We start from the raw sequence: 50,684 nt of genomic DNA on the forward strand, positions 1-50,684 counted from the left end.
ATTGGCTTGTTATTTGCTATGTCACCAGAGACAACGATTTATGACAAAAAATAAAAACTAACTGTACTCGGGTTTAGGTGAGTTCTCCGTTTTATATGCTTCATAAAATTTATCATGGATTAATCGACACACCTCTAATGAAAAGTTTGACCAAATTTGTTAAGCAAATAAAGTTTGACCTTTGTTATTTACTTGTCAAAACTGGAAAAAATAAACTATAAAAACAATCTTCAAGGTTTTTGGACATTAAACTTTTATCTACATACGAAGCATCACCTCAGTGTATTAAATGAGCAATACAAATTACATGAGCAATATGGGCAACCGCCCAGGGCGTTATTATTATAGGGATGCCAGGAGACCTTTGCGGATTGTAGCACAGCGATGAAAGCAAAACAGAATGAAATGAGTTTTAATTGATACTGGTCAGCTCTAAGTATTTCATATCTAGGTGTTCTTATGGGAATGTGGATCTTTCAGATCAGTCTGAGAACCAATTTTGATAGGTAAACTTAATTTTATTGTGTCATTTAGCGCAGGGCGCTGGTCTTGGTCTCTGGTTAGGTGGTCTTGACTACAACTCTGCTACATGTCTCCTTGGTTGCATGTCCCCCCCACCACCTTTTTTCCATCCCCTTTCAGTTGGATTTCTTTTTAAATAAATGTCACTAATGAAGTTCATGCAATGTTAGGACAGGAGACAAGAAGTTTCCTTCCCTAAAATTATGATTCATAGGATCGCATATCAAAGTCTAAACTGTTATAGAGAATAAACACAATAAGAACATGTTTAATCTGTGGCATTGTTTATTACAATGGCACATTTCTGATGTATTAAAATTAAATACGATCGGCACACTAATCGTTAACCTAATCGCTAACCTATTAGCGATTAGGTTATGTATTCAGCAAGTATTTTTAAAAGCCAGTACTTTTTTACTTTTACTTAAGTAAAATGTTAATGTGGTACTTTTACTTTTACTTAAGAACATTTTTTGAGTACTTTCTCCACCACTGTTGGTTTGACATAGAATCGCCACTACAATTGATTTATTACAAATTATAAAATTTACAGCTACTAACACCGCTATTAATATTTTATGTTGCCTGCTTTACTAACCTTGCGCTGCATTGTTCACATTTCTCCTGTTTTCTGAAGCAAGTCTCAGTAGTTAGAGAGGAATAAAAAAGGTAATTTTCTCACTACCATTGTCTCAGCGTAATATTCATGTCTGCGTACTAATATGTTAAATATTTATACGGGAAAAGAACATTTACTAAAATGATCCTCACAGAGAAAGGTGCAGACATTAACCTTCGTCCAAACGCTGGTGTTTCCTACCTATTCGGTGTAAGATTATCTGGGGGATCCGGGAGAAATCCAGCAGTCTGCGCTGATCATCCATCTCTTCCTCTGACTTGACGATTATTTCTTTAAACTCTGAATGTTGCTTCAGCAGCAGTTAACAGGAGCTTTTTGATAAAGAGAAACACTCCAACATTCAGCACAACAGACCACGCGAGCTCTTTGTCTTCTTCTTCTTCTTCTTCTTTTCTATTATGGCGGATTGCAACAACTTTAAGGTGCATACCGCCACCTACTGTACATGAGTGTGTAGCAACATTTCTCTACATCTTTAAATTCTATTTATTAATCTTGTATTTTTAAGAAAAGTAAACAATGCTTTCCTTAGTCTATAAATATCCTTTATGTTTCCTTCATTTCCTAATATTCCTTTAAGACTCCATTCTTGACCTGTCCTTCTACCATTCTTTTCAAATGTTCCCTTTCAGATTCATATATTCTACAGTTCATTAATACATGTTCTACATTTTCTTTCTCACCACATCCTTCACATTTATCATTATTTTTCTTCCCTATTAAATATAAGGTGTCATTTAAATAGGTATGACCTACTCTTAATCTGGTCATAATTTCTTCCCTTCTGTTTCTCTCGTTAATATTTGTAATTAGTACTGACTTTTGGACTTTATACAATCTTCTCTTTTTTCTTCATTCCACCTTTTTTGCCATTCTTCTATTTCTTTATTTTTATACATGATTTCCCTTCCCCTTTCCCAAAAGGAATTCTAATTGTTATTGCCATTTCTAAGGCCCTTTTTGCTAATTTGTCTGCTTTTTCATTTCCTTTAACCCCTTCATGAGCTGGTACCCAGCAAAACCGACATCAATACCACCTCTATATAATCTAAATAAACTATGTATTGTTTCTAATACTAAATCTTTCTATTATTTCCTTCTCCCTGAATGCTTTCTAATACTGCTTTAGAATCTGAACATATCACCACCCTGTCTGGGCGAACCTCCTCTACCATGCAAGCTTAATATAACTGCCATCATTTCTGCTGTGAAAACAGAAGGTGATCTGATAGTCTTTTGGAGATGTAAGTTTCAAACTCTGGTATATTTATTCCTATTCCCACACATCCTTTGGAATTTTTAGAGCCATCTGAATAAATTTTGAGGTAGTTATAATATGTTTCCCTTAAATATATACAGTCTTTACACCTATTTCATTTAAATTCCAGTTCTTTTCATTTTAAGAATTGTCATGTCTACATTAGTTCTCAGGAAATAGCCATGGAGGAATAACACTAATTGGATTAATTTGAGCTATTTCCTTATCCTCTAATCCATTTTTTGGTCAGTTTACTTATCATCCATCCGAATCCATTACTCTGGAACTTTGCATATTCCCAACAGTTTTTTATATATTTGATGTTATGTTCTCTTCCATTACTTTTAATTTTCATCCAATATACTAAGGCTAATTTTATTCTTCTCATTTCCAGCGGGTCTCTCCAGTTCTATTAGAAGCATTAATAGGTGTCGTTTTACCGCTCCTGTACATATACGTAAAGCCCTACTTTGTCTGTCTATCTTTTGCAGTGTTGTTTTAGCTGCTGCTCTATATATGAAACTGCCATAATCAATTATTGATCTCATAAGAGCCCTATATATGTTTAATAATGACTCTCTGTCTGCACCCCAGTTATTTCCAGCCACAGCCTTAAGTAAATTTATGACCTTCTTACATTTAGTTTCTAACTTTTCTATATGTGTTTTCCATGTATAGACTTATCTAACCATAATCCTAAATATTTAAAGTCTTTAACTCTTTCTATAGGTTGTCCGTATAATGTTAGTGTTCCTGTCTATATTTCTTTTATTTGTAATAACCATAAAGCAGGACTTAACTTGCTGATAATTTAAAACCCCATTCATATGACCATTTTTCCACTTTCTTAATTGCTTTTTTAATTTTTTCCACTACGTATTTTACATTTTTTCCCCTCATCCATATGGCCCATCATCTGCATACAATGCAGAATTTATACATTTATCAGTGTCAGAAAAAATGTCATTAATCATTATATTATAATATTGGGCTAATTGCACTTCCTTGAGGAATCCCATTCTCCACATTAAACTCTTTTGAATAATCATTCCCAATCTTAACTTTTATTTTTCTATCCAGCAGAAAATCTGCTACCCAATTAAACATCTTTCCACCAATTCCCATCTGCTTGATTTTTATAAGTAATCCTTCTTTCCACAGTGAATCATATGCTTTTTCTATATCAAAAAATACTATAATCATTACCTCCTTCATTTTCAAAGCTTTCTCTATGTCATTACATACTCTGGTTAGGGCATCCATTGTTGATCTTCCTGTTCTAAAGCCACACTGGTATCATTTATTAGTTTCTTATGTTCAACAATATATCCTAATCTACTATTATTTTCTCCATCCATTTACTTAAATGAGAAGTTAAAGCTATTGGTCTATAGTTATTTGGACTAGTAGGATCTTTCCCTGGTTTATTAAATGGAAGTATTATTGCCCTTTTCCAGCTATTTGGTATTAAACCTTCATTCCATATTCTATTAAATAATTGTAATATTAATTTCAATGTTACTTCTGGTATCTGTTGAAACATAGCATACATAATTGATCCTCCCCTGGAGCTGAATATCCTGTCCCTTTCAGTACCGTTTTCATTTCCTTCATGGTTATATTCATGTCTAGTTGACATGCATTTCTGACATTTTTCTAATATATTTTATAATTTCCTAATTTTGTATTTTCTGCTGTCTATGAATGTCTGTAAGATGTTCTCCACTGTGAACTGCAGCAAAAGTCCCCTAATAGTTCTGCTTTATCTTTATTTAGAACTATATTTCCTGTCCTCGGACTAATGCTGGTATTTTAACTTCATTTCTTTTCCCCGTCATTTTCCTAAACATTGACCAAACATTCTGTAATTTTATTTCTGAACCTATTGAGGAACAATATTCTCTCCATGTTTTCTTTTTAGCCCCTTTAATAATTTTCCGAGCTATTGCTCTTTTCTTTTTATATTCAATAAGGTTTTCGATTGTTAAATTTTTCTGTAATATTTTAAATGCTTTGTTACGTTCTTTAATTGCTGTACTGCATTCATCATTCCACCAGGGAACTACTTTTTTCTTACCTTTGACTTTGATTTTTGGTATGCTATAATTTGCAGCATTTAAAATGTGTTCTGTTATCTGTTTTGTACATTCCTCAATGTTACCATTTAATGTAACCTTATGGCTGGTTTTTTCACAATTAATTTTGAATTTTTGCCAATTGGCTTTTTTAAAGCACCATCTTGTTAGTATGAATTCTTGTTGCCTATTTATACTGTCATTAATTATTGTACTCACTGCAAAATTATCACTGCCTAGTAGTCTCTCTGTGAATATCCCATTCACATGAACAACAAGACAGTCAGTTATTAATGTAACATCTAGACATGACATTGTATTTTTGTGTATATTTACTCTTGTACCTTTTCCATTATTTAGACAGACTAATGACCTTTCATCCATCATTTCTTCAACTATGATACCATTATGATGTTTTCTTGCTACCCCATAGCCTATTGTGTGCGTTAAAATCACCACACCATAGTTCTCTTCTATTTATATTTCCTGCAACTTCTGTAAATATTTCACTATCAAGACTTTTACAAGGGTTATAATAATTTATAATTGTAATATTTCCATTTTCTTAGTTTAAATATTTCTATATTAACACATTCTAAATCTTTATTTATTATGTTTCTCTTATAAGCTATTCCATCCTTAATTAAAGTGGCACATCCACCTCCACTACCATTACTTCTATCCTGTCTTTCTACGTTATATCCTGGGATTTTAAATTCTAGGTTAGGTTTCACCATGTTTCTTGTATACATATTATGTCTGGAATTATTTCTAAATCATAAATAATTTTTTAAGTTCTTGTCCATTGGCAATTAAACTTCTAGCATTCCATTGAAGAATATGAATAATTATTATGAGAGTCTATTCCTGAGTATTCTCTGTCATTTCTGTGGCACTTAAAATGGTATGAATCTGATCTGCTTGGATTTCTTTCATATCTAGAAATCTTCCTGCCGCTGTTACAATTGCTTTTATTTTATCACTTTTCTTCTTCATTTGAACTGTAACATTAATAATATGGCACATAAATGCGACAAAGTTTTCTTTTTTCACCACCATTGAATTTTCATCCACTTTACATTTATGTGAGCATGTTTTTGTATAATTGTTGTTGGAGCTGAGCTTTGTCTTTGCTCATTCTGCCCTCGATTTGAACTCCAAATTGTGTTTCTTTGACCCGTTTCTCCTGACCTAATTTCTCTTGAGTCATCTTTCCTTACTCTTTTTAAGGCTTCGGCATACGAGACTCTTTCTGTTATTTTAATTCTTTGAGCTCTCTAGCTTCCTTTTGTATTTTGCATCCACCATATGCTGCACTATGTTCTCCTCCACAGTTACAGCATTTGACTTTAGCTTCTTTTTCACATTTTCCATATTCATGTGGACCTCATCTTGCACACTGGGTTTTCCTTTACAATCTTTTGCAATGTGTCCCATTCTTTGACAAGCAAAGCATCTGAGGGGTTTTGGGATGTATTCTCTGACTCTGTAATTCAAATATCCTAGTTGAATATTTTCTGGCATGATATTTTCAAATTGCAGAATTACTGCCATTGTATCTTTAAGTTCTCCATCTCTTTTACTTTTAATCCTGGTGGCATCTGTTATTTTTCCTCCTTTAATTTTTTTTCAACTCCTCCATTGATATTTCTGTTGGAACTCCTGATATAACTCCTCAGCCTTGCTAAGGACCCTGGAATATGTGCTTTGATTCTTTCCCCCATCAAGTTTTCCATTCTGATTATCTTTTGTTGTTGAGTTTCACTGCTAGCATAGATTAGCACTCTTTTGTTACTCATGATTCTAGCCGTTTTAATTTTTCCTATCTCTTTCTCTATTGCTCTAGTCAGCTTTATTGGTGGATAAATCCTCCTTCTTGCTTAAATTCCACTATTACCTTAATTCCACTTCTCTATTGAAGTTATTCTTTCTCTTGTACTCGCGCTGTCGTTAGTTTTTGTCTTTTTGTTGGCTTCTCTCTGGCTTCACTTTCTTCCGACCAACTTCTTTCCCTTTCTTGTCTCTTCCTAAGTGCTCTTTTCATTCTTGCTGACCTTGATATCATCCATTCCATTTCATTACCACTATTCCCTCCTGATGAAGAAGCCATGTTGCTACAGTCAATGTACAGTTTATGCAATCCGCCGAATCACTCCTACCTGTTTGTTGTTTGTTTGTTTGTTTGTTTTGTTGTTTTTTGTTTGATTGTTGCTTCACCGACCCCCCGAGCTCTTTGTCTTCTTCTTTGGGGCTTTATGATTGTCGGTTTTCATGTTATTGCTTTACCGCCACCTTGTGGATCCTTCGATCATTACATGTAAAGAGTTCTCATACAGTGGCAATTCATTTTGAAAAACTTGAAATCTTTTCATAGTAATAATAGAAGATAGTTGCAGCAGAAAAGAGAAAAATACAACTAAAACAAAAAACCAACAAAATTATAGACGACAACCATAACTTCTAAAATAAGATCAATGTAAGCATATTAGTAATATATATTAAATGTAATTATTTTTTATTTATTCATAAAACTTTTCATTCAGGTGTGTTGAGCCAGAATCAAATCCAAAAGTTGCAAAACAACGACCCTTGAAGACTGTAGTTTGACACTTTAAATGAGTTAACAGTCATACATTTTATCAACAGTCTTCAATATGCACAGCAGAAAATTAAAAATCAGTGATTCTTGAGAACAGGGACAAAACAGGTCCTATGGATAAACCACAAAATTTGAATAAATATACACATAATAGGGACTTCCGGTCATGTCGTGGTGCTGAACGGACGTGCGGTGAAGCCCTCATCAATTTCCTTCTAAAAAACTTAATTAACCTGTAATATTGCTTCTTCAGTCAACTGTACTAGTTATCGCTGATAACTAGTACCAGATAGCACCAAAGAACGCAAACCGACCTCCAAAAAGGCTTTAATAACGTCTATGTTGAGCCAGCGCAACAGTCCGGGAGTAGCAGGTTAGCTAACGCTAGCATTGCCTACAGCGACGGGGCAGCTTTCCCCTAGTTGGCAGTGGCGTCTCGGATATGCCTCCGTTAACAACAAATCCACAAACAGATGGTGATGGTCTGGCGGCCATGGAAGCAGGTAGCACTAACGACCTCGTGGCGGCTATTAACTCGATGAAATTTGACTTTGTTAAGAGATTTGATAGCCTGCTAACTGCTATCCAGGGGTTGCAATCGGATATAAGAACTGTTACCACGCGTGTTACACAAGCAGAGGACAGAATTAGCGCTAACGAGGATACCGTGAGAAATTCTGTTCCCCCTGTGTTGGGAGCGCGCATTGCAGCCAGAGTAGTGGATCCGGCGGATCTGACCATTTTCACGGCGTTTCTGATCGATTTCTCGGTAAAAACTACTCATATAATCATGTCAATGTTGTAACTTTCAGTTTAATCGGCAGCTGTCAAAATAAAAATACATACATAAATAAACGAGGTCTTGTGTTATTTTAAACGCGAAGTGAGTCGATCTTTTTTTCAGCCTTTGTCTCGTAAGCCTGACAAATAAGTCAGTCAACAAACACAGGTTTCCAACACGTTGTGTGCATTAATAATGTTTCATTTCTGATAAAGGAGGAGGAGGGAAGCTGGCTGATAGCAGGGCACAAAAATAAAGACTTCCTGAAAAGATCAGAGTGTAAACTTTTTGGTAAATCCCGTTCTAATGTAAAATATGACAGATTACTGGATTAAGGAAATGTCTAGTATGCTATAACACATAATATTTTTTGAGAATTTGGAAACAGGTGCTTTTAATTTCCAAAAGTTATTGGAGGAGAGAATGGATTGCCTGAAATAATGTGTTTGCCCTCTATAAAATGGAAACAAATGAATTTACCTGCAAGTCTTTTGCTGTTTTCATTCCTCTTATTATCAACAATAATTCCTGTGATTTTCATAACATTTGCTCTTTTTTTTGACAGTTAGGATGGGGGAACAAAATACTTTAAGCGCCTGATAAAAAATGTTCCCCCTCTCTAAAATGGAAAAAAAAATAATTTACCTGCAAAGTCTTTTACTGTGTTTATTCCTCTTATCATCAACAATAATTCCTATGATTTTCATAACATTTGCTCTTTTTTTGACAAAGTTAGGATGGGGGAACAAAATATTTTAAGCATGAAACTAATAAGCAAGAATTGGAACAACTTGAAAAATCTATTAAAAACACAGAAACGCAATTATTTAACAGTCCTTCAACCCAACTAAACACAGAACCTCTTAGGTTAAGAGCTAAATACAACATGCTATCTACAAATAAAGCAATTAAAAGTTTAATGAGACTGAAACAATTATATTTTGAACAAGGTGAAAAGGCCAGTAAGCTGTTGGCTTGGCGTATCAAACAGGAACAAACAGATAAAGCAATAAACTCGATTCAAACAGCTGAAGGGGTGTTTACATCTGACCCAAAAGAAATAACATTTTTTCAAATTTTTACTACAAATTGTATAGCTCAGAGTACTCACACCTGGTTCCCCAGGCACAAACTGATTTCTTGGATCCATTGGAATTTACTCCCCTAGATAACGAATCCTTAAAATCACTTGATTTTGAGCTCAATGCACAATTACTGTCTGAGGCTATATCCGGTATGAAAGGTGGTAAGAGCCCAGGACCTGATGAAATTCCAATTAAAATATATACAATTTTTCAATCCAAAATGATACCTCCAATGCTTGACATGTATCAAGAATCCTTCAAAAAAGGATCTTTCCCTCCCTCACTTAATACACCAATCATCTCCCTACTCCTGAAGCCAGGTAAACCTGCAACACAATGTGGCTCATATAGGCCAATTTCTCTTATTAATAATGATATTAAAATTTTGTGTAAAGTGTTAGCTAGGAAGTTGTAGCTACTTTTACCCATGATGGTCCACCCTGATCAAAATGGCTTTGTACAAGGAAGACAGGGTTTTCACAACATCAGAAGGGTGTTTAATGTAATTTTTGAGAAATCTGAAGTTCCAGACAATGCTACCCTGTCACTGGACGCAGAGAAGGCCTTTGACAGGATAGAATGGCAATATATGTTTGCTGTTATAGAACGCTTTGGTATAGGAGGGAAATTTCTTAGCTGGGTAAAGCTAATTTACTCAAACCCACAAGCTGAAATCTTAACCAATGGTCTAATTTCATCTCCCTTTAAATTGAAACGTGTGACAAGGCAGGGCTGCCCACTTTCTCCTCTGTTGTTCACACTGGCCATCGAGCCTTTAGCTATGGCAATTTGCAAACACGATAATATAACCGACATAAGAATAGGGAGCTTGGAACATCGTATAGCCCTGTGTGCAGACGATATAATCCTGTTCTGCTCTAAGTTGGGTAACACCATGCCCACAATAACTGATTTAATTAAGTCTTTTGGAGTTTTTTCAGGATATAAGGTAAATAATGCTAAATCTGAAATATTGTACTTATCAGAAAAAGAACGTCTCAATCCTCCAGTTTCAACTCCATATGTAGCATCAAAACAAGGATTTACCTATCTAGGTGTTAAAGTCACCCCTACAATAAACGATATTATTCCAACTAATTATTACCGCCTTACAGAATCAGTTATGCAATTAGTACAAAAATGGTCCAAACTACCCATCTCCTTAATAGGTCGCGTCAATATTATAAAAATGGCAATATTGCCAAAACTTTTAGAATGTTTTCCAATCAGTTCCACTCCCCCCCCCCCCCCGCTTCTTCTTTAAGGAGATAGATAAAACTTTTTCCAACTTTATTTGGAACGGTAAGTGTCCTAGAGTGAGACTGCCCCTTTTATATTTGCCTTACGACAGAGGAGGTTTACCATTGCCCAATCTATTATGGTATTTCTGGGCAGCCCAGATCAGGGCAGCTATGTTTTATTTTATTTCCAGACAGCCCCCAGGGTGGGTTACAATGGAGTCCCAGCTGATCTCTATTCCTATAAATCTATATTTGTATTCATCAGACAGGAAAAAGCTTATTAAACAAACAAAAAACTCTTTTCTGAAAAATACATTGCTTGTCTGGCAAAAAGCACTTGATTATTTAAGAGAAAAGCAACAACTATCCCAGTTCTCACCCATTTTTGGAAACGGGGACTTGCGTCCAGGTAGAGCGGACCCAGGTTTTAAACTGTGGTCTGCTAAGGGGATAGCCAATGATCTTTTTATAGGGAGAATATGTCATTCTAAGACCTTAAAAACAAATATGACATTCCTACGAAACATTTCTATAAATATCTTCAAGTTCGGAGTTTCATTTTAATAATCTTGATCTACCCTCTTTGTCTCCATTAGAAGACATTATTGTAAGTCACCTATATGACAGAGGACAGGTGTCTCTTCTTTATTGCTTGTTTGTTGACAAATGTAAAGAATCTTCGGCCAACATCCTAAAAGCATGGGAAACGGACTTAGGAGAGAGCTTGTCGAGTGAGGAGTGGTCAGAAGCCTGCACTTCGATCCATACACAATCTGCTAACACAAATTCCAAATTATTACAATACAAATGGTTGACTAGGCAATACATCACTCCAGTTAAATTGCATCATTTTAACCCTAATATTCCTGACACTTGCATTAAATGTACTTCCCAAAAAGGTTATTTATTTCATTGTATGTGGGCGTGTCCTCGAGTGTTGGCTTTTTGGAAGGATGTATTGATTGTGATTGGTCAAATGACTGGTAAAAAGGTTCCTTTGAATCCTAAAATGTGCATCTTTAATATTTATTCTGAAGACTTTGTTATCCCAAACAACTTGAGATCCTTACTTAATGTCTCTTTTTGGAAGCTAAACGCTGCATTGCACTCTCTTGGAAGAAAGGTATGGAGAGCCATTTCAGCCAAAATTAAATAAATAAATAAATAAATGGGTGAAATAAATAAAAAATGAGTAAAATAAATCAAAAAATGAAGAAAAAGAGTGAAATAAATAAAAAATGTGGTTAAATAAATAATTTAGCTTTTTCATTAACCCAATTTTTCATTTATTTATTTTTCATATTATCAATTTCTCAATTTCCTTTTTTTCATTAATCTATTTTTCATTTACCCATTTTTCATTAATCTATTTTTCATTTAACCATTTTTTAATTTAGCTTTTTCATTAACCCAATTTTTCATTTATTTATTTTTCATATTATCAATTTCTCTTTTTCATTAATCTATTTTTCATTTATCCCTTTATCCATTTACCCATTTTTCATTAATCTATTTTTCATTTAACCACTTTTCAATTTCCCTATTTCATTAACCCAATTTTTTCATTTATTTATTTTTCATATTATCAATTTCTCAATTTCTCTTTTTCATTTATCTATTTTTCATTTATCTATTTTTCATTTGTCCATTTTTCATTTATCCCTTTATCTATTTACCCATTTTTCATTAATCTATTTTTTAATTTAACAATTTTTCAATTTCCTTTTTCCATTAGCCTGATTTTCTATTTCCCGGTTTCATTAATCAATTTCTCATATATCCTTTTTTTATTTACCCATTTTTCTTTTACCTATTTTTCATTTAACATTTGTTTGAAAAATAGTTACTTTTCCCATTTTCCAATTTCCCTTATTCATTTAGTATTTCCTTATTTTCTTATTTATCACATTCTATTTCCCCGCAAAACTTGGAAAAAATAAATGCAAATGAGGAGAGGCACGTCATCAGGCTACAACTTCCCCAATTGGTTGGTTAGCGTCACACCCATACTTTGCTTCCAGAAAGATGGCGACCTACTAACGGGTTATCAATAAGCTGAAGCTCATTAACTTCATTAGAAAATAGTGTTATTACTCCTGACTTTAGTTCTCGTGTGGCCGCTCAGACAGAACGTGTTTCAGTTGGCGGCTCTCATGGACTCAGAGCTTCACCGTCGGGAGTTTTTATAGTTTGGACGAAGCGGCCGCTGAAGTTGGCTTACGATTGAAGGTTCGGGACACCTTCGTAGCTACCAGCTGTGATCCAACTATAAGGAGCAGACTTTACTGTACATCGTAAGTGAACTGCAATATCCAGAGGCAGCTCTATGGAGCATCGAGCTGAAAGAATGAAAGTGGCAAGCCTTGGAGATCTTCGTCGGAGGCCATCTTTCAGACATGCACCGCTGCTGTCCGTCCAGGATCCTCCGGTTGCCCAGACGTTACACGGTAAGCTACTAACGCTGATGTTTGTTTTCCAACTACAGTCATATTTAATCAATAGGGCTCAATTACGATCGCGGGAGGTTTTGAGTTGATCTTGATCTTAGCAGTAGGTGACAAACTGAACGCCTCCAGGATGTTGAGACCAGCACGTCCTCTGATCCAATACATCTTATTAAGGATAAAATCAACAAAACGTGTTCAAATTAATGGCCCAACAAAATTAATAATCTCTGTAATTATTGTTTAAACAAGGTGTGTGCATTTCTGTGCATTTCGGTACCATTACAAAAATAAAAAGGGACTCAAAGACCCTGATGAGCAGAGCAAAGTTTAAATTGGCTAATCAGCCACCGCTGTGTTCATGAGAGGAGATGCTTGTTAACCGAGAAATGAATATGAAGCCTGAAAACCTAATATCTTAACGGACTGAATCCGTTGTGTTTTTAGTTAATCTATGCTGGGTTTGTGGGGCGCAAGCGGTTGCCACGGCAACAGATTGATTAAACGACAGTAAAAAGGTAGGAGAGGTTTAGAGTCGATCGCCGTTATTTTACCTTTGTAAACAGACAACCTGAATACAGTGACATTTAGTGAGGGTACAGAATGGAGAAAAAAAGCTGAACTCCTGCTACAATCTTTGCCTCTCTTGGTTACATCCCTGAGGTGTGCCAAGTGTGGCCCACATGCATATGCATATAAAGTAAATATGACTGTTATTTTAAGTAGTTCTTTGTGGATGTATAACTTGCCCACCTTAGTTTGCCTGTTTTTGGTCAACATGTGCCTCAACATTTGGTTACTGTTCCTTAGAGGTGGACAGAGGACCCACAATTTATACTCCAGGAATAACAGTAGCACTTTATCATGTTTTTACTCAAAGTAAAAAGTAGCTGAATAAGAAATTACACAAGAGTAAAGAAGCATTTGGTAAAAAGTTTATCAGTACTGAGTAACTGATCAAGTTATCAATTATTTCATATCTTAAAAAAAATACACAATTAGAAGGCCCAAAATATTATGTTCAGTGGAAATTTTGGTATTTTAAAGACAAAAATAAAAATTTGTTTAAATAATAGTGATGCTTCATAATAAAATGACTTGAGTAAAAGTAAAAAGTTCAGCATAGTAAGAGTATTCCTAAAAGTTCATTTGAGTTTCAAAAAGTTACTCAACTATATTTGAGTAAATGTAATTAGTTACTCCTAAACTCTGCTGTTCTGAGGGAATAGGAGAAGGAACTGTTAAGGAAATAAATTAATCTTGATATTAAACATTGTTTCAATTAACAAATGAATCATAACACCCAGAACATATTCCGTTTATTCAAGGGTGAAGGAACAGAATGACTGGAGATTCTGGCTGAGAAGGACCAGGCCTGACACGGCGAACAGTGAGGAGAACCGTCTGCACTGTGAGCAGCACCAGAACTCCTGATGGGTCTCCTTCAGGAAGAAGCAGAGAGATGGCCGACCTCCACAGAGAAGAGTTCACCCAAACATCAGAGGAAAAATGAATGCTGGTGCTCAAACAGAGCAGCCTCTTTTCTTAAACCCAACACACACAGGGTGTTGTGGCCTGATTAAAAACCTGCTAACTTCAATTTAACTGAAACACAGAACATCCAGAAATGTGATGAACTTCAGCTATAGAGTGGAAATGACACAGTGAGATGAAAACATTTGTCTATATCACTCTGTTACACAGGACATTAACATTTTACATTTTAAAGTGTTTGTTCCAGAGCACCTGATACAAACGATAGCATTAGCTCATCCATCAGACATTTACTGAGGCCTGAAACATGCAGGGCAGACGACCTGAGGACTGACTGGTTAAACTATTTCACTGACACTTCAGATTGCAGATTTCCAATTGAAGGTGTCCGTAAATGAACACAATCATTATTCAATAAACCAAGCTGTGTAAAATAACTGCTAGGGTTGCTATTAAGTACCCAATATGTCAGTTTGTTCATTTCTACGTTGTCGTGCGTACAAGGTACTCCACTCACTGTTTAGCTTCATGTTGAAGAATCTTCAGTGTAATAAAACCAAAAAATAAAACGGATCCAAAACGTTCAATCTGTATTCTATTTTTGTAGCTTTGTTCTATTAAGATTGTTTCGTTTATTTTAAGCCACAAACGAACCATTTTATTGTCTCTGGGACATGAAAACATGAGATTTGATTAAATTAGAACTTCACAGATAAGGAACACAGATTTCATAATAATCAAACATTTTGTTTATTCAAAACGGTAAAATACAGACGGTTCATGCATATCAATGATGTAAGAACAGCCACATTTTTCTTAAATTAATGTGTCACCAGTGCATTTGGCCGAGTTTCCTGCTCCAGAAAGGTGAAGGTCTCTGGTCATCCTGAAGCTGTGAGCCCACTGGGAGTCTGAAGGGAAACACTGAGACCAGAGGCCTGCAGGATGGTCTGCATCTGAAAACGTACATGATGGAAACATTAATAAATGTGCTGCGCCAAAAAGCTGTACTTTTGACCTGGTGGCGATGGTACCAGTTATGGTAGATCTGAACTTTGGTTTGATGACCTAAATATGAGAAGCTTCAGACTGACAGGAGTTGGGTTAAAGCCACATCTTGTGAAGTTGGTATATTTTTCCTCCAACAGGATCCAGAGGAATCGCAACAAACCAGAAGTTGGACTAGAATTTATTTCAATGTCATTTGTGAATGTCAGCTTCTCATTTTCAACAGTGGAGTTTAAAAGTTGAAAGGTTATTTTGGAGATAGTTTCATCGCATCAATATTTCCACTAAATAAATAGCATGTTTGATACATGAAAAGCCTCTCAGACTCAAAGCAAGATGCCAGAGAGCACAAAACGTAAATATGAATTTAATTTCACATAATTATCTCGGTAGAAGCCATTTTTTGTTAATGAAATATATATAAAAATATATGTCTGAGCGGCCACACGAAAACTAAAGTCAGGAGTAATAACACTATTTTCTAATGAAGTTAATGAGCTTCAGCTTATTGATAACCCGTTAGTAGGTCGCCATCTTTCTGGAAGCAAAGTATGGGTGTGACGCTAACCAACCAATTGGGGAAGTTGTAGCCTGATGACGTGCCTCTCCTCATTTGCATTTATTTTTTCCAAGTTTTGCGGGGAAATAGAATGTGATAAATAAGAAAATAAGGAAATACTAAATGAATAAGGGAAATTGGAAAATGGGAAAAGTAACTATTTTTCAAACAAATGTTAAATGAAAAATAGGTAAAAGAAAAATGGGTAAATAAAAAAGGGATATATGAGAAATTGATTAATGAAACTGGGAAATAGAAAATCAGGCTAATGGAAAAAGGAAATTGAAAAATTGTTAAATTAAAAAATAGATTAATGAAAAATGGGTAAGTAGATAAAGGGATAAATGAAAAATGGACAAATGAAAAATAGATAAATGAAAAATAGATAAATGAAAAAGAGAAATTGAGAAATTGATAATATGAAAAATAAATAAATGAAAAAATTGGGTTAATGAAATAGGGAAATTGAAAAGTGGTTAAATGAAAAATAGATTAATTAAAAATGGGTAAATGGATAAAGGGATAAATGAAAAATAGATTAATGAAAAAGAGAAATTGATATGAAAAATAAATAAATGAAAAATTGGGTTAATGAAAAAGCTAAATTATTTATTTAACCACATTTTTTATTTATTTCACTCTTTTTCTTCATTTTTTGATTTATTTTACTCATTTTTTATTTATTTCACCCATTTATTTATTTAATTTTGGCTGAAATGGCTCTCCATAGAAAGGGTTATTATGTGGAATTTCACAATGGACCACACAAATAACATTCTACTTTGTACTTGAGAAAATCAACTATTTTACTAAGAACAAGCTTGATGAATTTTGGGTGATTTGGTCTGTCTTTTACACTTGGCTGTGCCAAAATGATATCCAACTCGATGGGTGGAAAAAGGATTGGTTATAAGGTCAAATGGTGAGTCAAACTGATGTTTACGTTGTTTAGTCTATTAAGGGTCTGCTACAAAACCCCCTTTTTTATCTATTCCCCTCCCCAGTGTGTATGTCCTTTAGGTTTTTGTCTGGTCTAGATCTACTTTTTAAGTATTTGTAAGTGAATATATGTATGTTTCTTGTTCTCTTGTTAAAATCAATAAGAATACATAAAAAATATATATATACACAAAATATATTTTTTTCAAATATCTGACTAAACTAAAATGGGTCATGTGAGCACAACAATGTATATTTTCTTGGTGTTTGCTCAAAAGTTTTTGTATTTTAAACACTGTAGTCGGTGGATGACGCCTGTAAAATCCTTTGTCCAGGAGCATAGCTCAATACATTATAATAGCTTAAAACAATTAAAGAAATACTAAAATTATATACTATGACAATTAAGTATAAGTAGTCATATAAATAATTATAAAAGTATAAATAAATGTTGGTTAATTTATGTTATTCTCTAGTTTTTTTCTTCTTTTTATTCCCAAGTTGTTTGTCCCAACCATGTTGTGGTTGTGACAAGCCACATCATGGTTTGTCACAACCACAAACAACTGGTTGTGACAACCAGTTTTTACAAGGTTTTGTAAAAACTGACAATTTACAAAACTTTGATGAAATTTTGTGAAATAAAAACTTAATTTTGGTTTACTGTAAAGATTTCATGAACCTGATGAGCTACAACATGGCCTCATTCAGAATAACATCATATAAATTGAGGTAGTTTGGCATTTCGTCAACTCCGTCAGATGTCAACTCAATCAGTTTTTGTGACTCTGTGAAATTGTCAAATCTCACTTAAATGTAAAATACATTTTAATGTATTTTACATAAATTGAATTACTTTACATGTACCAAGTTTTTCAGTTTACTCACTAGTTTGTCACCACCTTTAGTTCTGTGTCAACTCCGTCAGATGGATTTTTTGTTTTAAATATTTAGTTTCTTGAGAAGCATTTGTCGGTAAAATGAGTAAAAATATCACTAATAGGGTCATTAAAAATCATTCTATATTTTTGTCAGGTGGTGATGAAAACGTTCTAGGTCAGGTCGATTGAAAGCGTTTTTTTTTTTAATGTTGCAACTGGGAGCCTGTAACTTAGCATCTTTACATTGTCATATGATTGAGAAACAAAAATATATATTTGGACTAGAAACTAGACCAAAAATATTTAGAAAGATTGAGTTTTTCTTCTAACTTCACCTTGGTGTTTCCTACCATGTGCAGTCCTCCGTCTTCTCCTTTGGGGTTTTATGATTGTCGGTTTTCATGTTATTGCCTTATCGCCACCTTGTGGATCCTTCGATCATTACATGTAAAGAGATCTCATACAGTGGCAATTCATTTTGGAAAACTTCAAATCTTTTCATAGTAATAATAGAAGACAGTTGCAGCAGAAAACAGAAAAATACAAAACAAAAAAACACTTTTATTATAAGTGTATTAAGGTCAACAACACCCACCCACTCTTTCTCTATACAGAATAGAAAAATACAAATCAAGTCCAATTTTGAGAGAATGTTCTGGAAGGGAGTCCATGTCCGGTCAAACTCTGTTAGTGCATGAAATAGTCAGTGGGCTCCAAAGCCACTTCAGCTATCAGCATCAGTTCTGGCTCTCCTCAGGGCTGTGTGCTGAGCCCTCTGCTCTTCACATTGTACATAAACAGGATGTTAATAACATACAGTTGATCAGTATTGTTTTTGATACAGAATATGCCAGGAAAACAAAACAAAGCATCTCTGAAGGAAAATGTGTCGTGGTTGCACATCTCCAAGAATCCAAATGTGAAGATCCAAATGATCACATTTAACAAATACAACAACTTTCAACTTTTCAAGTTTTATAGACATGAAACCCCTCCAGTCTTTCATTCTAGTGTTAAACCAAAACCATTCAATAGTGAACCTCAACATAGAACGTGTGGAAAATACTGCTATGGCTTTTCACCTGTGTGACGCCTCATGTGGTGAGTTACACCAACTTTGTGACGAAAACTTTTTCCACAGCTCCCACAAGAAAACGGCTTTTCACCAGTGTGAATCATCATGTGGCAAGTTAACTCCCGTTTTCGACAAAAGCTTTTTCTACAACTCCCACATGAAAACGGCTTTTCACCAGTGTGAATCATCATGTGGTAAGTTAACTCCTGTTTTCGACTAAAGCTTTTTCTACAACTCCCACATGAAAACGGCTTTTCACCAGTGTGAATCATCATGTGGCAAGTTAACTCCTGTTTTCTCCTAAAACTTTTTCCACAATTCCCACATGAAAACGGCTTTTCACCAGTGTGAATCATCATGTGCTGATTTAAATTCTGTTTTTGACTAAAACTTTTTCCACAGCTCCCACATGAAAACGGCTTTTCACCAGTGTGAATCATCATGTGGTGAGTTAACTCCTGTTTTTGACTGAAACTTTTTCCACACATCACACATGAAAACGGTTTTTCACCTGTGTGAATCATCATGTGCTGAGTTAAATTCTGTTTTCGACTAAAACTTTTCCCACAACTTCCACATGAAAACGGTTTTTCACCTGTGTGAATCATCATGTGCCGAGTTAAATTCTGTTTTCGACTGAAACTTTTTCCACACTTCACACATGAAAACAGGTTTTGAACTGTATGAGTTCTCATGTGAGCATCAAAAACAGATTTTAAAGCGAAACGCTTTTTACAGATGGCACATGAGAAAAGTTTTCTTCTTTCCTGATTTTGCTTCTCGGCTCCAGCAGCTTCCTTTAAGAGGACTTGGTTCCTGTTTGGTTCTGATTCAGTTTGGTGTGTTTGCTCATCAACAGGAACCAACATGCAGGTATCAGTCTCCTGTTTTAATTCAATCTGTTCTTCACCCTGACTGCAGTAAACTTCTTTCTCTTCCACTTTTATCTGATGGTCTTCTTTCTCTTCCTGGTCTTGTTTTGCCTGCAGAGGTTCCAACTCCTCCTGGTCCAGAGTCGATCTTCTCTCTTGGTTAAACTGCAGGGAACCTGGAGAAGAAAACAGAGAAAAAGAGTTATTAACTTTATTGAAGTAGGTAGGAGAAATCTTTCATTGTTTAAAACAGAAATCAACAAAAAAAAAAAAACACTTTAAAATTCAAAAGCGTAGACAGAGAGACAGATCAGTCGTCACATCCAGCTGACATTTGGATAATTCTCATATGAATGGATTTTAAAAACATATTTTATCGCAAAATTAATTGTAGTAGGGATTATTGTTTATATTTAACAGTAAATTGCATTATGTCAATATGTTATTTATTTGTATTGCTCTGAATTATATAAAAAAATAATTTTAGTCACTTTATATCTTTGGGGTTTATTTACAAACATGAGTTTATTTGTAGGTTAATAGTTGTTTAGTTTTTGTTCCTTTGTTATTTACTTTTCTAAGTTAAACAGGAAGAACTGTGGGTCCATTTTCCATCACTATAGGGACTGGTATTGGACCAGCATGCACTGGGTTGGGCCTCTAGGTTTTGACCAGAGCAGCAGAGGAAACAATGAAAAGTAGTGATGATGAGATGAAGCTTCATGAAGCCCTGAGGAACTCCATCCAATCACTGGACTCCTGAGCCGATGCACCGCTGTGCTTCATATGCTCCACTGGGACATCAATATATGTAAAATAGGCAAAACAACATGAACATGAATAAATAAACAAGTAAAAAATGTTTGATTCTGATATATAAATTCTGATCAATCTGGTTGTGTAAATCAATGGCTGGATCAAAAAGAAAACGGGAAAAACAGGAGAGATGGTTGTGATTGGCTTGTTATTCGCTACGTCACCAGAGTCAACGATTTATTACAAAATATAAAAACTAACTGTGCTCGAGTTTAGGTGAGTTCTTATGGAGTGAAAATAGTCTCAAAATATCTGTGTGTGCGTAACAGGATTTGTGTGTGCGTAAAAAGATTTGTGCGTGTGTTAAAAAATCTATGTGTGTGTAATACTCGATTTGTAAAACTTAAAATCAAAATAAACCTTCTCCTACGCCTATACATGTTGATAAAGTACACACAAATCACCTGGTACACATACACAAAACTGCATTTACACACAAATCTGGTTACGAGTGCACAACTATTTTTGAGACTCATTTCACGCTTCGGGGAAGCTCCAAGATTTGTGTGTAGATGGTGCGTTTACATGCTAGTAAAAGCTGGGACATCTGAGTTTTGCTCGGAGTCTTGCGTTTTTATCCTCTGACGTTTCTCACTGTGCTTGTGCCGAAGTGGCAAATACGTTAGTTCGCTGGAAAACAGTATATCTCAGCACTTCCTTATAATATCCTAAAATTATTTATAGACATATTGTGCGTTTTTGAACGGCACAGGAGACTAAGTGGTCTGAAAAAGGACCACTGGGTGGCGGGATGGTTCGCTGGCCGGAAAAATAGCCCGGCAAACCCAGAAGCAAGACGGAGCGTCCGGTGATCTGTCCTCTGAAGTAAGTAGGAGCTAAACCTCCAGGCTTTGCTCTCCGATTATAATGAGACATGGAGTAATTAGAAATGATTTCAGATTACATTTTAAATGTCTGGTATTTTGATACTCTGCCCTCCTGTTTCTGTTAGCTGGAGCTAATGTTTACGTCAGCTATGCTACGTTAGCTGTTGGGAGCTGAGTCCGTGGATTTTTGTTCTCTCACTCTGCAGTTTGAGACTTTAATCCATAAAAATTATCTGTGTGGTTCTTTCAGTTTCTGTTTTGTCCTAAAGGTTCCAATCAAATTCTTAAGTCGTGTTGCTGACTGATATTTGTATATATGGTTTGTGAGACATTTTGATTTGCCTTTTACTTTATTCACTAAGTGAATAAAATTAAATGAAATAAATTACCTTTTGGTTCTAGTTTATTGACTTTCTATGTGTATAAATAACATTTTAGATTTATCTCTACACAGGACAAAACGGCTGACTGATGGATTGATTCTGGTGTCATTTCACTTTCTGGAGCATCAGGATCTTTCAGATCTCATCTTCTGATCCGATGGAGCTGCTGCAGGAACACACTGATCCTCTAACAGGATCCTCAGATCCAGACATTGATATCTGGTGTCCTGCAACATTTAGATACGTCCTGGTCCAGCATGCCTGAATTAAATGGCTGCTTAGGACAGTCAAGTTGTCCAGAGTCCTGCCTCTGACCTCATGATTTGACTCAGGTGTGTTAAAGAAGAGACATCTAAAAGTTGGAGGACCCTGACCCTTATGAAATGGAGTTAATGCCCTGCTGTACAATTGTCATTCAGTCGTAATCGCATTTACTTGCATACAGTGGAAACTTTACCTGTGTGGAGGTAGATGAGGAGCATTCATAGTGTCTTTACTTTAAAACCATTTTGGTTTCCATTTGTTGAAAGTAAATTACAAACATTTAGCCATAGTTGACCACTGCTTTATGACAGAAAAAAAGTTTGATGTCACAAATATATAATTTTAATAGAAGCATCATTCAAGTTATACTGTAGAAAGAAGATGACAGAAGTGTTTCCTGAATTAACTTTAATGTTCATTTCACTGAACAGAAAGGACAGATTAAATATTTAAGATTGCAACAAATCTGTTGAATCTTTAACAAAATAGGTTCAGAGTAACATGGGTGGCTTCACAGCTACCTAAAGTTATCAATGAAATGTCTTCAAACTTAATGGATGTTCAAATATTGACTATAATCAATTAACAAGAAAACACCATTAAGATGTGTATTCAAAGAAGACCAAGGCCAGTCTGCACAGATTGAGGAGACACCATAACATCTACCAACAGAGCAGGTTAACTACTGTAGTTTGAAAGGCGTCTTGGTCCAGTCGACGGCTCAGTGTGAAACTTCAGGTTTTGGTGTTGAACCTCCCAGAATCTCAGCTGCTGATTGTCTGAAGATGCAGAGAAAAGTTAAAAAAAACTATATGTTGATTTTCCTGATCAGCTGATGACAGACCTGACTGTGACATAACATTACCTGAATCCTCACAATGTATGTAGAAATGTTTCTTTTTATATTTATCAAATGTTTTACATTAAATGTTTTGCTGTAAAGGCTATTTTTGCAGTGGTGCTATAAATGCATAAAATATTTATTTTCTTAAGTATGTGTTTATTAGCTGTCAATTGTGTCAAAATATCAATTGAGAAAGAAATTTACTGCTTGTGAAAATCTAAACCATCTGAATATATTTTACCATCTACATTAATCAACTTGAAATGAAGACGAACAGGAACAGCAGGCTTGTCCTGTTTGCAGACGAGGTATATATTTCTTTAAGGGCCCATGAAATGGGGTCCAGACACAAACACAGTTTAATCTGAAGATTCTGGAGGATGTGTGAACAGGTCTGTCACTGTGAAACATTTTACTGTACAAGTTATTCCTAAGCTCTCAACAAACAATAATATAGTTCGTTTGAGGTCATTTTTAAGTTATATAATGGTAATGACGAAATAATAATGCAAGAACACATTCTCAAAGGTCTTTAGACTTTAAATTATAATGAACATTTAACACTGGAACTGGAAGACATTTTAAATATCCAGAATAAATAAAATTAATGAATTTTGAAGTCTTTATAAACAAAATTTATTTTCAATATAAGGTCTAACCGAGACCAAAGTACCAAACTGAAGACTTTTATTATCCAGTTTTTGGTAGAGAGGAAAAAAAGAGAAACAATAAATCATGCCAATGGAAATTATTGACTTTGTTTTAATTTATCATCTGATTAATTGATTATTTTAACAGGCCTATGTGTGAACATTAGACTAAATGCTTAAGTATGTTGAAAAGTCAACATAAATGACGTACCTTTCAGTTTGTTCTGGTGAATAAAGCCTAGCAGCAGATGATGTTCCTGCAGGTCCAGCTCTACCTTCATTACTGCTGAAGCAACAAAATGCGGTTTCAGTGATGATGACCAACATCCACAAATGACATAATCTGAAGATGCTTGCCGACTTCAGCATCACAAAACTAGATCAACCTGGGCTAAAGTTAAGACTGAAGACAGATTATCAAACTGCAGAGTGAGAGAACAAAAATCCACGGACTCAGCTCCCAACAGCTAACGTAGCATAGCTGACGTAAACATTAGCTCCAGCTAACAGAAACATATGAGGAGGGCAGAGTATCAAAATACCAGACATTTAAAATGTAATCTGAAATCATTTCTAATTACTCCATGTCTCATTATAATCGGAGAGCAAAGCCTGGAGGTTTAGCTCCTACTTACTTCAGAGGACAGATCACCGGACGCTCCGTCTTGCTTCTGGGTTTGCCGGGCTATTTTTCCGGCCAGCGAACCATCCCGCCACCCAGTGGTCCTTTTTCAGACCACTTAGTCTCCTGTACCGTTCAAAAACGCACAATATGTCTATAAATAATTTTAGGATATTATAAGGAAGTGCCGAGATATACCGTTTTCCAGCGAACTAACAAATTTGCCACTTCGGCACAAGCACTGAGGACGTCAGAGGATAAAAACGCAAGACTCCGAGCAAAACTCAGATGTCCCAGCTTTTACTAGCATGTAAACGCACCATCCACACACAAATCTTGGAGCTTCCCAGAAGCGTGAAATGAGTCTCAAAAATAGTTGTGCACTCGTAACCGGATTTGTGTGTAAATGCAGTTTTGTGTATGTGTACCAGGTGATTTGTGTGTATTTTATCAACATGTATAGGCGTAGGAGAAGGTTTATTTTATTTTTAAGTTTTACAAATCGAGTATTACACACACATAGATATTTTAAACACACACACAGATATTTTAAACACACACACAGATATTTTGAGACTATTTTCCCTCCATAAGGTCTGTTTTATATGCTTCATAAAATTTATCATGGATTAATCGACACACCTCTAATGAAAAGTTTGACCAAATTTGTTAAGCAAACAATGTTTGACCACTGTTATTTGCTTAACAAACTGGAAAAAAATAAACTATAAAAACAATCTTCAAGGTTTTTGGATATTAAACTTTTATCTACATACGAAGCATCACCTCAGTGTAGCGGTGGCTTCTTGATTGGACTTTTATAGAATATTTAGTTTGACAAACACATTATAAAATTTACAGCTACTAACACCACTATTAATATTTTATGTTGCCTGCTTTACTAACCTGGCGCTGCATTGTTCACATTTCTCCTGTTTTCTGAAGTAAGTCTCAGTAGTTAAAGGAGAGGAATAAAAAATGTCATTTTCTCTCTACATAAATAAGCCATTGTCACAGCGTAATATTCATGTCTGCGTTCTAACATGTTAACAAAAATATTTACACGGGAAAAGAACATTTACTAAAATGATCCTCATACAGAAAGGTGCAGACATTAACCTTCGTCCAAACGCTGGTGTTTCCTACCTATTCGGTGTAAGATTATCTGGGGGATCCGGGAGAAATCCAGCAGTCTGCGCTGATCATCCATCTCTTCCTCTGACTTGACGATTATTTCTTTAAACTCTGAATGTTGCTTCAGCAGCAGTTAACAGGAGCTTTTTGATAAACTCGTCAAAACTGGACAGAAGATAGTTTTCAGAGAAACAATCCAACATTCAACACAACAGACCACGTGCAGTCCTCTTTGTCTTCTTTTTTCCAGGTTTATGATTGTCGGTTTTCATGTTATTGCTTTACCGCCACCTTGTGGATCCTTGGATCATTACATGTAAAGAGTTCTCATACAGTGACAATTCATTTTGGAAAACGTTAAATCTTTTCATAGTAATAATAGAAGACAGTTGCAGCAGAAAAGAGAAAAATACAACTAAAAAAACAACAAAAAAACCCCCACTAAATTATTGATGACAACCATAATTTCTAAAATAAAGATCAATGTAAGCATATTAGAAATATATATTAAATGTAGTTATTTTTTATTTATTCATAAAACTTTTCATTCAGGTGTGTTGAACCAGAATCAAATCTAAAAGTTGCAAAACAACGACCCTTGAAGACTGGAGTTTGACACTTTAAATGTGTTAACAGTCATACATTTTATCAACAGTCTTCAATATGCACAGCAAAAAATTTAAAATCAGTGATTCTTGAGAATAGGGATCAAACAGGTCCTATGGATAAAGCACAAAATTTGAATAAAATATACACAAAATCTTATTTTTTTCAAATATATAACTAAATTAACCTGGCTCATGTGAGCACAAAAAAGTAAAGGGAACACTCAAATAACACATCCTAGATCTGAATGAATGAAATATAATTGCCAATAATTTCCATCTGTTGTCTATTCCATTTGCACAACTGCACGTGAAATTGATTGTCAATCAGCGTTGCTTCCTAAGTGGACAGTTTGATTTCACAGAAGTTTGATTTACTTGGAGTTATATTGTGTTGTTTAAGTGTTCCCTTTATTTTTTTTAGCAGTATATATTTTCCTGGTGTTTGCTGAATATTTTCTTATTGTAAACACTGTAGTCGGTGGATGATGCCTGTAAAATCCCTTGTCCCGGAAAAGAACTCAATACATTATAACAGCTTAAAACAATTAAAGAAATACTAGAATTATATGACAATTAAGTATAAGTAATCATATAAATAATTATAAAAGTATCAATAAATTGAATTAAAAGTCATGTTTATATATTTTCCAATTCCATTGAAATTTGTCCTTAGTTTTTGTCAACACCGTCAGAAATGAAAAGAATGTATAATAAAAAATAAAAAAAAATCAGGCATTATTGGGGGGCACCAGAACTTCTGAGGACCCCATGGCTACTTCCTTTCTCTTCCTTCGCTAAGAGGGCTAGTTAGCTCTGGTTAGCTTATGTAAGTGGTTCCCAAACTTTTTCTCCTGCGCCCTCCCAGTGGTTTCCAAATATTTTCTAGGCCCCCCCTATGGATTACAAAAGGCTGTCTGGTTGAACGACGTGTGAGGGGGGGAGAGAGGGTTCTTAGAGACTCCCTGTCCCTGTCCCTAGAGGCGTGGGGTGAGGAGGGGGCGCAAAATGAATGTACGTAGCTGAACACATAGACATTAATAGGTAGACGCCTCATGGAGCGGGCCGGCCCGTTGCTGCGATACGTAACAGCGTCTGCCATATTGAATGTGGCATCTCTGCCAGTAAGCCAATACAAGTGAATGGACCGAACTTTATAAAGTGCCTTTCTACAAAGTATTTTAAGTTAATACCTGCCATTGACACATTTTCTAACACACATTAATAGATTTGGCAATCAAAGAAATTGGTGAAGACAGAATTTTTTACTTTTAATGTCATTATTTAATTGTTTGGGGGCATTTTTGAATAAAAAGCACAATGTTTTATTTGATAGAAATGACACTGATAATTTTTATATTGAAATTGATGGACACACTTTTACAGCGTTTTATTAAAGAATATATTTATGTAATTCCATAATTTAATGAACATATAACATTTCAAGACAAATAATTTTCCTGTATTTATTTTTTATACGTTATTGAGAAATTACTTTTGATTTATAAATCAGTCATTATCAAACATTAAACTACATATTTTTCTTACCTTTTACAGAGAAAAAATATTTATTACAGTATGTCAACTCTGCTATTGACAGCAGAGTGAAAATAATTCTAACAGAATAAATAATTTTTATTTCATTACATAAGTGACATAAGCATATTTTGTATGTAGATATATCTGAATATAAAAGTATCTGATATATATCTGAAAATGCACAATTAGTGTATAACAGCACATTGGAATTTTTATTATAAGTGTATTAAGATCAACAACATCCACCCACCCACTCTTTCTCTATACAGGATAGAATAATACCAATCAGTCCCTCAAGTCCAGTCTTGTGAGAATGTTCTGGAAGGGAGTCCATGTCCGGTCAAACTCAGTTAGTGCATGAAATAGTCAGTGGGCTCCAAAGCCACTTCAGCTATCAGCATCAGTTCTGGCTCTCCTCAGGGCTGTGTGCTGAGCCCTCTGCTCTTCACATTGTACATAAACAGGATGTTAATAACATACAGTTGATCAGTATTGTTTTTGATACAGAATATGCCAGGAAAAGAAAACAAAGCATCTCTGAAGGAAAATGTGTCGTGGTTGCACATCTCCAAGAATCCAAATGTGAAGATCCAAGTGATCACATTTAACAAATACAACTTTCAGCTTTATAAACATGAAACCCCTCCAGTCTTTCATTCTAGTGTTAAACCAAATGAATTGAATAGTGAACCTCAACATAGGACACATATGGATAATACTTCTATGGATTTTCACCTGTGTGACGCCTCGTGGTGAGTTAAACTAACTTTGTGACGAAAACTTTTTCCACAGGTCTCACATGAAAACGGCTTTTCACCTGTGTGACGCCTCATGTGGTGAGTTAAACTAACTTTGTGACGAAACGTTTTTCCACAACTCCCACATGAAAACGGCTTTTCACCTGCATGAATCATCATGTGGCGAGTTAAACTACCATTCTGACAAAAACTTTTTCCACAGCTCCCACATGAAAATGGCTTTTCACCACTGTGAATCATCATGTGCTGAGTTAAACTCTGGTTTTGACTAAAACTTTTTCCACAGATTACACATGAAAACGGCTTTTCACCGGTGTGAATAATTATGTGCTGAGTTAACTCCTGTGTTCCCCTAAAACTTTTTCCACAGCTCCCACAAAAAAACGGTTTTTCACCTGTGTGAATCATCATGTGCCGAGTTAAACTAACTTTGTGACGAAAATTTTTTCCACAGCTCCCACATGAAAACGGCTTTTCACCAGTGTGACGCCTCATGTGAAGAGTTAACTCCTGTTTTCCCCTAAAACCTTTTCCACAGATCCTGCATGAAAACGGCTTTTCACCAGTGTGAATCCTCATGTGCCGAGTTAAATCCTTTTTTAGACTAAAACTTTTTCCACAACTGCCACATGAAAACGGCTTTTCACCAGTGTGAATCATCATGTGCAGAGTTAAAGTTGGTTTTCGACTAAAACTTTTTCCACAGTTCACACATAAAAAAGGCTTTTCACCAGTGTGAATCGTCATATGCTGAGTTAAAGTTGGTTTTTGATTAAAACTTTTTCCACAGATCCTACATGAAAACGGCTTTTCACCAGAGTGAATCATCATGTGTCTAGTTAACCTATCATTTCTTCTAAAACTTTTTCCACAGCTCCCACATGAAAACGGTTTTTCACCAGTGTGAATCATCATGTGCTGATTTAACTTCTGTTTTTGACTGAAACTTTTTCCACACTTCACACATGAAAACAGGTTTTCAACCGTATGAGTTCTCATGTGATCATCAAAAACATATTTTAAAGCGAAACACTTTTTACAGATAGCACATGAGAAAAGTTTTCTTCTTTCCTGATTTTGCTTCTCGGCTCCAGCAGCTTCCTTTAAGAGGACTTGGTTCCTGTTTGGTTCTGATTCAGTTTGGTGTGTTTGCTCATCAACAAGAACCAACATGCAGGTATCAGTCTCCTGTTTTAATTCAATCTGTTCTTCACCCTGACTGCAGTAAACTTCTTTCTCTTCCACTTTTATCTGATGATCTTCTTTCTCTTCCTGGTCTTGTTTTCCCTGCAGAGGTTCCAACTCCTCCTGGTCCAGAGTCGATCTTCTCTCTTGGTTAAACTGCAGGGAACCTGGAGAAGAAAACAGAGAAAAAGAGTTATTGTTAACTTTATTGAAGTAAGTAGGAGAAATCTTTCACTGTTTAAAACAAAAATAAAAAAAATAAAAAAACACTTGAAAATTCAAAAGCGTAGACAGAGAGACAGATCAGTCGTCACATCCTGCTGACATTTGGAGAATTCTCATATCAACGGATTTTAAAAAACATATTTTTTCGCAAAATTAATTGTAGTAGGGATTATTGTTTATATTTAACAGTAAATTGCATTATGTCAATATGTTATTTGTATTACTCTAAATTACATAAAAATTTAATTTTAGTCCACTTTATTTGTAGGTTAATAGTTGTTTAGTTTTTGTCCTTTGTTATTTACTTTTCCAATTTAAACAGCAAGAACTGTGGGTCCATTTTCCGTCACTATAGGGACTGGTATTGGACCAGCATGCACTGGGTTGGGCCTCTAGGTTTTGATCAGAGCAGCAGAGGAGACAATGAAAAGTAGTGATGATGAGATGAAGCTTCATGAAGCCCTGAGGAACTCCATCCAATCACTGGACTCCTGAGCCGATGCACCGCTGTGCTTCATATGCTCCACTGGGACATCAAGTGGACAATATATGTGAAATAGGCAAAACAACATGAAGCCTTACAATAAATAAACAAGTAAAAAATGTTTGTGATTCTGATATATAAACTCTGTTAATCTGGTTGCATTAAAAAATGGCTGGATCAAAAAGAAAACGGGAAAAACAGGAGAGAGGGTTGTGATTGGCTTGTTATCCGCTACGTCACCAGAGACAACGATTTATTACAAAAAATAAAAACTAACTGCTCGGGTTTAGGTGAGTTCTCCTTTTTATATGCTTCATAAAATTTATCATGGATTAATCGACACACCACTAATGAAAAGTTTGACCAAATTTGTTAAGGAAATAACAATGTTTGACCATTGTTATTTACTTGTCAAACTGGAAAAAATAAACTATAAAAACAATCTTCAAGGTTTTTGGATATTAAACTTTTATCTACATACGAAGCATCACCTCAGTGTAGCGGTGGCTTCTTGATTGGACTTTTATAGAAATTTGGTTTGACAAACACATTATAAAATTTACAGCTACTAACACCACTATTAATATTTTATGTTTTACTAAACTTGCGCTTCGTTGTTCACATTTCTCCTGTTTTCTGAAGTAAGTCTCAGTAGTTAAAGGAGAGGAATAAAAAATGTCATTTTCTCTCTACATAAATAAGCCATTGTCACAGCGTAATATTCATGTCTGCGTTCTAATATGTTAATAAAATATCTATACGGGAAAAGAACATTTACTAAAATGATCCTCATACAGAAAGGTGCAGACATTAACCTTCGTCCAAACGCTGGTGTTTCCTACCTAATGGGTGGAAGATTATTTTGGGGGTCCGGGAGAAATCCAGCAGTCTGCGCTGATCATCCATCTCTTCCTCTGACTTGACGATTATTTCTTTAAACTCTGAATGTTGCTTCAGCAGCAGTTAACAGGAGCTTTTTGATAAACTCGTTAAAACTGGACAGAAGATAGTTTTCAGAGAAACAATCCAACATTCAACACAACAAACCACTTACAGGCCTCTTTGTCTTCTTCTGTTCTATTATCGCGGATTGCAAGCAACTTTAAGGTGCATACCGCCACCTACTGTACAAGAGTGTGTAGCAACATTTCTTTACATCTATTAAATTCTATTTATTAATCTTTTGAAGAAAAATAAATAATACTTTTCTTAATCTATAAATATCCATTATGTTTCCTAATGTTCCTTTAATACTCAATGTTTGACCTGTCCTTCCAGCCATTCTTTTTAGATTCTCCCTTTCAGATTCATATGTTCTACAGTTCATTAATACATGTTCTACATTTTCTTTCTCTCCACATCCTTCACACTTATCATTACTTTTCTTCCCTATTAAATATTATGTGTCATTTAAATTGGTATGGCCTGTTTTTAATCTGGTCATAATTATTTCTTCCCTTCTGTTTCTCTCATTAATATTTCTAATTAATACTGACTTTTGTACTTTATATAATCTTCTCCCTTTCTTATCTTCATTCCAACTTTTTTTTTTTTTGCCATTTTTCCACCAGATTGGTGATCTGATAGTCTTTTAGAGATGCGAGTTTCAAACTGGTGTATTTATTCCTATTCCCACACATATTTAGATTTTTAGAACCATCTGAATACATTTTGAGGTAGTTAGAATATGATTTTCTTAAATATACATCAGTCTTTACCCCTATTTCATTTAAATTCCAGTCGTTTTTCATTTTAAGAAGTCTCATGTCTACATTAACCTCAGGAATAGCCATGGAGGAATAACACTAATTGGATTAAACTGAGCTATTTTCTTATCCTCTACTCCATACATTTTGGTCAATTTACTTATCATCCATCCAAATCCATTACTCTGGAACTTTGCATATTCCTAACAGTTTTGTAATATAATTAATGTTACATTCTCTTCTTCATTACTTTAAATTTTTATCCAATATACTAAAGCTAATTTTATTCTTATCATTTCCAGCGGAGTTTCTCCAGTCTCTATTAGAAGAGCATTAATCCATCCATATGGCCCCATCATCTGCATATAATGCATAGTTTATACATTTATCAGTATCAGAAAAAAATTTCATTTATCATTATATTAAATAAGATTGGACTAATTGCACTACCTTGAGGTATCCCATTTTCCACATTAAACTCTTTTGAATAATCATTCCCAATCTTAACTCTTATTTTTCTATCCAGCAAAAATTTGCTATCCAATTATACATCGTTCCACTAATTCCCATCTGATTTTTTTAAGTAGTCCTTCTCTCCACAGTGAATCATATGCATTTTCTTTATCAAAGAATGCTATAATCATTACCTCCTTCATTTTTAAAGCTTTCTCTACGTCATTACTTACTCTGGTTAGAGCATCCATTGTTGTTCTCCCTGTTCTAAAACCACACTGGTATCCATTCATTAGTTTCTTAAGCTCAAGAACATATCCTAATCTACTGACTATTATTTTCTCCATCCATTTACTTAAATGAGAAGTTAAAGCTGTTGGTCTATAATTATTTGGACTGCTAGGATTTTCCCTGGTTTATTAAACAGAAGTATTATTGCCCTTTTCCAGCTATTTGGTATTAAACCTTCATTCCATATTTTATTAAAGAATTGTAATATAAATTTCAATGTTAATTCTGGAACCTGTCAAAACATAGCATAACATAATTGATCCTCTCCTGGAGCTGAGTATCCTGTCCCTTTCAGTACTGTTTTCATTTCTTTTATGGTTATATTCATAATGTTGACATGTATTTTTGACATTTTTCCAAAATATTTTTATAATTTCCAGGTTTTTGTATTTCCTGCTGTCTATGAGTGTCTGTAAGATGTTCACCACTGTGAACTGCAGCAAATGTCTCCTCTAATAAATCTGCCTTATCTTTATCTAAAACTAATATTTCCTGTCCTCAGACCAATGCTGGCATTTTAACATCATTCCTTTTCCCCCGTCATTTTCCTAAACATTGACCAAACGTTCTGCAATTTTATTTCTGAACCTATTGAGGAACAATATTCTCTCCATGTTTTCTTTTTAGCTTCTTTAATAATTTTGCAAGCCATTGCTCTTTTCTTTTTATATTCAATAAGGTTTTCGGTTGTTAAATTTTTCTGTAATATTTTAAATGCTTTGTTACGTTCTGCTGTACTGCATTCATCATTCCACCAAGGAACTGCTTTTTTCTTACCTTTAACTTTGATTTTTGGGATACTAGAATTAGCAACATTTAAAATGTGTTCTGTTATCTGACATTCTTCAATGTTACCTTTTAATGTAACCATATGGCTGTTTTTTTTCACAATTGATTAAAAATTTTAGCCAATTAGTTTTATTGAAGCACCATCTTGTTAATATTAAATTTTGCTGCCTATTTACACTGTCATTAATTATTGTACTCACTAGAAAATGATCACTCCCTAATGTAGACTTCCTGTTAATATATCATCCATTCCATATATATCATAAAATGACCTTTTAGAATCAAATCTAAAAGTTGCAACTCCAAAACCGACAATCATAAAGCCCCAAAGGAGCTTGGGAGTGGAGCGGTGGTGCTTTACCGCCACCTTGTGGATCCTTCGATCATTACATGTAAAGAGTTCTCATACAGTGGCAATTCATTTAGGAAAACTTAAAATCTTTTCATAGTAATAATAGAAGACAGTTGCAGCAGAAACGAGAAAAATACTACTAAAACAAACAAAAAAACCACTAAATTATTGACGACAACCATAATTTCTGAAATAAAGATCAATGTATGTATATTAGTAATGCATATTAAATGTAATTATTTTTATGCATTAATAAAACTTTTCATTTAGGTGTGTTGAGCCAGAATCAAATCTAAAAGTTGCAAAACAACGACCCTTATCAACAGGCACAAAACAGGTCCTATGGATAAAGCACAAAATTTGAATAAAATATACAAAAAATATAATTTTTTCAAATATCTAACTAAACTATTATTAATTATATGATAATTAAATTGTATATAAATTGTCAATAAATTGAATTAAAAATCATTTTTTATTTTCCAATTCCATTAAAAGTTGTCCCTAGTTTTTGTCAACACCGTCACAAATGAAAAAATAAAAATAAATCAGGCATTATTGGGGGGCACCAGAACTTCTGAGGACCCCATGACCACTTCCCTTCTCTTCCTTTGCTGAGAGGGCTAGTTAGCTCCGGTTAGCTTATGTTATTCTTTAGTTTTTTCTTCTTTTTATTCCTAAATTGTTTGTCACAACCATGATGTGTCAACACCATAACTGACAATTTACAAAACTTTGATGAAATTTTGTGAAATAAAAGCTTAATTTTGGTAAAATGTAAAGATTTCATGGACCTGATGAGCTACAATATGGCCTCCTTCAGAATAACATCATATAAATTGAGGTAGTTTGGCATTTCGTCAACTCAGTCAGATGTCAACTGCATCAGATTTTTTGTGACTCTTTCAGTGAAATTGTTGTCAAATCTCACTTAAACGTGCAATTAATTCATTTTAATGTATTTTACATAAATTGCATTACTTTACATGTACCAAGTTTTTCATTTTACTCACTAGTTTGTCATCACCTTCAGTTCTGTGTCAACTCCGTCATGCAGTGTCAACTCCGTCAGATGGATTTTTTGTTGTTTTTTGTTTTAATATTTATTTTGTTTCTTGAGAAGCATTTGTCGTTAAAATGAGTAAAAATATCACTAATTGGGTAATTAAAAATTATTTTATATTTATTTTTGTCAGATGGTGATGACAGCGTTGTAGGTCAAGTCGATTAAAAGTGTAATTTTTTTTTTAAAAATTGCAACTTGGAGCCTGTACCTTAGCATCTTTACATTTCCAAAACATTTGTCATATTTGCATACATAAGGTTGAGAAATAACAAAAAAATATTGGAAAATTAAAACCCATTTTGTCCCTACTCTCAAGAATCACTGAAATGCATCATGAAGCTTTCTGATTCAAATGATCCCTAAGATCTGTATGTTGAGTCACATGGAGGTTAATACCGATGGCCGATAAGCTCCAGTGATGTAATAACTCAACTGTGACCGCAGCTGCAGGTGGTGGTGAACTTTTACATCACCCTATTTTACTCATTTGTTATTGTCAGGATTTATAGTTACACTGGGTTTCAAAGAATAATGTCTTTTTAAAAGATCAGACGCACAAATAAATAAATAAATGAATAAAACTCTCAGTATGTTATCACTTTACCATATTGAATCAGTTAATTTCTGCTGATATTTGATTCTCGTCAAGCACTTTTCACCAGGAAGAGGCAAAGGCAGGCGGAGAAAAGGTAAAACTAAGATTGTTTGGGTTTCTTTTCATCAACTGCCTCTTATTTACATGCTTAAGATCCTGCTAATAAGGTTTGTTTCTAAAGTGTTTTGGTTTAAACAGGTCTTTAATAGGGTGGTGGTAATATTTTAAATTGTATAAAATTAAAATTTGAGGGACAAATTGCTTTGCATGTTTGTAGAACTGTAATTAGACTTTCTCTGACTGGATTTCTGACAAAATGTTTATATTTTGCTGGCACTGATTATGCAGAGTAAATATGGATATTTCTGACCCTGAGAGATAATAATGAGTTTTCCAAAGCAGCTTTCATAGAACAACAAAGAACATTAGCTCATATTTGTACACATTGCATTGCTTTTTTTAATTTAAAGAAGCATTTGTTTACATTTGCAAAACACTGTGTTTATATTTATGTCCGTCTGAAACAGTTGCATGTTGTGCAGAGTGTAAGCACTGAAAGGAAATATTGCTGTACATCAGACGGCTGATGATGCAGATGGTTTTCTGAACAGCAGCTAATAATTCAGTGCTACGTCAGAGATCTGATGTTGGTGCAATCTTACAGATATTTGTTTCCCCGTAATTTTGGTCATTTTATATTAAAATGTCTTCAGGGGACTTTTTCCATGGAGTGACTTCGGTTATGTATTAAACACAGGCTGTCCAATAAGTTATTAATTTAAGAATAAAAATATTTAGTCAGGGCCTGATCTCCAAATAGTACAACAGGCACAGAAAATTAGTACGACAAAGTTTGTGTACAGACAAAAAGTCTCATTTTAACATAAACTGTGTGTCATTTTGGTAAAAACATATTTATTCTTCATTTAGTGAAGTAACTCAAAGAGTGTAGTAAGTAGCCAGAAATATTTAAGAGTAGCAGTATTCATAATATTACTCAAGTAAAAGGTTCTCCATCTTTTTTTCAACTAAATGTAACTTGAGTAAATGTAATATACAACTGAGTCACAGCCAAAAAACGTAACATCTTTTTATAGTCATAATAGAAGACAGCTGCAGCAGAAAAGAGAAAAATACAACTAAGACAAAAGACACCAAATTATTGAAGACAATAATAATCCACCATGCTTTCTTACATTTTCCATAAACATGTTTATTTATTCACAAAACCTTTACTTGGGTAGAGTTAAACTGGTTAATATAATCTGAAACAAATAACAGCATCAGTTACAATCTCATTTTGTTTTGAAGAGAAACCTTATCAGATAATTTTTTGTATGTAGATGTATCTGAGAATGCACAATTAGTGCATAACAGCACATTGTATTTTTTATTCTAAGTGTGTTAAGATCAACAACATCCACCCACCCACTCTTTCTCTATACAGGATAGAATAATACTAATCAAGTCCAGTCTTGTGAGAATGTTCTGGAAGGGAGTCCATGTCCAGTAAAACTCTGTTAGTGCATGAAATAGTCAGTGGGCTCCAAAGCCACTTCAGCTATCAGCATCAGTTCTGGCTCTCCTCAGGGCTGTGTGCTGAGCCCTCTGCTCTTCACATTGTACATAAACAGGATGTTAATAACATACAGTTGATCAGTATTGTTTTTGATACAGAATATGCCAGGAAAACAAAACAAAGCATCTCTGAAGGAAAATGTGTCGTGGTTGCACATCTCCAAGAATCCAAATGTGAAGATACAAATGATCATATTTAACAAATACAACTTTCAACTTTTCAAGTTTTATAGACATGAAACCCCTCCAGTCTTTCATTCCAGTGTTAAACCAAAACCATTCAATAGTGAACCTCAACATAGGACATGTATGGAAAATACTTCTATGGCTTTTCACCTGTGTGACGCCTCATGTGGCGAGTTAAACTAACTTTGTTACGAAAACTTTTTCCACAGCTCCCACATGAAAACGGCTTTTCACCAGTGTGAATCATCATGTGATCATGTGCCGAGTTAAATCATGTTTTAGACTAAAACCTTTTCCACAACTCCCACATAAAAACGGCTTTTCACCAGTGTGAATCATCATGTGGTACGTTAAATCCTGTTTTCGACTAAAACTTTTTCCACAGCTCCCACATGAAAACGGCTTTTCACCAGTGTGATTCATCATGTGCCAAGTTAAATCCTGTTTTCGACCAAAACGTTTTCCACAGCTCCCACATGAAAACGGTTTTTCACCAGTGTGAATCATCATGTGGTAAGTTAAACAATGTTTTCGACTAAAACTTTTTCCACAACTCCCACATGAAAACGGCTTTTCACCAGTGTGAATCATCATGTGCCGAGTTAAACACTGTTTTAGTCTAAAACTTTTTCCACAACTTCCACATGAAAACGGTTTTTCACCAGTGTGAATCATCATGTGCTGAGTTAAATCCCGTTTTCGACTAAAACTTTTTCCACACTTCACACATGAAAACAGGTTTTGAACTGTATGAGTTCTCATGTGATCATCAAAAACAGATTTTAAAGAGATACGCTTTTTACAGATGGCACATGAGAAAAGTTTTCTTCTTTCCTGATTTTGCTTCTCAGCTCCAGCAGCTTCCTTTAAGAGGACTTGGTTCCTGTTTGGTTCTGATTCAGTTTGGTGTGTTTGCTCATCAACAGGAACCAACATGCAGGTATCAGTCTCCTGTTTTAATTCAATCTGTTCTTCTCCCTGACTGCAGTAAACTTCTTTCTCTTCCTGGTCTTGTTTTCCCTGCAGAGGTTCCAACTCCTCCTGGTCCAGAGTCGATCTTCTCTCTTGGTTAAACTGCAGGGAACCTGGAGGACAAAACAGAGAAAAAGAGTTATTAACTTTATTTAAGTAAGTAGGAGAAATCTTTCATTCTTTAAAACAGAAATAAAAAAATAAAAAAACACTTTAAATTTCAAAAGCGTAGACAGAGAGACAGATCAGTCGTCACAGCCAGCTGACATTTGGAGAATTCTCAAATGAACGGATTTTAAAATCATATTTTATTGCAAAATTAATTGTAGAAGGGATTATTGTTGATATTTGACAGTAAACTGCATTTTGTCAAGATGTTATTTGTATTACTCTGAATTCTTCTATTCGGTGTTTGTTAGCTTCTTGGCGCAGCTGCGTTCTCCAGCCACTGGTAGCTAAAATCACGATACCCTCACTGTGTATCCCTCTGAAAAATGAACCCATTTAAATAAAGAAATAAAGAAATCCCTCCATGGGTGATACCACGATAGAGAGCGTTCATTTTATAGCGTTAACACCGGAGCTGTAAGTGGTCCAGTATGAAACGGGGTGATAGAACAACACAGCACTTTTAAATTTCAATAATCAGAATGCAGAAATTGTTTCCGTTGTTTTAAAAGGTTTATGTCAGTCTGCCTTTTCCTCATCGATACGCTTCCCGACCGCCCTGCACCTTAGGGGCTTAAAAAAAAAAGACGCGCACATTGCGCAAAACTCTGAAACAGGAGAAGCAGGACATAAACGGAGCGACGAACTAGATGTGAAATATGGCATAAAAACAGAGAATCCGACGCTGAACAGTGAAAAATCAACACATGATGTGAAACACATGACGATTAGGAGGCGCAGCAGGTGATGAGTGAATATTATTCGTCTTATATTATTCGTCTTATAATGGATCTAGCAAGAGGAAAGAAACTAAAGTGGACATAGCAATAAACCAAGAGAGGATAAAACGAATCAAATGAAACTAAATGGAAATGAATGAAGAACAAAATGCAAGAATAAACTAAGAAACTAAAGTAAATACAGAGGAATAAACTGGTATGGCAAGACCTTTCGAGCAATAATTAATACAGAGACAGTATGGCAAAAATAAACAGACACTATTTCCAGATAAAAGGTAAAATAATATTGTTGAAATGTTATGGGTTTGTTGAGACCACATCTAGTACTGAGAATAAATATATCTTACAGACCATAACAGTAAAGAACTGATCACTTATTTATGTTTTTATTAAGAACCAGATTTGTTCTTTGTAATTTCTGTCCAGTAAAACTATTAATCTATAATCAATAGACATGTCTACATAAAGATATGATCCATGTTTCTGTCTCATATTTGTATGGCATTAAAAGGACTTGGAACTTGTGTTTTTCCACTGAAAGCTCTGGTTTGCACAATAAATGCCATGTGGGAGAAATTTTATGGATAATACTCTGATGTCCCATTCTCCTGAAGGCAGCACAGAGCTGCACCACCAGAAACTGACAGAAATACTGAAGAGAAGAAGAGTTATGATTAATGTAGTTGCAGTTCTATCCATGTTTTAATGTTGCAGAGCTCAGTCATTTGCAAATAGTTCAAAGTTTAAACTGGCATGTTGTTCATCTTTTATCTGGTCATTTTGTGCAAAATTTAACAACTAGACAATGGCACAAAATAAGAATATTTTTTCCACTCTGATTGACTGCTGTTAGGCCTACAAATTTTAAGTTGAATGTTCATTTATTGCATTTTTCGTAGACACCTGTGAAAATAATTTTTATTCCCATGGCTTTTTTGTTCTCTGGGAAATTATTTTTGATGATAAATACAGAAACAAGCATAAAAATCAAAACATGTGCAATAGTGATAGTAATATTAATGATAAAATAATGGTCAGTGCAAAGTAGCCTGCAAATTCTTTGGTGGGGGGCGATGAGGGACCTGGATAAAGGCTAGGGGGGCGCTGGCCCAAAAAAGGTTGAGAAACACTGCTCTACATAAATAAGCCATTGGCACAGCGTAATATTCATGTCTGCGTTCTAACATGTTAACAAAATATTTATACGGGAAAAGAACATTTACTAAAATGATCCTCATACAGAAAGGTGCAGACATTAACCTTCGTCCAAACGCTGGTGTTTCCTACCTATTCGGTGTAAGATTATCTGGGGGGTCCGGGAGAAATCCAGCGGTCTGCGCTGATCATCCATCTCTTCCTCTGACTTGACGATTATTTCTTTAAACTCTGAATGTTGCTTCAGCAGCAGTTAACGGGAGCTTTTTGATAAACTCGTTAAAACTGGACAGAAGATAGTTTTCAGAGAAACACTCAAACATTCAACACAACAGACCACGTGCAGTCCTCTTTGTCTTCTTCTTTCCAGGTTTATGATTGTCGGTTTTCATGTTATTGCTTTACCGCCACCTTGTGGATCCTTCGATCATTACATGTAAAGAGTTCTCATTCAGTGGCAATTCATTTTGGAAAACGTTAAATCTTTTCATAGTAATAATAGAAGACAGTTGCAGCAAAAAAGAGAAAAATACAACTAAAAAAAACCCACTAAATTATTGACGACAACCATAATTTCTAAAATAAAGATCAATGCAATGCAATGCAATGCAATGTATGTATGTATGTATGTATGTATGTATGTATGTATGTATGTATGTATGTATGTATGTATGTATGTATGTATGTATGTATGTATGTATGTATGTATGTATGTATATATGTATGTATAATAAATGTAATGTATATTAAATGTAATTATTTTTAGTCATTCATAAAACTTTTCATTCAGGTGTGTTGAGCCACAATCAAATCCAAAAGATGAAAAACAACGACCCTTGAAGACTGGAGTTTGACTCTTTAAATGAGTTAATGTTTAGTTATATATACATATTTATGAAATAAAAACAGGGCAATGTATTTTAATGCTCGATATTACCCATGAAATACCGTTCTCCTTGTTTTACAGTGGGGGAACCCTATCTGATGGCCATATTTCACCCATCAGATACCGTTCCCCCTATGTTAAAATCACCCATCAGATACCGTTCCCCTTGTTTTACAGTGGGGGAACGGTATCTGATGGCCATATTTCACCCATCAGATACCGTTCCCCCTATGTTAAAATTTCCCATCAGATACCGTTCCCCTTGTTTTACAGTGGGGGAACGGTATCTGATGGCCATATTTCACCCATCAGATACCGTTCCCCCTATGTTAAAATTACCCATCAGATACCGTTCCCCTTGTTTAACAGTGGGGGAACCCTATCTGATGGCCATATTTCGCCCATAAAATACCGTTGTTATATATATTATATTTATTATATTATATAGATATAATCAACCATGCTTTCTTACATTTTCCATAAACATATTTATTTATTTATTCACAAAACCTTTACTTGGGTAGAGTTAAACTGGTTAATATAATCTGAAACAATAGCATCAGTTACAATCTCATCTTGTTTTGAAGAGAAATCTTAGAGATTTTTTTTGTATGTAGATGTATCTGAGAATGCACAATTGGTGCATAACGGCACATTGTATTTTTTAGTTTTTTAGTAGTAGTGTGTTAAGGTCAACAACATCCACCCACCCACTCTTTCTCTATACAGGATAGAATAATATAAATCAGTCCCTCAAATCCAGTCTTGTGAGAATGTTCTGGAAGGGAGTCCATGTCCGGTCAAACTCTGTTAGTGCATGCATAGGCGTAGAGCCCCCCCCAATATTAGAGACAGCCACATTCGTCCCCCCCAATAATTTCACCGCAGTTGCGAAGAATTTTAAAATCTTCCACTTGCATGCTTTTATTTTGAAGGCGCACAACAGCGCATTCAGCAGAGCGCTTCCTCCCCCTCTGAACGACTTCAGAGTAAAGGCATCAGCAGACGGAGTCAGAGAAACTCCGTTTGAATGAGGTAAACTGTCTGACAGGAATGTTGCCATGAATATCGCTCGGTTATAACATCTTGTTGTCAGTTTACTTTTATATATACAACTAAATATTTTTAGTTAAGCCGTTTTAATTCTGGAGTAGTCAGATGTTCGAAATTTTACTGCTAAATTTGTTTAAAAGTTAGCTAGTCTAGTCACAATGATTTAGAATGAGACTGAAACAGCAGCAAAATGAGCCTTTATTTAAAGTGAGCAACACCTGATCATACTGACCACTTAACATGTATTTATATTATATTTATTATATTATATAGATATTTAGGAGAACAGCAGTGCTAGAATAATGTTGAAGAAAGGTGATGAAGCTCTGGTGAGATCTTCATTTAGTTTATTGAAATACGTGTAACACTCACTAGTGTTTACAGTTAATCAACTCGTAATAAGACCAGAGCTAGGTTCGGCTACTGGAGTAGTGAGAAGTGCATTTTGAATTAATGACCACAGACCAAAGAAAATGTAGGCAAAACAGCCGGCTTATTATTTGTTGAAAGAACAATAAAAGAATAAACAACAACAATGTTACACAATTAACATACAATGACACAAATTCCAAAAATAGTTTCCAGTTTCTTTCAGAATATTTTATAAATCTAAATTAAGGATACTATTTATTTTACCTAGGTTATAGTTCTATTTAAGTTCTATTTATCTATTTTGATCTACAGTTTGTTTTAATCTGTTTAATCTATTTTAGTTCTTTGGTGTTTCCCTTAAGAAGTTAGGAAAGAAAAAAACAATAACAGCAAAACAACAAAACACAGCAGAACAATTCAGCAAAGACAGGTCAAACTGTGCTTCAGATCGATGTCTCGTTTCCTCCGATGATCCAAGTTAATTCTGTTTCAGTGACCCACTGCTAATGCGCACGACAACATAGGCAGGTCATACCAAGTTGCGGGGTTTGCAATGTCCAGCAGAGGGCGTAGCTCCTACTGGATGGTCATTAAGCTCCGGGTTGGCTCGCCATCTCGTTCTCCTTAGGAAGATTCATTTCAGTGATGATCCGAGACTCCTTAGTCCAAATCCCAGCCGAACGTAAGAAAATAAAAAAAAAAATAAAAAAAGGCCTGTTGCCAACAAAGAGCGACAGTTAGCAACAGTTAGCTCCTCTGTTGAAAAGCCGTTGAATTTCTGTTGACAAGAGCGGCTGTTAGCTTCAGCGGATCAGCTGTTACTCCTGCTGACTTTCAGTTGGCTTGCTGTTAGCACCAAGAGCAACAGCCAACGCCTCCGCTGATCAGCTTCCGCTTCAGCTTTCAATTTAAATTAAATAAATGTTTAACAAATACATTACCAAAAAAATAAACGGAAGAAACAAAATACACTTTCAACTCACCAAGTCCAATTCCACAACACACAAAAAATGATCCCGAGCGCAGCCAAGGTGAGAAAAAAATGCGAAAAGCTCCTTCTCAAAATAAAAAAACTCGTCTTAGACAGCAAGTCAGCTACGAGTGGTCAATTCCTCTTATCTGTCTTTTTTTCTTTTCAACACAATCCCGTTTGCTTCTGCGCTCTCTGCTTCTCCTCTCCCTCACGTCAGAGAACGCAGCAACCCGATTGGCTGAAACTAGTCACATGGGTTATACATAAATGTGACCCTTCAGAATAAGAGAGTTCGCTGAAAAAGCAAAACTGGTTTATACAGCTTCTCTAATCAATTAAAATATCAAAAATCAAATACAGCAATTATAATGTCTCTAATTGTTGCTCTTTTTTATATATATATATTTTACAGTTTTAAGATCGATTAATTCCCTATTTATTTACTTCCTATTTATCTAATTTACTATTATTTTTATGTAGAGGCTATTTCGACCTGGGTTACATATGTATTAACTGTTTTTAATTTTTAAATAAACTAAACTATTTTATTATGAGAGGAGCAGGTCAGGGAAGACATAGGAGACCCAGGTGTAGTTTCAGATTGTGAAGATATAAAATTACATTAATTATAATAGAACCACAAAGGAGAATGGGTGGAGACTGATGTCAGGTTAATTTCTTTCAATATTTCAATATTTTTTTCATTACTTCCACACTATAAGGGTAATGGTTAAGAGACAATAAGAAAAGTGCTTGAGGAGAGGTTTAAAAATGAATTAGTGAACATTTTTGCTATAGAGTTGCGATGTTTAATAATGTATACATCTGAAAATGAAGTTGTTTAAATTCTCATATGATAAAAACATACTTTTTATATTTAGTTCACATTCTGGTAAATTACTGTAGTGTCTGTTGTAAATCCATGCAGGAACATCAGGCTGCAGAGAGTCAGAGGGAGGCAGAGACAGAAACACATATCTGTAGATATTTTAGTTAAATGTTTGCGGCTGAAAATGACAGGAGAAAAACATTTAGGTTTTTGCTTCAGTGTTTTTATGGCTCATGTTTGGTAAGTTACTGAATGCAGAGCTGGAAGTGAGACTGAGTTAACAGTGAGGAGATAAGGTGTTTGTTAGACGTGAAAAGTATATTTTTTATTTATTTTGTAGATCAAACTGTTGCACTGATGTAGAGAGTTGTTCAAGAAGAACAAAACTTGTTTTTTAGATTTTAATTTTGTTGGTCAAACTGCTTTATTGAGTTTAAAACTGCCGAGTCCTACTTTATGAGCCGTTTTCTACATTGAACCAATTCAATTACCAGTCAATTTATATCAATGCATTTTGACCAATAATCAAATGTCTTTTGACCAATAACATATATCAGAATCTGTTAGCCTGTCTGTGCTACCAGAGTATGTAGCTTGCTAGTTGTGAGGCAAATGCTAAAGTGAGTGTTCATCCTGGAATGACGGTCATTATACTATGCATAACCTTAATCTGATTATTGGATTGTAAACAGTAAAGTGTTAGAATACTTGTTACTGAAACCAGGGTCAGATTAGAGTAACGCATTACTGACGTGTTGATGGCATAATTGTTTGACATTTCTGCTCAAACTATTTACTGATCTGTCAGGTTTCCGATATGAGTCCCCCCCCCAATGACAGACTCGTTCCTACGCCCTTGAGTGCATGAAAAAGTCAGTGTGCTCCAAACCCACTTCAGCTATCAGCATCAGTTCTGGCTCTCCTCAGGGCTGTGTGCTGAGCCCTCTGCTCTTCACGTTGTACATAAACAGGATGTTAATAACATACAGTTGATCAGTATTGTTTTTGATACGGAATATGCCACGAAAACAAAACAAAGCATATCTGAAGGAAAATGTGTTGTGGTTGCACATCTCCAAGAATCCAAATGTGAAGATCCAAATGATCACATTTAACAAATACAACAACTTTCAGATCTATAGACATGAAACCCCTCCAGTCTTTCATTCTAGTGTTAAACCACATCCATTGAATAGTGAACTTCAACAAAGGACATGTATGGAAAATACTTCTATGGCTTTTCACCTGTGTGACGCCTCATGTGGTGAGTTAAATGAACTTTGTTACGAAAACTTTTTCCACAGCTCCCACAAGAATAAGGCTTTTCACCAGTGTGAATCATTATGTGCCGAGTTAACTCCTGTTTTGTCCTAAAACTTTTTCCACAGCTCCCACAAGAATACGGCTTTTCACCAGTGTGAATCATTATGTGCCGAGTTAACTCCTGTTTTGTCCTAAAACTTTTTCCACAGCTCCCACAAGAATACGGCTTTTCACCAGTGTGAATCCTCCTGTGCCAAGTTAACTCCTGTTTTCTTCTGAAACTTTTTCCACAGCTCCCACAAGAATACGGCTTTTCACCAGTGTGAATCATCATGTGCTGAGTTAAATGCCGTTTTCTCCCAAAACTTTTTCCACAACTCCCACATGAAAACGGCTTTTCACCTGCGTGAATCATCATGTGCTGAGTTAAACCACTATGCTGACAAAAACTTTTTCCACAACTCCCACATGAAAACGGCTTTTCACCACTGTGAATCATCATGTGCTGAGTTAAACTCTGGTTTTGACTAAAATCTTTTCCACAGGTTACACATGAAAACGGCTTTTCACCAGTGTGAATCCTTATGTGCCGAGTTAAATCCGTTTTTAGACTAAAACCTTTTCCACAACTCCCACATGAAAACGGCTTTTCACCAGTGTGAATCACCATGTGTCGAGTTAAAATTTGTTTTTGACTATAACTTTTTCCACAACTCCCACATGAAAACGGCTTTTCACCAGTATGAATCATCATGTGTCGAGTTAAAATTTGTTTTTGACTATAACTTTTTCCACAGTTTACACATGAAAATGGCTTTTCACCAGTGTGAATCACCATGTGCTGAGTTAACTTCTTTCTTTCACTAAAACCTTTTCCACAGCTCCCACAAGAAAATGGCTTTTCACCAGTGTGAATCATCATGTGCCGAGTTAAAATGTGTTTTCGACTAAAACTTTTTCCACACATCACACATGAAAACGGCTTTTCACCAGTGTGAATCATCATGTGCTGAGTTAAATGCTGTTTTTGTCTGAAACTTTTTCCACAGCTCCCACAAGAAAACGGCTTTTCACCTGTGTGAATCATCATGTGCCGAGTTAAATGCTGTTTGCGACTAAAACGTTTTCCACACTTCACACATGAAAACAGGTTTTGAACCATATGAGTTCTCATCTGATCGTCAAAAACATATTTAAAGCTAAACGCTTTTTACAGATGGCACATGAGAAAGGTTTTCTTCTTTTCTGATTTTGCTTCTCAGCTCCAGCAGCTTCCTTTAAGAGGACTTGGTTCCTGTTTGGTTCTGATTCAGTTTGGTGTGTTTGCTCATCAACAGGAACCAACATGCAGGTATCAGTCTCCTGTTTTAATTCAATCTGTTCTTCTCCCTGACTGCAGTAAACTTCTTTCTCTTCCTGGTCTTGTTTTCCCTGCAGAGGTTCCAACTCTTCCTGGTCCAGAGTCGATCTTCTCTCTTGGTTAAACTGCAGGGAACCTGGAGGAGAAAACAGAGAAAAAGAGTTATTGTTAACTATATTGAAGTAGGAGAAATTTTCATCGTTTAAAACAGAAATCAACAAAAAAACAAAAAACACTTTAAATTTCAAAAGCGTAGACAGAGAGACAGATCAGTCGTCACATCCAGCTGACATTTGGAGAATTCTCACATGAACGGATTTTAAAATCATATTTTATTGCAAAATTAATTGTAGTAGGGCTGCGACAAACTGGCGACCTGTCCAGGGTGAACCCTGCCTCTCGCCTGGTACACTAGCTGGAGATAGGCACCAGCAACCCTCCCGACTCCACTGAGGGAAAAGGGTGTAAGAAAATGGATGGATGGATAATTGTAGTAGGGATTATTGTTGATATTTAACAGTAAATTGCATTATGTCAAAATTTTCTTTATTTGTATTGCTCTGAATTATATAAAAATTTAATTTTAGTTCACTTTATATCTTTGGGGTTTATTTACAAACATGAGTTTATCCATCCATCCATCCATTTTCTTCCGCTTATCCGGGGTTGGGTCGCGGGGGCAGCAGCTTCAGAAGGGAGGCCCAGACTTCCCTCTCCCCAGCCACTTCTTCCAGCTCCTCCGAGGGAATCCCAAGGCATTCCCAGGCCAGCCGAGAGACGTAATCCCTCCAGCGTGTTCTGGGTCTTCCCCGAGGCCTCCTCCCGGTGGGACGTGCCCGGAACACCTCACCAGGGAGGCGTCCAGGAGGCATCCTTACCAGATGCCCGAGCCACCTCAACTGGCTCCTCTCGACGTGGAGGAGCAGCGGCTCTACTCTGAGTCCCTCCCGGATGACCGAGCTTCTCACCCTCTCTAAGGGAGAGCCCAGCCACCCTGCGGAGGAAACCCATTTCAGCCGCTTGTACCCGTGATCTCGTTCTTTCGGTCATGACCCAAAGCTCATGACCATAGATGAGGGTGGGAACGTAGATCGACCGGTAAATCGAGAGCTTCGCTTTTTGGCTCAGCTCTCTCTTCACCACGACGGACCGGTACAGCGCCCGCTTCACAGTAGACGCTGCCCCAATCCGCCTGTCGATCTCCCGCTCCCCTCTTCCCTCATTCGTGAACAAGATCCCCAGATACTTAAACTCCTCCACTTGAGGCAGGACGACCCCCCTGACCCGGAGAAGGCACTCTACCCTTTTCCGGCTCAAGACCATGGCCTCGGATTTGGAGGCACTGAGCTTCATCCCGGCCGCTTCACACTCGGCTGCGAACCGCACCAGTGAGAGCTGCAGATCACGTTCCGATGAAGCCAACAGGACCACATCATCCGCAAAAAGCAGAGATGCGATCCTAAGGCCACCAAAACGGATCCCCTCAACACCTCGGCTGCGCCTAGAAATTCTGTCCATAAAAGTAATGAACAGAATCGGTGACAAAGGGCAGCCTTGGCGGAGTCCAACTCTCACCGGAAACGAGCCCGACTTACTGCCGGCAATGCGGACCAGACTCTGACACCGGTCATACAGGGACCTGACAGCCCGTATCAAAGGACCCGGTACCCCATACTCCCGGAGTACCCCCACAGGGCCCCCGAGGGACACCGTCGAACGCCTTCACCAAGTCCACAAATCGCACGTAGACAGGTTGGCCGAGCTCCCATGCACCCTCCAGGACCCCGCTGAGGGTGTAGAGCTGGTCCAGTGTTCCACGACCAGGACGAAAACCACACTGCTCATCCTGAATCCGAGGTTCGACTATCCGACGGACCCTCCTCTCCAGGACCCCTGAATAGACCTTACCAGGGAGGCTTAAGAGTGTGATCCCCCTGTAATTGGAGCACACCCTCCGGTCCCCCTTTTTAAACAGGGGGATCACCACCCCAGTCTGCCAGTCCAGGGGAACTGCCCCCGATGTCCATGCGATATTGCAGAGTCGCGTTAGCCAACACAACCCCGCAACATCCAGAGCCTTAAGGAACTCCGGGCGGATCTCATCCACCCCCGGGGCCCTGCCACCGAGGAGCTTTTTGACCACCTCGGCGACCTCGTCCCCAGAGATTGGAGAGCCCAGCCCAGAGTCCCTATGCTCAGCTTCCTCAACAGAAGGCATGTTGGTGGGATTGAGGAGGTCTTCAAAGTATTCCGCTCACCGGCCCACAACGTCCTGAGTTGAGGTCAGCAGCACACCATCCCCACTATAAACAGTGTTGGTGCTGCACTGCTTCCCCCTCCTGAGACGCCGGATGGTGGACCAGAATCGCCTCGAAGCCGTACGGAAGTCTGTCTCCATGGCCTCTCCAAACTCCTCCCACGCCCGAGTTTTTGCCTCAGCGACAACCCGAGCCCCACCTCCAGGCCTGGCTCCAGAGTGGGGCCCCGGTGACCCGCGTCCGGGCGAGGGAAAATGCAGTCCAAAGTTCGTATTCATCATAGGGGTCTTCGGGCTGCACTTTGTCTAGTTCCTCACCTAGGATCTGTCTGCCTTGGGTGACCCTACCAGGGGCATAAAGCCCCAGACAGCATAGCTCCTAGGATCATTGGGACACTCAAACCCCTCCACCACGATAAGGTGGCAGCCCAAGGAGATGAGTTTATTTGTAGGTTAATAGTTGTTTAGTTTTTGTCCTTTGTTATTTACTTTTCTAAGTTAAACAGGAAGAACTGTGGGTCCATTTTCCGTCACTATAGGGACTGGTATTGGACCAGCATGCACTGGGTTGGGCCTCTAGGTTTTGATCAGAGCAGCAGAGGAAACAATGAAAAGTAGTGATGATGAGATGAAGCTTCATGAAGCCCTGAGGAACTCCATCCAATCACTGGACTCCTGAGCCGATGCACCGCTGTGCTTCATATGCTCCACTGGGACATCAAGTGGACAATATATGTGAAATAGGCAAAACAACAATAAATAAAAAAGTAAAAATGTTTGTGATTCTGGTACATAAACTTTGATTAATCTGGTTGCATGAAAAAATGGCTGGATCAAAAAGAAAACGGGGAAAAACAGGAGAGAGGGTTGTGATTGGCTTGTTATTTGCTACGTCACCAGAGACAACGATTTATGACAAAAAATAAAAACTAACTGTGCTCGGGTTTAGGTGAGTTCTCCGTTTTATATGCTTCATAAAATTTATCATGGATTAATCGACACACCTCTAATGAAAAGTATGACCAAATTTGTTAGGCAAATAAAGTTTGACCTTTGTTATTTACTTGTCAAAACTGGAAAAAATAAACTATAAAAACAATCTTCAAGGTTTTTGGACATTAAACTTTTATCTACATACGAAGCATCACCTCAGTGTATTAAATGAGCAATACAAATTACATGAGCAATATGGGCAACCGCCCAGGGCGTTATTATTATAGGGATGCCAGGAGACCTTTGCGGATTGTAGCACAGCGATGAAAGCAAAACAGAATGAAATGAGTTTTAATTGATACTGGTCAGCTCTAAGTATTTCATATCTAGGTGTTCTTATGGGAATGTGGATCTTTCAGATCAGTCTGAGAACCAATTTTGATAGGTAAACTTAATTTTATTGTGTCATTTAGCGCAGGGCGCTGGTCTTGGTCTCTGGTTAGGTGGTCTTGACTACAACTCTGCTACATGTCTCCTTGGTTGCAAGTCCCCCCCCCCACCACCGTTTTTCCATCCCCTTTCAGTTGGATTTCTTTTTAAATAAATGTCACTAATGAAGTTCATGCAATGTTAGGACAGGAGACAAGAAGTTTCCTTCCCTAAAATTATGATACATAGGATCGCATATCAAAGTCTAAACTGTTACAGAGAATAAACACAATAAGAACATGTTTAATTATTTTATGTTGCCTGCTTTACTAACCTTGCGCTGCATTGTTCACTTTTCTCCTGTTTTCTGAAAGCAAGTCTCAGTAGTTAGAGAGGAATAAAAAAGGTAATTTTCTCACTACCATTGTCTCAGCGTAATATTCATGTCTGCGTACTAATATGTTAAATA

At 36.1% G+C, this 50,684-nt stretch overlaps 5 long non-coding RNA genes across 5 annotated transcripts; 1 reads left to right on the plus strand and 4 right to left on the minus strand.

The window, feature by feature from the left end:
* Positions 1 to 18,067: 18,067 nt before the first annotated feature.
* Positions 18,068 to 25,244, minus strand: LOC145553746 (uncharacterized). Its single transcript, XR_014089781.1, has 2 exons — positions 25,026 to 25,244; positions 18,068 to 19,649 (listed from the first exon to the last, which is right to left on the minus strand). It is a non-coding gene; the product is annotated as an uncharacterized LOC145553746 (long non-coding RNA).
* LOC145553745 (uncharacterized) lies at positions 22,408 to 24,080 on the minus strand. The gene is made up of 3 exons (XR_014089780.1): positions 23,893 to 24,080; positions 23,469 to 23,540; positions 22,408 to 22,542 (listed from the first exon to the last, which is right to left on the minus strand). It is a non-coding gene; the product is annotated as an uncharacterized LOC145553745 (long non-coding RNA).
* Positions 25,245 to 26,347: 1,103 nt separating the features above from the next.
* Positions 26,348 to 29,286, plus strand: LOC145553750 (uncharacterized). The gene is made up of 3 exons (XR_014089787.1): positions 26,348 to 26,632; positions 29,013 to 29,092; positions 29,209 to 29,286. It is a non-coding gene; the product is annotated as an uncharacterized LOC145553750 (long non-coding RNA).
* On the minus strand, positions 27,349 to 31,340 carry LOC145553738 (uncharacterized). The gene is made up of 2 exons (XR_014089771.1): positions 30,652 to 31,340; positions 27,349 to 29,267 (listed from the first exon to the last, which is right to left on the minus strand). It is a non-coding gene; the product is annotated as an uncharacterized LOC145553738 (long non-coding RNA).
* Positions 31,341 to 41,979: 10,639 nt separating this feature from the next.
* On the minus strand, positions 41,980 to 43,990 carry LOC145553739 (uncharacterized). The gene is made up of 2 exons (XR_014089773.1): positions 43,155 to 43,990; positions 41,980 to 42,885 (listed from the first exon to the last, which is right to left on the minus strand). It is a non-coding gene; the product is annotated as an uncharacterized LOC145553739 (long non-coding RNA).
* Between the last annotated feature and the right edge of the window lie 6,694 nt (positions 43,991 to 50,684).

This window comes from Poecilia reticulata, chromosome 11 (assembly GCF_904066995.2).
Source record: "Poecilia reticulata chromosome 11, P_reticulata-male-v2, whole genome shotgun sequence".
NCBI lineage: Eukaryota > Metazoa > Chordata > Actinopteri > Cyprinodontiformes > Poeciliidae > Poecilia > Poecilia reticulata.